The sequence below is a fragment of the Mauremys mutica genome, chromosome 12 (genome assembly GCF_020497125.1).
Source record: "Mauremys mutica isolate MM-2020 ecotype Southern chromosome 12, ASM2049712v1, whole genome shotgun sequence".
Taxonomy (NCBI): domain Eukaryota; kingdom Metazoa; phylum Chordata; order Testudines; family Geoemydidae; genus Mauremys; species Mauremys mutica.
In genome coordinates, this window is record NC_059083.1 from 48,445,602 (window position 1) to 48,517,690 (window position 72,089).

The following is a 72,089-nucleotide window of genomic DNA, read 5'->3' on the forward strand; positions in this document are numbered from 1 at the left end:
GACCTTGAGGTCAATGGCAATTGGGACAAATTACAACATGGTTTTACAAAAGGTAGATCGTGCCAAACCAACCTGATCTCCTTCTTTGAGAAAGTAACAGTTTTTTTAGACAAGGGAAATGCGGTGGATCTAATATATCTTGATTTCAGTAAGGTGTTTGATACGGTACTGCATGAAGAATTACTGGTTAAATTGGAAAAGATGGGGATCGAAATGAAAATCCAGAGGTGGATAAGGAACTGGTTAAAGGGGAGACTGCAGCAGGTCGTATTGAAAGGTGATCTGTCGGGTTGGAGGGAGGTTACCAGTGGAGTTCCTCAAGGTTCGGTTTTGGGTCCGATCTTATTCAATCTATTTATCACTGACCTCGGAACCAAAAGTAGGAGTGGGCTGATAAAGTTTGCGGATGACACGAAGTTGGGAGGTATTGCCAATTCGGAGAAGGATCAGGATATCCTCCAGGGAGATTTGGATGACCTTGTAAACTGGAGTATTAGTAATAGGATGAAATTCAATAGTGAGAAGTGTAAGGTTATGCATTTAGGGATGACTAACAGGAATTTTAGTTATAAGCTGGGGACGCACCAGTTGGAAGTAACGGAAGAGGAGAAGGACCTCAGAGTCCTGGTTGATCACAGGATGACTATGAGTCGGCAATGTGATGTGGCCGTTAAAAAAGCTAATGCGGTCTTGGGATGCATTAGGCGAGGTATTTCTAGTAGAGATAAGGAGGTGCTAGTCCCGTTATACAAGGCGTTGGTGAGACCTCATTTGGAGTACTGTGTGCAGTTTTGGTCTCCCATGTTTAAGAAGGATGAATTCAAACTGGAACGGGTACAAAGAAGGGCCACTAGAATGATCCGAGGAATGGAAAGCCTGTCGTATGAAAGGAGAATTGAGGAGCTCGGTTTGTTTTCCTTAACCAAAAGAAGGTTTAGAGGAGATATGATTGCTCTCTTTAAATATATCAGAGGGATAAATACCAGGGAGGGAGAGGAATTATTTCAGCTCAGTACTAATGTGGACACGAGAACAAATGGATATAAATTGGCAGTCGGGAAGTTTAGGCTTGAAATTAGACGAAGGTTTCTAACCATCAGGGGAGTGAAATTCTGGAACAGCCTACCAAGGGAAACAGTGGGGGCGAAGGACCTCTCTGGCTTTAAGATTAAGCTTGATAAGTTTATGGAGGGAATGGTTTGATAGGAGAACGTGATTTAGCCAATAGGTCAATAACGTGCGACCACTGGTAATTAGTACCGAGGGTCAATGTTGGGATATTGAAAGTCTTTTTCCTGAGTGTCTGGCTGGAGAGTCTTGCCCGCATGCTCGGGGTTCGGCTGATTGCCATATTTGGGGTCGGGAAGGAATTTTCCTCCAGGGTAGATTGGCAGTGGCCCTGGAGGTTTTTCGCCTTCCTCCGCAGCATGGGGCAGGGGTCGCTTGCTGGAGGATTATCTGCTACTTGAAGTCTTTAAATCAGGATTTGGGGACTTCAACAGCTGAGTCAAGGGAGAGAATTATTTAAGGAGTGGGTGGGTCAGCTTTTGTGGCCTGCATCTTGCGGGAGGTCAGACTAGATGATCATAATGGTCCCTTCTGATCTTAAGTTCTATGATTCTATGATTCTAGTGCAGTGGGTGGCATATTGGCAGGTAATGGTTGTAGGACATGGAAGCAAACACTTGACTGTATCCAAGAAGAGGAGGAAATACATCTGTGTGGCACAGCCAGCGAAGGAGATAGATTTATCCTTTGAGAGTTGGCACTGCACAGCAATGTGCCATAGACCCTTTGGGTGAGATATTAAAAAGCACCTAAGGGTACGTCTACACTGCAATAAAAAATCTGCAGCACTGAGTCTCAATTGACTTGGGCTCATAGGGCTTGGGCTGCAGGGTTACAAATAGCAGCATAGATGTTCCTGCATGGTGTGGAGCCCAGACTCTGAGATCCTCCCCGTTTACCAGGTATCAGAGCCCAGGCTCCAGCCCAAGTGGGAGCATCTGCAGTGCAGTTTTATAGCCCCATGAGCCCAAGTCAGCTGACCAGGCCAGCCAGGCCATGCATTAGATTTTATTGCAGTGTAGATGAACCCTAAGTCATCTAGGAGCAAGCGTCTCATTCATGCTCTGGTACTTGTGACAATCCCACCCTTACATGGTGAACAGCAAAGGGCTGAACTCCATGACCTCAAGTGGCCAGAGATCAGGGGCGGCTCTAGGAATTTGGCCGCCCCAAGCAGGGTGGCACGCCGCAGGGGGCGCGCTGCCGGTCGCCGGTCCCGCGGCTCCGGGGGACCTCTTGCAGACGTGCCTGCGGAGGGCGCGCTGGTCCCGCAGCTCCGGTGGACCTCCCGCAGGCATGCCTGCAGGAGGTCCACCCGAGCCGCGGGACCAGCAAACCCTCCGCAGTCATGCCTGCGGGAGGTCCACCGGAGCTGCGGGACCAGTGCACCCTCCGCAGTCATGCCTGCCGGAGGTCCGCTGATCCCGCGGTTCCGGTGGACCTCCCGCAGGCATGACTGCGGAAGGTCCGCCAGAGCCGCCTGCCACCCTGCTGGCAAAATGCCGCCCCAAGTGCGCGCTTGGCGCACTGGGGTCTGGAGCCGGCCCTGCCAAAGATGGCACTTTTGCAGCAAGATGGTCTGGGTTTTACATGTGAGTCTATGGTGCTCTCCAGCCATAGCAGTCATGACCAGTCTGTGGGCAGTCTGGCCCAGGACTTAGGTCTTGTGGTCAGAGCAGGAGAAGGGCCTAGTGGCTGGAGCAGGGGTCAGAGCCAGAGTCAGAAACCAGGAGTCAGTCCTAAATTCAGAGTTAGCATCAAGAGTCTAGTCAGGGATCAAGATCCAAGCCAAGGGCCAGAGCCAGGTCAGGAGTCAAGCCAGGAATCAGAGCTGGAGAACACAGCCAGAATCCGAAGCAGGGAACAAGAGCAGGCGCTGTTGTAGGAACAGGCCAGTCCTGCCAGGTTACACGTACAGCTTCCTGGAATGCCTTCCATGCTTAAATAGTGCCCATTTGGGGCTGTAAATATTTGGGTTTTGGTTGCTAAAATAGTTTCACCAAAAAGTCCCCATTTTCTGAACATCTCTACCTGAGATGTCCCATATCTCCAGCTATCACAATCCCATGTGACCCAATGGGACTGGGAGTGAGGAATGGGGCAGAGGACATTTTCAGATGGGCCTAAGTGAGTCAGCCCCCCAATTCCCACCAAACACATAACATTAATGTAGTGATATTTTTAAAGGAACCTAAAAGAATTAGGCATCTAACTCCCATTAGATTTCAGTGGACATGGGGTTCCTAACTCACTTAAACCCATCTGAAAACTCCCAGCCTATGTTGCTGCATGATATGGTGGTTCCCAGCATATTCCCTTGATGACAAACACCCTCAATGTTTGCAAGGGAACGAGGTGCCACCATCATAGATATATGCATGGTGTTACCCTTCTTGGACCAAGGAATTTGGGTAGACTTGGCAGTCCAGTTTTGGCAGTTGTACGCTCTGGCCAGCTGCCCGGCCACCCTGAGCACCTGAAGCATGATTGAGCCAACAAGCACATATGGGGGCAGCAGGATGCAGGCCATTTTTTCACTGACCCTGTAAAGGTACTTCCTCCAGAGTTTGGAATTCCCAGGAGCCAATCACTTCAGATTCAGAGATTGTCCCGTTACTCAGACTCGGTGCTCAGTAATGAGTGGACATTACAGACTGCAGTATGCCCCAGAGAAAGGGGGCTGGATGATGACTGGCAGTAGCCACTGAAGCAAGGTGGACATAGAGGGAGGGGGTTCCCCTGGGAAGGGAATCCCAGAGTGTATGGGCGCTGCTCTGGGCAGCACCTCAAGAAAAAGGGGCACTGGGGTCTGGGAAGGCTACAGGGGCCTGCAGCAGATGAGACACTGGCCAGCAGGAGGTGATCTGGGGCTGGAAAAGAACTAATTCCTGGACTGACCAGCAGGAGGTGCCGTGGTGGTGAGTCAGAGATCTACTACAACTTTTATTATAATAATGTTATTGAGCTATAACTTGTATCAATTTATCCCTTCAAAATTAAGCTCCGCTAAGTAGCGCACAATGAAAGGAGGTTACTATTAATAGGTCCCACCGGGCATTATTATAAAGTCTTTGCCATGATCATGAAAAGGAGTTTCAACTTCAAACCGGTTGCAGAGAGGATTGTTAAAATTCAGTGGGCCCATTTGGTGTAGCACCACCGGAATTGACAGCATTACATTCAGGATGAATGTGGGCCATTTCATTCAATGCCTAGAGATATGAGGTGCTTCAGGACTTCTCAGTGGTGCTTAAGGTTAATATGAAATTAATGTTAAATTATAGCAACTAAAGGAGACCTTGTAGGATAGACCAAACAGGAGGAACGAAACTTGCTGGGCCATATTCTCAGCTGGTGTAAATTGGTATTGCCTCATGCAAATCAATAGAACTATGTTTTTTTTTCACCAGCTGGGGATCCAGTCTCATTATGTGTAGCAGAATTGATGCATCACTTCATTCTCACAAGAGGAATATCCTCCAACACCCATCCCCCTTGGGTCCCAGAGTAGCAAGTGATGGAAATGTCTTTGGGGCCAAGGCAATTCTTCCTCGGTAGAAACAAAACAGCTATTAACTCCAAAGGTCAACAAGGGGAATCCAGCTAGTTCTTTGTAAACATCAGGGGGATAGATTTGTTCCTGGACTAACTCCACTCTAGGCAGTGGAATTACACCATGGGTAAGTATGGTCTACATGCTATTAGCAGAACCATCAGAACAATTCAGTGCTGCACAGCTCAGGGATGCAGGCTGTTTTTTCAAATCTATGTCACACTGGTTAAAACCTGCCATCTTGGGTGCTAGTGACCAGTTCTGGGTGCTAACTGAGGATCCTCTGATGAACCCCTTGGTCACATTAGTGAATAGTCGCACACATGAATAGTTCCACTGAAGTCAATGAAGCTATTAGTGACAGTAATTGTTTACCAGTACGAGTGAAGGATTCACAATGTTGCCTTTACTTAGCACTCCAACCTCTGAGAATTTAAAGGCCCAATTCTTCCTTCCTCACTCACATGGAGTAATAACTTACTCTGTGACTAGTCCCACTTATTTCAATAGGTCTACTCAATTTTTTTTGACCAGCTCTATTTATGATTTGAAGAGGCACAATTAGGGCTGTCAATTAACCACAGTTAACTCAAGCACTCTACACTTTGTATTCTGCATTGTAATTGAAATCTGTATATTTGAAAATGTTGAAAAACATCCAAAAATATTTATAATAAATTTGAATTGGTTTTCCATTATTGTTTAACAGTGCAATTAAAATGGAGGTTGAGATTTTCCAAGCTCTGTAAGGGATTTGGTCTCCCAGGTCCTATTAGCTCAGCCACAGTATCCTTACTTTATTTTAGTTTTACAGGATCTCAATGGTGCTCAGTGGAATTCCCCCTGCAGGTCAGAGAGAATCCCCAGAACCTTGTGCTGGAGGAGCTCCTTTAATGTCAGCGGAGTGACTCTGGATTTACCTTGATGTAACTGAGATCAGGATCTGTGTTGTGAGGTAGAAACATCCTGTCACTCTTTGGGGCAGAGCAGGGTTATGGCATCCCGCAGTCAACGTCCAGAGGTCGGCCCTTAGGCTTCTACGGTGTGGCCTAAAGTTGAGAGCTGCTATCTTTGTCCTGAGATTCAGACAGTAAGGCCCAACAGCCAGAGTCAGTAGAACTGCCCAAGGGTTCAGGGGCAGCAGGGCAGCCGTAGGCTCTGGGGTTACTCCTATAAGCTTACAGGGGGTCTTTCATGCGGGTCCCCACATCTGTACCTCAGAGTCCGGGGGGCGGGGGGAACGACTCTGACAAGCATAGTTTCCAGTTCTTGACAGACAGTGGCTCACATCTTCTTGAGGAGGGGCCTGTGGTCGTCTCACACTCTCTGTCCCAGAGCATAGTGATGTGGTGGCTCATGAGGGTGGTCCGCTCCGCGTTTATCAATAAGACGTCAGAGAAATCTTGCATGACTCGTTGCAACCATTCTTGCTGGGAGGCGTTGAGCCTCTTTCACTGATACCCAGACCTTGTAGTTGACTGGTCCCATGCATTGGGCCACTTCAAAGGGTCCCTGGCACTTAGCCAAAAGCTTGGACTCAGTGAAGGGTAACAGGAGGAGAATGCTGTCACTGGGCTTGAAGCTGCGTGCCTTAGCCCCTTAGTTGTATTGCCGTTCTTGTGTCTTTTGGGCTTCTAATAGGTTGTCCTACGTGGAGGTCCCAAGGGCCTGTAGCTGCTCGTGAAGCTGGAAAGTGTACTGGGCAGTTCCCTGAACTTGCCTCTCCTGTTTCTCCCAATCCTCCCTTAGGAGGTCGAGGATGCCCCATGGCTGCCTTCCATAGAGGAATTTGAAGGGTGAGAAGCCCGTCGAGGTTTGGGGTACAAACAGTAGGGCTGTCAACAGGGAGTCCCAATGTCCTGGGTCGTCTTCTATGAACTTATGCAACATTGACTTCAGTGTACGATTCAAATGTTCAACCAATCCGTCAGTCTGTGGGTGGTATACTGAAGTCCTGAGGGTTCGGATGCATAGGATGTGACACAGTTCGGCCATCAAACACAAGGTTACATTAGTGCCCTGGTCCATCAGGATCTCCTTCAGTATCCTGACCCAGGCGAACATCTTCATCAGTTCGGCCATGATGTTGGGGATAGTCGCCGTGCATAATGGAACGGCTTCGGGATAGCACATTGCATAGTCAACGACGACTAAAATAAAGTGACTGCCCGTTTTACTCTTCTCTAGAGGCCGCACATGATCGATACTGATGCACTTGAAGGGTTTGCCTACCACGGGGAGGGGAAGGAGTGGGGCCCAAGGCACTCTCTTTGGCCCAGCCTGCTGATATTCCAGACAGGAGGTGCAATAATTCCTTATCTCCTGGTGTATACCTGGCCAGAATAAGTGACGTGTTACACGCTGGATCGTCTTTTCCCTGCCCAGATGACCCACCCAGGGTACTGCATGGGCCAGGTACAGGAGCTTTGGCACAACCTCCGGGGGACTAAAAGCTGTCAGATGACTTCTTGCATCTGAGGGTCATGTACCACCCGATATAAGTGATCCCTCTTGATCCTGAACCAGGGTCCCTGTGGTGTTTGGGGGGGCAGCCCCCCCCATCTTGTTTGGAATCTGTTGCCTGCCCCCAAGCCCTACTCAAGGTCGGGTCTTCCCTTTGTTCCTGGACGAAGTCCTCATCGCATTCCAGCTCTGTCTGGGCATCTTTCACAGGATGTCCTGTCTCTGAACGTGGATCCACAGGTGTATTTGTGGAGTGAGATGGTCCTTCTCTGAGATCAGACTCTGAGGGATGGCCGAGTAGTTCTTTTTGGGCGGGACCGTCCCCCACTGTCCCAGGGTTCCAGAGGTCATATTCCCTCAGGATCTTCCAAAAAGGCTGGCCAATCGCATCCCAATACCACAGCGTAGGTCAGTTTGGGGACAACACCAACCTCAAGGACCTCCTCTCGGTGCCAAATCTCTAGCCTTACTGTGGTGGTCAGATAGGGTTGGATGTCCCCATGGATACATTGGAGATGTATCATTGCTTTGAAGAGTGGGAGGTCAGGGACCAGGCCTTCCCGCACGAGCGTCTGGCTGCAGCCTGAGTTGACTAGAGCCATTGTGGTTATCCCCTCCACTCAGACAGGGGTCAGGAGCTTAGCTGGGCCCTGTTTCTTGGCCTAAGAGCCAGCTACCCAGGCCTGTCCATTGGCACAGTCCATATATGAGGAGTCTCACCGAAAGTGCCCCCTTTGGCCACACTCCCAGCATACATAACAATCTTACCTGGTCCCTGGATCGGGTTTTGGTAGGCTAGGTTCCCCCACTGGGTCTCCTTCTCTTCGGGTCTGCGCCCGGCTGATCAGTCGCCTACGTTCAGGGTTCAGGGGGCTGACTGGTTGTGGAGGAAGGCAGGGTAGGCCCACTGGCATCATCAGGCAATGGATATCCCCGGCCGCTACATCCTTCCCTCTTGGACTTCCTGACCACTGGGGACATGGTTCAGACCCATCAGTGGCCAAGTAGTCCTCCATTAGGTCTATGGCTTTGGCCACTGTGGTCAGTCATTGCTGCTGCGCCCACTCCTTGCCCCCAGCCAGGACAATTTGAGTGAACTGTTCTAGCACCACAGTTTCCACCACTTGGGCCCCCGACTTACGGTCTGGCTCCAGCCACCACCAGGCCCTGTCACGCAAGCGTTGCGCTACCACCTGGGGTCTAGCCACTGCTGGGTACCTTTCCTGACAGAATCACCCGTGGTAAGTGTCTGGGTTAATACCCATTTGGTCCAGGATAGCAGCCTTCACTTTCCTGTAGTCCAAAGCATCGCAGGGGGTCTAAGCCCCAGTATGCTGCCTGAGCTGGCCCCGTCAGGTAGGGGGCCAGCAAGGTGACCCACTGTTCTGGGGACCATCTAATGGCTCTGGCCACCCATTCAAAGGTTACTAAGAATGTCTCAGGATCATCTCCGGCTCCCATTTTTTACAGGCATACGCGAAGTCCAGCCAGGAGGGACCCTGCATCTTGTCCAGAGTGGGACACCCCTGCCAGTCCCATCTGAAAACCGGGGTATGGATTCAGGAAGTTAGTCCATCCTGCCAACCATGCAGCTGCCACTACATTGCTATTTTTTGTGAGCTAGCTTGATCAAAGCCAGAGCTGGTACATTTGTCCAAGTTCAAAATTTCAATGATCCCTGGTTGTTGGAAGGGCCTCTTGACACCATCATCACATTACTGCAATTTAGGGAAACCCAGAGGGTACTCTAAGTGGAAACAAGCTGAACAGGCCTTCAAATTGGCCTAGAGAACAGAGAGCCATAAAAGCATCTGGCAGCATCTTGCAGCGATCTTTCCTTCCTCCCAGCAAGTTACTGGTGCTATGCACGGCACACTATGGTCAAAGCAGATAAACTAGGCCACTAACTTCAGCAGAATTAGCCTAATTAAACACCAGTGTAACTGAAAAATGTATAAAGATCATTGCCTTTGATTGAGTTATTGAGCTGATTCACTTTGGGATGAATGAGCATAGCAGCACACCTTTTGATGTTAATTAAGCTATTCCTGATTCTCACCCAACTAAGCGTGAGAAGAATCAGGTCCACTGATTCCATTGTAGTTACTCCTGATTAATATTGGGATGAGGAGAGGGAAATTAACTCCATTGAACCCAGTACAGTTACCTTGGTTTACAGTGCAGATTTTGCTGAGGCCAGATCCTCAGCTCCACTCTGAGGAACGCATGAAGAACACTTGCATCACTTGTTGTCGCTTGAAGCCCAGGAAAGGGTTCTTAGATCAATAGGAAGCCAGAACAATCAGCTTCTTTCTGTGGAAGGAATTTTCTTTTTGCTAGGAAGCAGATGGTTACCTTTTCCTTCTTTGACCATGTGGTCCTCCTGATGTGTAAAAATTGGTTCTAGAGAATAGTTTGGGAAAGGGGAATTACGGGCGATACTCTTTCTGAGACTCTGCTGTTGCTTGTACTTTGTTTGGGTAGAAGGTAAAGACATATAAACCTGGATTGGATGAAAATTTCTATGATAAATCATGTATAACCTTAACTCTGCCCCCTTGTGTGATATAATATGATCTCTCATGTGATAAGGAATATGTAGCCTTAACTCTGACTTCTTAGGGAAGGCACTATGTGCAACTTTAACTCTGTATTCATGTTGCTACAGAGATAAGTAGAGAAGAGACAGGGATCAGTGGTAATGGATATAAAACTGAATATTGTGGCTGATGGACATGGATCCTGTGGTTCTCTAAGGCTCTCTAGGTCCCAGACTGTATCTCAAAACCTGTGCAGCCAAATTTCACCCCACAGGATCTCCTTGAATATTGTGATGGAGTAAATATTAATGGGAAAGAGTGACCTCTGGTGGTGTGCACAATGCTGCATCTCCAGAATTAATGCATTCCCTCTTTTTGTCTCTCCAACTTAATTTTTAATGTGGTTGCATCACTATCCAGCTTTCAGATCAACAGCTGTGGTGTCACACCAGATTTACTCTCCTTTCACTAGTTGACTTCAGTGGCCTTACTCCAGAATTATACAAGTCTACATGAGCTCAGAAGATGGGACAGAAAGGAAGTGTGGTGCAAGGGTTATGGTGTTAGCCTGGGACTCAGAAGACATGCATTCAACTCCCTGTTCTGCCACAGCTTTCTTGTGTGACAAATAACATAGGCACAGGTTTTGAAAAGTATTCAGGTATTGAAATCAATGGGTTTTAGGTGTGCAGGGGCTTTTGAAAATCCTGCTAGGAACCTAAATACCTTTAAGAATGTTGACCCTTGAGAAAATTTTAAAAGGACACCAGGCCCCGATTTTTAAAAGTATTTTGATGTTTCATACTCAGAATTGCAACACCTAACTGATTTAGGAGTCTAAGTCTCATTTTTCAAAAGAGATTTAGGCACTTAGGAGACAAAATCTCATTTACAGTCACAGGGATTTAGGCTCCTAAGTGCCTTGCTACATTTTGAAAATGAGACTTAGGCTCCTAAATCAGTTAGGCTGACCACAGCATCATCTATACCTTTAACAATCTTAGGGACAGATTTTCAAAGGTATTTATTTAGTTACCTAAGGATGCAGATGGATGTCTACTGGAATTCACAAATGTAGCTAGGTCAATGGGAGTTAGTGCCTAAACTGCTTAAGCATTTCTGAAAGTCCCATTAGGCACCTATCTGCATACTGAGGAACCTAAACACCTTTTGAAATTTGGCCATTGTACCTCATTGCCCCTGTGATGTTGCACCCCATAGTGCTTTATGGGAATATGTTTATGAATGTATATATGACATAACTGAGATATGTTTTAAGCTACATATGTGATGTAACATATCTCTGCAAAGGTTATGATCTACTGAATATGTTCATCCTATTTGTATGCATGTATCATTTTTGTATTCAAAGTTATGAATATTGGCTGTGTACTTGGTTGATTTTAAGTAAAATCAGTAAGGCATTTGGTCAGCTTTTTTAGAAAGGAATTTGCCAGTTAAGTGTCCAATCAAGAAACATTTAATGGACAATGGATCTTGGAAGACTCCAATCCACATAAGAAGTCTACCTGAGAACGTTCAAGGTAGCATGTGAACAATGGCCGCTACCTGTAAGTTCTGAGTCATGCATGGACATGTGAGTTGCCCATGTGTCTCTAAAACTCCATCTTGGAACTGAATTCTGGATAGGAGAGAGGAGGGGAACCACCCATGAGAGAAAGTCTATTTAAGCCCCTGGAAACTCCTCCATTTTGTCTTCAGCTGACTCAAGAGATAGCCTCTCCACTCCCAAATGATACCTGAAAGAAACTGGAACAAAGGACAAGTAACCACCAGGGGTGTGAGTGATTTCTGGACCCAGACTAGAAGGAGGCTAGTCTGTAAAAGAAGCTTACTGGAACATTTCTGAGGGTGAGATTTCATCTGTAATCATTTTCTTACTGTATTAGGCATAGACTTGTTTTGTTTTATTTTGCTTGGTAATTCACTTTGTTCTGTCTATTATTACGTGGAGTCAAGTAAATCCTACTTCTTTGTATTTAAGAAATCATTTTTTACTTGTTAATTAACCAAGAGTATGTATTAATACCTGGGGGTGGGGGGAACAGCTGTGCATATCTCTCTATTGGTGTTATAGAGGGCGAACAATTTATGAGTTTACCCTGCATAAACTTTATACAGTGTAAAAAGGATTTATGTGCAGTTTGGGCAGCTGAGTAGTGGAAACAGGAACACTTAGAATATCAGGGACCTCAGAAGGTTGTATAGTCCAACCACCTACTTAAAGAAGGACTAATCCCTGGACACATCTTTACCCCAGTCCTCTAAAAAGCCCCCTGAAAGATTGAGCTCACAGCCCTGGGCTTAATAGGCCAATGCTCAAACCACTGAGCTATCCCTCCCCCAACACTTTTTAAGATGTTTTCAATTAACCCTGCTTTTTGGGGATATTGTTCAGACCTGGGTCTCTGTTTGCAGCAGGCAAGCATGTCTGGCTCAAATCAGGCAGGGCACTGAAGTCCTTAGCTGCCAGGGGAAAGAGGCTCAGGGATAGTCTCAGCACATAAGGTGGCAGCCCCCAAGGAGGTTTCTGTGATTCAACCTGTCACAGCTCCATCTTTAAAACTTAAATTATAGCATTTTCCTACTGCACAGAGGCAGTATGAGGTTAAATCCATTACAGATTATGAGGCGCTCAGTTACCATGGTAATGGGGCCAGATAAGGTCCTAACATAGATATAAAGCCCTTAAAATAATTGAGCTGGAGACATTTGCAGTCAATCAAATTCCTTTATTCAATGGAACCTTCTTCTCCGCACCATTCTCCAGAATGCTCCCTTCACCTCTTTGTTCCTCAGGCTGTAGATGATGGGGTTTAACATGGGCGTGATGACCGTGTAGGACAGAGAGAGAAACTTGTCTGTGTCTGGTGAGTAGGAGGAATTGGGCTTCAGATACATAATGCAAGCGGAGCCATAGAACGTTGTTACCACAACGAGGTGTGAGGAGCAGGTGGAGAAGGATTTCTTCCTGCCCTCCCCGGATGGCATCCTCAGGATGGTGGAGATGATGCAGACGTAGGACATGAGGATCAGCATGAAGGGAAAGGTGACAAAGGACATAGCCACCATGAAGACAGCCATTTCATTGCGGGAGGTGTCTCCACACGCCAGCTTAAGCAGTGGAGGGATGTCACAGAAGAAATGATTAATCTCGTGAGATCTGCAGAAGGGTAGGGTGAACACCATGCTGGTGAGACCAAAGGACATGAGGAAACCACTGAGCCAGGATCCAGCAGCCAGTCCAGTGGACACCTTCCTGTTCATAACCACTGGGTAATGCAGAGGCTTGCATATTGCAACATAGCGGTCGTAGGCCATGAATGCCAAGAGAAAACACTCTGACCCACCAAGGAAAAAAGAGAAATAGGTTTGCATAGCACAGCCAATGAAAGAGATGGCTTTATCCCCAGAGAACAGATTTCCAAGCATCTTGGGGACATTGACTGATGTGTAGCACATCTCCAGGAAGGACAGGTTCCTGAGGAAGAAGTACATGGGGGTATGAAGGGCTGGGTCAGCCAATGTGAGGACAATGATTAGCAGGTTTCCAGCCAAGGTGACTATGTAGGTGACCAGAAACACCGAAAAAAATAAATGCTGCATACTGGGAATGTCAGAAAAACTGAGGAGAATGAATCCAGTGATTGTCGTGCTGTTTCTTCTCACTGTTTCTTGGCTATTTTTCATCCTGAAGAAGAAAAGGAAACAATAAGTTGTCACAGAATACTTTCCCCCACTCTGCCATCCTCCACTGTCATACAACTTCTCCAGATAATCTGAGTCTTCCTGTGAATTTTAGGAAGCTAAGAATATTGTCTTTTTTTACAGATTGCTGCAACCTGTGTCTCTAATGCACTAATCCTCAGAGCTGTCCTGTGCAACATTTCTTGGAACCTGAATGAATATCTAATAAAGTTTGAATTTCTGGGTACTCTGTGCTGGATCTTAGAGCAGTTCAGTGATGGATGTTTTGTGTGGCTTTTACCCATGGATCCTCCCCCGCCCCCCAGTTTTGTGACTAAAATGTGTTGAGATCCTGCAAATTTTCATACAAGGTTAATTTGAGAGTGATCGGGGATGTATCTGATGAATCCCGTAACCAAATTACTCCAGTTTTAGAACACTATTTCTAACCTAGTCCATCCAATTTTCAAGTGCGTCTACCTATGCATGTGGACTTTGGGCACTTTGAAAACTCATCTTTCAAACAGATAGCTCTGTGTAATGTTAACTATAACAGTCCCATAAGGCCAAAACTATAAAAGTGACCAGTGATTTTGTGTGATTCTTCACTCTCGCACGAGCTCAATGCAAATGGAATTGCTTTGGGTCTGATTCACCACTGAGTTTCTATACCATTATGCCCATGTAGGTCCAATGGGCCAGAATCATCTGATGTAAATTCGTTATGTGGATTTACACTGCCCTTAAATTTCAAAGGAGCTACACTGGTCCTAAAACTGGTGTAGTGGAGTATAAGTAATCAAGACCTATAGGATGTCCGAAAATCAAGCTAAGTTGTCCCAAGTTGGTCATCCAAAAGTGGAGGCACTCAATATCTGTGGTAATTTGGATCAGGGCTCATAAAGCATGGATTGCACAATGCATAATAACTGATATATAGTAAAGGGAAATTACCACTGACCTGAATAGAAAAGGATGTGAATCAAACCCTGGATTGCAAAAAGCTCAAGATATGAGGTGTTTGAAATGATTCCTAATTCATTCTGTCCCAATCTATACCCGAGATCCTACCACCCCCATAGTTGAGGTGTCTGAAATTCAAATCCAACTTAAGATAAAAATTTTGCAACTGCCCTCTATCTTCAAATGACTAAAAAAGCAGCAATTTTGTTATGGAAAAAATGACCTGCTAATATGGACATTCTTATTATTTATATATGTATTTCTTAAGGACCAACAATATGCTTGGTGCTGTGCACAACTAAATTACCATTATATGAATCACTGAAAGAACAACTCAAAAACAGCAACAGTCCAGATGCCTACAGATCTCTGCACGGATTGATCACATTTGCAAACTCCTCACCACACTGACAAGTGCAAAGCTAAGGCAGACTTCTCACCAAATACAGAATTGGGGATCACAAACTAGAAATGGAAACTGGGAGGCACAAAAAAGTTTAAACACAGAGAGTAGTGATGAAAAAATTTTTTTGGGCGTGGGGAGAAATTGGATTGACTCAAAACAAAAAAATCTGTATTTTTCAGTGGAATGAAAAAGTCAAAAACGTTAATTTTAGGTCAAACAAAACATTTAGTTTCACCCAAAATGAAATATTTCATTTAATTTATGAGGCGTCTTCTTTACTGTTTTTAAAACACAAAATGGAAGTAAAATTTGAAATTAAAAGTCATTCTAAATTGAAAAATCAAAACGTTTCAATGTTTCAAGATTTTTTTGGGGGGTACAACATTTTTCTGAATTCACCCTGAATTTGTTTGACCTGAATACACAGTTTTTAGTGGGAAGAAGTTCCATCTGAAAAAAAATCACCCAGCTCTTGAAGTGATTATGCAGCCAATGTGACAGAGGAAAGATTGTGATGGAGAGACACTTTCATCTCCAGTGTACCAAATATGAGAGAGTTTGCAGAATCTCTTGCTCTATCAAGAACTATAAAAGACATCCTATCAAAAGCAAGGTGGAAAAAGTGTTCTCAAACTCTTGGAGAAAGGCAGAGACAATATCATGACACCTACCTAATGAGCCGTTGGTCCGGAGCAGATTATGAGAAAGGGACACTGCGGATCATACTCCAAATCAAAGCTAATATGAAGATTTTTTTCCCCTTGTGGAAAATTTAGATAAAAAACAAAGACACTTTTATTCCAGAATAAGAGCATCCACTCCAGGAGTTAATCAGGAAAATCTATTCCAGAATAACTATCTCCATACACAACTGTGTAAATCTTTATGGGAGTGAGTGAATGAATAATCCCACTGAAGTAAGGGATCGCAGGGCTTGATGCTTAACTGCTCCTAGAAAGAAGTGGCATTAAACAGTTGGAAGAAGAGCATGAACTTAAAATTAGAGAGTTTTGCACTTACTGAAATTCGGGAGAGTTTCTATACAGTCCTCACCAACTAGCTGCACCAAGGACCACTTCCTCATGCACATCTGGAACAGAGGGTGTTGATCTTTTCACACACTCCAAAGCATGCATTGCTTCATGAGGCAGGACGGCAGTTTTTATTATTTATCTGCACTGTCCCCTTTGGGAGCTGATCTCCTGACCATTTTGTAATCTGAATAACTCAATGATGATGATAATCATTTGTAATGCATTAGCACCTAAGAGCTCCAGTCATGGACCAAGCCCCTATTGTGCTAGGCACTATATAAACACATAACAAAAAGACAGTCACTTCCCCAAACACCTTACAACCTAAGTAATGTGTTAGTATAAGATTGTTCTGCTTTGATACAGTATGCAGGGAACTCTTACAACAGAGCGTGTGCATAGTACTATATATTATTAATTTAATTTTTTTAATCATTAACTATTACTGATTGTCACAAAACAAATGAGATCAGAACTCAGTTAGTTTTATGGGAAGTGCTAGCAATGAAATAACAACAGAACCGAAACCCCACTGATGGTCAGTTTGGAGATTTGACTTTTCATGGGCCTTATTTAACATGCCGTAGAACAGTAAATTGACTCTTTCCTCATGATTTACATGAGCATGAATATTGAAGGGCCTCAAGATTAGTGTCCCATTCTTTGCACTTTGCACTTTGCAGACACATTGGAAGAGACACTTGCAGTCCTCAAATGCTTAAAATCTAAACATGCAAGACAAAGGTTGGGCAGGGGGAGGGGAGATGGAGAAACAGAGGCCCAGAGAGGAGAAATGACTTGTCCCAAGGTCAGCAAACAGGTGAGTGGATGAGCCAAGAATAGAACCATATCTTTTACCCATGAGACACACTGCATCTACCTAGCTAGTGATCAGGAAAACATTGATAGGCAACATGGTCTAGGGGTAGGACACTGGAGTCAAGAAATTTGGGGCTTTGGTTCTGTTCAAAGCTCTACCAGTGTATCCCTGCTATGCAACTACATAAGATGGTTTATCTTTACCCCTTCCTATATCTCCACCCAGATCTGCCTTTGAGAGGTATGTAATGTTGGCAGCAAGGCCAATAGTCTCCCCTTGCTTGCATTCAGAGTATAAATGCAGCTGCATTCTAGCCATAGGAGCACTGGGGTCAGGACAAGGCCACCACAAGAAGCTGGGCTCTTTTTTTTTTAATGTCGGTCTTTTATGGAAGATGATGTCATCTGATGATGTAACTGTAAATTGCACAACAAAAGATACACTATCCAAGTGTGGGAAATTGCAGGGTTAGGCCCTTCACGTTCAGGAAATGATGAAGTTGCACACTCCACCGCTGTCCTGGGCAATGTAGCATAGTGAGCCTGTTGGGAAAAAAATCTCCTAATACATTTATTAAAGTTTACTATGACTCAGTTTCCACACAAATATTCCTTTATTGATCCAAAGGTCACTCGGTGTTGATTACATCCCAAATACAAGCATATGCTCACCTATACTCCACCTCCTAGCAATAATCCAGTTATAAGCATTAGCCAAATACCCAAAAGAGGATCAGGCATGGGAGATACTTTGCCATCATCATGTGACTGCACAGGGGTAAGAAAACTCTCTGACAAAGAAACCACTACATACCTTGTCTTTTATATACTATATTAAAGAAGTGATGTCATTGCTGGATCTTGACAGTTAGGAAAAGCCAGTAGAGGCAGTTAGGGCTGAACCCTGACTTCTGACCCATTCAAGACAAGATTAATGTTGGGGCCTCTTTCTTCAAGGTTTTCTTCTTATTTTGCCATATTTCTTCCCAGCAACTGGACTAAGCCTTTTTTTTAAACAACCTATATAGCATTAACCGAATTAACCATATTTTCTTTATTTTGCCGTCCTCAACCCAACCCTTAAATAAGTTACTGCTGTATTTCAAGGGTCACTATTAGTTTAACACAAACAACTCTTTTCTTTTCTCATGATCTCAGGTCTTTTTGGTCACATGCTTTTTGGGCCTATCGCTCAGGCTAACATCCAAACTCAGTTTAAAACCATTGTTGACTCAGGCCTAATGTAGGCCTGTATTCCTGCACAGCCTTAACTCTGCCCACTTGTAGAATGCAGCATTTGCATGTAATCTTGGGGTAGCAACTGCTTTGAATCCAATTGTGGTCTCTGTGAATGCATCTGTTAATGTGAAAGCATTATAACCCACCTCACGGCAGGGTGCAGCTGGCGGTGTCGAGGTGGGCAAACTACGGCCCGCGGGTTACATCCTGCCTGGCCCTTGAGCTCCCAGCCGAGGAGCTGTCCTCCCTCCCCCGCAGCTATGCTGCCGCATGGGCAGTGCTCTGGGCAGCGGGGCTGCATGCTCCTGCAGAGCAGCGCAGCAGCATGTCTGGCTCCAGCTGGTGGCACAGCTGCTAGACATGCTGGTCTGAGCGGCAAGGTAAGGGGGCCAGGGCTAGGGCGGGGAGGTTCCAGGGGGCAGGGAACAGATTGAATAGGTGTGGAAGTCCCAGGGAGGCTGTCAGGGTGTGGTTGGATGGGGCAGAGGTTCGGGGGGGGTCAGGGGACAGGGAAGGGGGGGTTGGAAAGGCGTGAGAGTCCCAGATGGTCTGTCAGGGGGTGAGGGGTCCCAGGAGGGGGCAGTCAAGAGGTGGAAAGGGGGAAGGGGTGGATAGGGGGCGGGGGCCAGGCTGTTTGGGGAGGCACAGACTTCCATACCCAGCCCTCCATACAGTTTTGCAACCCCAATGTGCCCTCGGGCCAAAAAGTTTACCCACTCCTGGAGCGCTGGTTGTACCAGGGGCATGGAGGCAGTTCTTTCGGCTCTCGCCCTTTGTGGGTTGGCTGAAACATGTGCACATTTTGGTAATAAGGAGGATTGCACTGCTAGGGTTGCCAGAAATGCAGATGCAATTACCCTCAACACCATGTCTGTATATTACGACACAGACTGATATGCAATCAGGCCCCTAAGGGCCATTGAGTACAGAGGTATGATGGTGGGATCCTTCAGCCTTGAATCAGAGATTCTCAGTTCAGAAACATTGTGCACTTCCCTGCAGCTTTCCTGGGAAAAAAACATACCTTTTATCCCCAGAGAAAACTGAATGTGGGCAGCTCCTATTGGCTGAAATCCAAAACAGGAACATTAGCACTGGCCTAGGAAGAGTCCGTCTGCTTGCCTCTGTTTCTTTACAGGGTCTACTGACTCAGTCTCATTGTTTTCACACACAGTGCAGAACTGCTGTGTTCAGAGACTCAAAAAACACCATTAGTTCCTCAACCTTCCGCTGGCCTTGCGAGCAGAGGCTGGGACATTAAACTCACACTTAAGGCAGGTCAAAATTTTTCTATTTTTTTTCTGACAGAAATTTGGATTTCTGCTTTTCTCCCAAAATTTCAATTGTCAGAAACAAAGAATACATAAGCAGAAAACTGATGTTTTGTTCATTTTTTGATGAAAAAATTTGATTGCCCCAAATAAAAATATTTGTCAGGTTTTCATTTGTTTTTTAATGTGTAACCCTCTCTTCCCTGGCCACCTGGTGTTCCTGCAGATAATGGAGATCCTGGGGTGATCTCAAAGGTGGTATTGGATAGGTGGGAAGCTTCTCTCCACCCATCTGCAGCATCTCTCTACTCATAGGAAGAATGACCGTTGACGGTGCCTCCTCCTGGATTTGTATTGTATACCTGTTACAGTACCTTGGTAGATTCCAGGTACAACTCCAGCCTAAACCAGCAATAGGCCTCGCAGATAAGTGCAGATGATACTTAGTGCTCTGCAGAAAGCATTAAAACCCAAGTTGGCATGAGGAACAGTTTTACTTACAAGTAATATACCGAGATACAACGACAATGCTGTAGAAGTACTCACCGCAATTACTGAGACTAGTCAATAGGTGGCATCACAAAAGTTCAGCTAATGGTGGCAACATGAAAGTAAACATAAAGCAAAACAGAGGTTTTATGTAAAACCTAAGCTTAAACTTACAGAAAAACATTCACCAGCAAATAATTGCTCATGGCAGAGGGGTGGGGGCGGGATGAAATCGTCACTGGCATCACCCCACACACTTTCCCTCTGGGGGAATGGAGGCCAGAGCCCGCAAGCCCTGCAGCTTAGCTGACCAAAGAAGGGTTAGAGAGACGAAGAAAAGATGAACCATAGCTGAGCTGTGCAATGGGAAGGAACAGAGTGGGAAGCTCAGTAGAAAGAGTATTATCCTGCTGCTCTCCCCAGTGTGACACTAGAGGGCACTGTGCCATAGGAGGGGGTGTGGGTGACAAAACAGGTAGTGTGCTGCTCTCCCAGTGGGTGCTGACCACGATACCCAGCCATGCTGCAAGGACTAGGATGGGGGCTCCATAGGGGGCTCTCCCCCATGACAGTCAGTGCTAAGCCCAGTGCCCCAGTTCGGTGCTAGGGCATGCTGTGCTGCAGGAACCGCGGTGGAGGCTCCATGGGGGGAGGGCTCTCCTCTCTGTTCTACTGTTGATACCAAATTCCTAGGATTTGGCAAGTGGATGATGAATGGAAGGATGCACCATCTTTTGGCTGAAAAATAACAACACCGATGTCCTTTAACTTGTAATTTCTATGGCTTGGATTTTGAAAGGAACCTAAGTGAGCTGGGCACCTAAATCCCACTGAAATGGATCGTTGTTGGACACTTAGAGCCCTTAGGGGTCTCTTGAAAATACCACCGTCCATGTCCCCTGTACTCATGGTTTCAAGTCTGTCCAAATGCCTGATCTGTCAGCTTCCTTCTCCTTTCCCCCCACAGGAGACTAGACAATGATGTGCCACAGACAGGGGACAGGAGGGACCGAGGTGCACCAATGCCCGAGGCCCCCACAATGGCAGGGAAATGATTAAGTGAGCCACAGGATTCTCCTTTCTCTCCAGTCCCAGAACAGCTGCCGTTCTCCATCCAGAGACAGCTGAATTTTGGCAGGTGGGTGAAGCCAGCCCTGTGCACATGGCCCTTTGAGGCACTGCAAGATGAATTAGAGTTGGACATAGTTTACCCTAGGGAGCTCCCTCTGAACTTGGGAAAGTGAGAAACATTTTGTCAGGTTACAGAGTGGAGAAAGGGAAAGAATAAGTGTGTTTGTCTATGTTCAAGATCACAAAGGGGGGCATATGAGAATTCCAAATTTCCAAATGTCCAAAAGTTTCAAAAACCAAAACACAACACCAGCGACACAAGCAAAGGTTGAACTCATTGCCACAGAAAGAAGTTGAGGCCAAGAACTGACTGAGACTAACCTCCAGACTATTTGCAGGGGGTCTCTCTTGTTCAAACAGGAATTAAGTTTGGGAAGTCAGGTGGCACATGCTATGCAGGAGGTCAGAGGAGATGATCCCAATGGTCCCTTCTGGCCTTGGAATCTGTGAAACAATCAGCAGAGGAATCATGACTCTCCTGCCACTGATACTGATGGTGTGGGCACAGACAGGGAGAGGGAACTGCTCTTATAAGACATGGTCTTTCCTGCACCTGGTGGGTATCCAGTGGATATAGCATGTGTATGATCCAGAGTCCATCACACCAGTGCTGGGCAGCTGGTAGCTCCAAATATCCTGCTTTGGCATTCTGGCAGAGGCCACATGCCCCTTCCCCTTGAGAAGCTGAGCACCTGAGGGTAAAACAGTGTCTGGGGATGGAGATGGGAGCCTGTGGCTTTGCTGTCAGCAGTGAGGTAGAGGGAGTGATGTGTGAGAACACAGAGGATGTCACCAACAAGAGAAATGAGGTGCATGGTGGATATAGGAGTGAGGAAATCTCAGGAGGGCTCCCCATCCTGTTAGGGTCACCCAGCCTCTCCCATGGATGAAATGTTAGCCAGGATGTGATTCTATGCTGCCTCCTTCTGGGCAAGTATCAAGTTCATGTCTAGAGATGGTTGCAACACAGAGTTTCCATTCCATGGGAAATAACAAAATTTGTTTTCATTCCAAATTGGGATGAAAATTCAAAAATTCCTGCAGAATGAATATTCAGATAAATTTTGCTCCAGAACCAGGGAATTGCTATTTCAATATAATATAAAAGCCAGAACAAAACACATTGAAATTATAAAATCCAAACAGAACATTTTGCCATTATGGCAATGAAAAGTTTCCATAAAGCAGAGAGCAGAACTAGGTCTCTTGTGTTTGAGGCCCATTCAGCCTCTGCTGGTGACTCATGGTGGGAACTGGTGTCTAAATACTTTGGGGACGTTGGATGAAGGAGGAAAGAGGAGGGCAGGATAGCGTGATAATTTTTCAAGAATCAGGAGGCTGGCTAGCAGGGAATAATGTGGGGGAAGGGAGATGTCTATCGCTTGTGCAAGTGAACTTCTCCCCTTATTTCTGGGAGAAGTTCCCCATAAACACCTGCAAAACAAACTCATTATCCTTCAAAGTGTGCCTTAAAACTCTCCTTTGCCGTGATGTGTACAAGAACTTGACAACAACTAGGCTGCTGGGACATTGAGACCAGTCCCTGTCATGCTGCTTGTATTCCCCTGCTGGTCTATCTGGTTCCATTTGTTGTGTCTTCTTTGGGATTTCAGTTGACAAACAACACAAAAGAACCTCCTAGTGAGATGCTGCGGCATAAAAAGAGCATCCAGTGATACTGACACGGTAACAAATTTAAAGCTCAGGAAAATAAATACGTTTTGAAACAATGCTTGGTGACTCACTGCTGTGTATCATTGGGGTCTTGGATTAACTGTTAAAGAGATGGATGTTTATGAGGGCTGTAAAACTATTAAAAAAATAATTGTGATTAATCACGAGAATAAAAAAAATAATCACAATTAATTGCAGTGTTAGATAATAGAATACCAATTTAATTTTAGTATTAGTAATTTAAATAATGACACAAATTTAATATTAATGTAATGTGAGCACTGTAGACTTTGTATTCTGTGTTGTAATTTAAATCAATATATTTGAAAATGTAGAAAAACATCCAAAACCACTTATAATACATTTAAATAGGTATTCTATTATTGAACAGTGAGATTATGACTGTGATTAATAGCAATTAATTTTTTTAATCAAGTTAACTTGTTTTGAGTTAATGGTGATTAATTGACAGCCCTAAATATTAACCCTTTTGTCCTGAGCAGCTAGCCAAAAAATCAGGGTCTTGCAGGTTGTTCCAGTTAGGACATTTTGATGCTGGAGCCTGCTATCTTTGATGCAATCATGTTTATTTACCACAAGAAATCAAAGTCCTGTTTCCCTGACCAAGGGAGGAATCAAATGACAGGAGACAGTGTCCTAGATCACAGCCCCAAACCACTGTCAGACAGCACCCTGAGAAAATGCAGATGCATAATTTCACCATTTTGTGGATTATTACTATTTATTGCTTGTATTAAAGGAGCAACTAATAGCTCCAACAGTGCTAAGAGCGATCAGGGCTCCACTGTGTCAGATGCTGTGCAGACACACATACAATATCACTGGCCTAAAGCAATGTAAGGCTTAGATTTTCAAAGGTGTGTAAGCAACTTGAATTCCCAATTCCCATTAAAATTTCTGTGATGTGGACATCCACATCCAATAGCTGGGTTTGAAAATCTCAGCCTAGATAAAATCAAAAAAAATTTCTGATTAAAAATTTTGAAGAAAAATTTCCCTTTTTAAATTTTTCAGTGAAACTTTTCAATTTTTTGACAAATTCTAAAAAAACCTTTTTCTTTTGTTTTGAATCCTAATTTTCTTTTCATTTTGTTTTTCAAAAAACCTAAAATGTTTGGTTTTGAACTTTTGTTTTTTTGATTCCTACTCCCCCATTTTTTCTTCTCGTCCTCTCATTCTTTCACCCTCAGTGGGGGAAAAAAATGGAGGGAATCTTAAAAAACAGGGTGGAGGAGAAACATCCAAAACAGATTATTTTTTCTTGGTTTTGAAAACAGAAACAAAACACGAGTAGATGTCTGAAAATAAAAAAAAATCATATTTTTCCATTAAAAAAATCGTTGAAATCAACTAGTATTTTGATCTATATGGTATTGTTCTATGAAAAAAAATTGACTAGCTCTACCCAAATTTTACATGTAATGTCAATGGGACCCTTGAAAATGCCAACCAAGTGATTCTTAGGAGAACAATTTTCTCTATAAGGTTTTCCAGAGCCCCTTTTACCTCCTTGTTCGTCAAACTGTAGATGATTGGGCTTAGCATGGTCATCATCACTGTGTAGAACAGGGAAAGGAACCTGTCCCAGTCCAGGGAATAGCTGGATATGACTTGTAATTACATAATGCTGGCAGAGCAGTAGAAGAGTGCCAATATGATGAGGTGAGAGGAACAGGTGGAGAAAGCTTACAACTGCCCTCCATCAATGGCATCTTCAAGATGGTGCCTAAATATTGAGACGTTGCTTTGCTGAGAATTGCAACACCTGCCTGATTTAGGTCTCTAAATCTCATTTTCAAAAGAAATTTAGGCACTTATGAGACAAAATCTCATTTACAGTCAGAGGGATTTAGGCTCCTTAGTGCCTTACTCCATTTTGAAAATGAGACTTAGGCACCTAAATCAGTTAGGCTGACCACAGCATCATCTAATACCTTTAACAATCTTAGGGACAGATTTTCAAAGGTATTTATTTAGGTACCTAAAGATGCAGATAGATGCCTACTGGGATTTACAAATGTAGCTAGGTCAATGGGAGTTAGGTGCCTAAACTGCTTAAGTATTTCTGAAAGTCTCATTAGGCACCTATCTGCATACTGAGGCATCTAAACACCTTTTCAAATCTGGCAGTTGTGCCTCATTGCTCCATCTTTAAAACTGAAATTATAGCATTTGCCTACTGCACAGAGGCAGTGTGAGGTTAAATCCATTAAAGATTGTGAGGTGCTCAGCTACCATGGTAATGGGGCCAGATAGGGGCCTATCATAGATATATAACCCTTAATGTGTTTCACTGTCGACATAAAATAATTGAGTTGGAGATATTTACAGTCAATCAAATTCCTTTAATCAATGGAACCTCTCTAGGTTCCAGACTTTCTCTCGAAACCTGTGCAGCCAAATTTCACCCCACAGGATCTCCTAGCTCCTAGTGAGCTAGTGTACTCAATGCTTTTTTTGCCTCTGTCTTCACAGACAAGGTCAGCTCCCAGACAGCTGCACTCTGCAGCACGGTATGGGGAGGAGGTGACCAGCTCTCTGTGGAGAAAGAAGTAGTTCGGGGCTATTTAGGAAAGCTGGACGAGCACAAGTCCATGGGGCCAGATGCGCTGCATCCGAGGGTGCTAAAGGAGTTGGCCGATGAGATTGCAGAGCCATTGGCCATTATCTTTGAAAAATCATGGCGATCGGGGGAGGTCCCGGATGACTGGAAAAAAAGCTAATGTAGTGCTCATCTTTAAAAAAGGGAAGAAGGAAGATCCAGGGAACTACAGGCCAGTCAGTCTCACCTCAGTCCCTGGAAAAATCATGGAACAGGTCCTCAAGGAATCAATCCTGAACAACTTAAAGGAGGGGAAAGTGATCAGGAACAGTCAGCATGGATTCACCAAGGGAAAGTCATGCCTGACTAACCTAATTGCCTTCTATGATGAGATAACCGGCTCTGTGGATGAGGGGAAAGCAGTGGATGTGCTATTTCTGGATTTTAGCAAAGCTTTTGATACAGTCTCCCACAGTATTCTTGCCAGCAAGTTAAAGAAGTCTGGGCTGGATGAATGGACTGTAAGGTGGATAGAAAACTGGCTAGATGGTCGGGCTCAACGGGTAGTGATCAATGGTTCCATGTCTAGTTGGCAGCTGGCATCAAGTGGAGTGCCCCAAGGGTCGGTGCTGGGGCCAGTTTTGTTCAATATCTTCATTAACGATCTGGAGGATGGTGTGGACTGCACCCTTAGCAAGTTTGCAGATGACACTAAACTGGGAGGAGTGGTTGATATGCTGGAGGGTAGGGATAGGATACAGAGGGACCTAGACAAATTAGAGGATTGGGCCAAAAGAAATATGATGAGGTTCAACAAGGACAAGTGCAGAGTCCTGCACTTAGGATGGAAGAATCCCATGCACTGCTACAGACTAGGGACCGAATGGCTGGGTAGCAGTTCTGCAGAAAAGGACCTAGGGGTTATGGTGGATGAAAAGCTGAATATGAGTCAACAGTGTGCCCTTGTTGCCAAGAAGGCTAATGGCATTTTGGGTTGTATAAGTAGGGGCATTTCCAGCAGATCAAGGGATGTGATCATTCTCCTCTACTCAGCACTGGTGAGGCCTCATTTAGAGTACTGTGTCCAGTTTTGGGCCCCACACTACAAGAAGGATGTGGATAAATTGGAGAGAGTCCAGCGGAGGGCAACAAAAATGATTAGGGGGTTGGAGCACATGACTTATGAGGAGAGGCTGAGGGAACTGGGATTGTTTAGTCTGCAGAAGAGAAGACTGAGGGGGGATTTGATAGCTGCTTTCAACTACCTGAAAGGGGGTTCCAAAGAGGATAGATCTAGACTGTTCTCAGTGGTAGAAGATGACAGAACAAGGAGTAATGGTCTCAAGTTGCAGAGGGGGAGGTTTAGGTTGGATATTAGGAAAAACTTTTTCACTAGTAGGGTGGTGAGGCACTGGAATGGGTTATCTAGGGAGGTAGTGGAATCTCCTTCCTTAGAGGTTTTTAAGGTCAGGCTTGACAAAGCCCTGGCTGGGATGATTTGGACCTGCTTTGAGCAGGGGGTTGGACTAGATGACCTCCTGAGGTCCCTTCCAACCCTGAGATTCTATGACTCTATGACTCTATGACTCCTTGAATCTTGGGATGGAATAGAGAGACCTCTGATGATGTGCACAATGCTGGATCTCCAGAACTAATGAATTCACTCTTTTTGTCTCTCCAACTTAATTTTTAATGTGGTTACATCACTATCCAGCTTTCAGATCTACAGCTGTGGTGTCACACCAGATTTACCCTGCTTTCACTCATTGATTTCAGTGGCCATAGTCTAGAATTATACAAATCTATATGATGCCAGAAGATGGACCAGAAAAGAAGTGTGGTGCAATGGTTATGGTGTTAGTCTGGAACTCAGGAGACATGCATTCAACAACCTGTTCTGCCGCAGATTTCTTGTGTGACCATGGGGAAATAACATAGGCCCAGGTTTTGAAAGGTATTTGGATATTTAAATCAATGGGTGTTAGAACTTTTGAAAATCCCACTAAGAACCTAAATACCTTTAAATATCTTGACTCTTGAGTAAAAATTTTAAAAGAACACCAGTCTCTGATTTTTTTAAGTATTTAAGCATCGGTGTGCTCACAATTGCAATGCCTAATTGATTTAGGAGCCTGTCTCTTTTTCAAAAGAGATTTAGGCACTTAGGAGATAAAATCTCCATGATACCATGATAATGGGTCCAGATATGGGCCTAACTTAGATATATAGCCCTAAATATGTTTCACTGTTGACGTAAAAGAATTGAGATGGAGACATTTACAGTCAATCATATACCTTTATTCAACAGAATCTTCTTCTTCCCACCATTCTAAAGAATGCTCCTTTCACCTCTTTGTTCCTCAGGCTGTAAATGATAGGGTTTAGCATGGGTGTGATGACCGTGTAGGACAGAGAGAGAAACTTGTCTGTGTCTGGTGAGTAGGAGGAATTGGGCTTCAGATACATAATGCAAGCAGAGCCAAAGAACAGTGTAACTACCATGAGGTGTGAGGAACAGGTAGAGAAGGACTTCCTCCTGCCCGCCCCGGAGGACATCCTCAGGATGGTGGAGATGATGCGGACGTAGGACATGAGAATCAGCACAAAGGGGAAGGTGACAAAGAACAGAGCCACCATGAAGAGAGCCATTTCATTGTGGGAGGTGTCCCCACAAGCCAGCTTGAGCAGTGGAGGGATGTCACAGAAGAAATGATTAATCTCGTGGGATCTGCAGAAAGGTAGGGTGAATACCATGCTGGTGTGACCGAAGGACATGAGGAAACCACTGAGCCAGGATCCAGCAGCCAGTCCAGTGGACACCTTCCTGTTCATAACCACGGGGTAATGCAGAGGCTTGCATATTGCAACATAACGATCGTAGGCCATGGACGCCAGGAGAAAACACTCTGACCCACCAAGGAAAAAGGTGAAATAGGTTTGCACAGCACAGCCAATGAAAGAGATGGTTTTATCCCCAGAGAGCAGATTCCTAAGCATTTTGGGGATGTTGACTGATGTGTAGCACATCTCCAGGAAGGACAGGTTCCTGAGGAAGAAGTACATGGGGGTATGAAGGGCTGGGTCAGCCAATGTGAGGACAATGATTAGAAGGTTTCCAGCCAAGGTGACCAGAAACACTGAAAAAAATAAATGCTGCAGGCTGGTAATGTCAGAAAAGCCCAGGAGAATGAATCCAGCGATTGTTGTGCTGTTTCTTCCCACTGTTTCTTGGCTAGTTTTCATCCTAAAGAAGATAAGGAAACAATAGGTTGTCACAGAATACTTTCCCCCGCTCCACCATCCTCCACTGCCATACAATTTCTCCAGATAATCTGAGTCTTTCTGTGAATTTTAGGAAGATAAACATTTTGTCTTTTTACAATTTGCTGCAACCTGTGTTATAGCAACGGAATAAAAACCAGCAGGATCTTATTAAAAGGGAGAAGGCAAAATGCTGTATTTATTGTGAATATAAAAAGAATCAGAATAAGCAATCAGTTATAGGTATAACATTTCATTCTCTCACACATTCATTCATTCATTCACACAAAGTTCTGCAAGGTAGTTATAGTTACCAGCCTGGAGCTTGCTCGTGTCACGTCACTGGCCAGGTAACCTGAACAGGACGATGGACCCAAGTCTTAGTTGTGCACCTGATGATCCTGGAGGATGGTGGAAGAACCTGACTCAAAGTTCTCAGTCTCTAGGTTCTGTTTTTATAGGACTTTATCCCTATACCAGTCTATGGAATCTGCTTTATCATGCTCATTTTACGTTTGAAATGATAATCAATCAATCTGGCCCTTGAATTTCAAAGGTCCTAAATACAATGGTCCTAAAACTAGTGTAGTAATTAAGACATATAGGGTGACTGAAAAATTGGAGTAGTGGAGTACAAGTAATCAAGACCTACAGGATGTCTGAAAACCACGCTAAGTTGTCCCGAGTTGGTCATCCAAAAGTGGAGGCACTTAATATCTGTGGTAATTTGGGTCAGGGCTCATAAAGCATAGATTGTACACTGCATAGTAACTGATATATAGTAAAGGGAAATTACCACTGACCTGAATAGAAAAGGATGTGAATCAAACCCTGGACTGCAAAAAGCCCAAGATACCAAGTGTTTGAAATGAGTCCTAACTCATACTGTCCAAATCTATACCTGAGATCTTACCACCCCCATATTTGAGGTGTTTGAAATTCAAATAGAACTGCCCTCTATCTTCAAATTACTGAAAAAGCAGCAATTTTGTCAAAAAAATTGGGAAACTTTGGGAAAAAGTCACGTTAATATGGATATTCTTATTATTTATATATGTATTTCTTAAGGAACAACAATATGCTTGGTACTGTGCACAACTAAATTATCAATATATGAATCACTGGAATAATAACTCAAAAACTGCAACAAGCCAGATGCCTATAGATCCCTGCATGGAATGATCACATTTGCAGACTCCTCACCACAGTGACATGTGCAAAGCTAAGGCACACTCCTCACCAAATACAGAATTGGGGATCACAAACTGGGAGGCACAAAAAAGTTTAAACACATAGAGTAGTGATGAAAAATTGGGTGGGGGGAGAGATTGGATTGATCCCAAAACAAAAACAATTTGCAATTTTTTCAGTGAAATTAAAAAATAAAAAATGTTTATTTTAGGTCAAACAAAACATTTCTTTTCACCCAAAATGAAACATTTCACTTCATTGTTTAGAGGTCTTCATTACTGTTTTTAAAAATGGAAGTAAATTTCAAATTAAAAGTCATTCCAAATTGAAAAATCAAAATGTTTCATTGAGAAAATGTCAAAACAAAATGTTTTCAATTTTTCAGTATTCTTTTTTACAGCTACAACAATTTGCTGAATTCAACCTGAATTCATGAACTATTTTGCTTGACCTGAGTACGCAGTTTTTAGTGGGAAGAAGTTTCACCTGAAAAAAATTCACTCAGCTCTGGCAGTCATTATGCAGCCAATGTGACACATGAGAGATTGTGATGGAGAGACTCTTTCATCTCCAATGCACCAAATATGAGAGAGAGCAAGAGATTCTGCAAACTATCACGAACCATAAAAGACATCCTATCAAAAGCAAGGTGGAAAAAGTGTTCTCAAACTCTGGGAGAAAGGCAGAGACAACATGCCACCTACCCAATGAGCCGTGGGTCCAGAGCAGATGATTATGAGAAAGGGACACAGCGGATCATACTCCAAATCAAAGCTAATATGAAGATTTTTTCCCCCTGTGGAAAATTTAGATGAAAACAAAGACACTTTTATTCCACAATAAGAGCATCCACACCAGGAGTTAATCAGGAAAAAACTATTCCAGAATAACCCTCTCCAGACATAACTGTGTAAATCTTTATGGGAGTGGGTGAATGAATAATCCCACTGCAGGCTTCTTGTGGCAGTAAGCACTGCCCTCTGAAGTAAGGGATTGCAGGGCTTGATGTTTAAATGCTCCTAGAAATAAGTGGCATTAAAGAGTTGGAAGAAGAGCATGAACTTAAAATTGGAGAGTTTTGCACTTACTAAAATTTGGGAGCGTTTCCGTATAGTCCTCACCAACTAGCTGCACCAAGGACCACTTCCTCATGCACATCTGGAACAGAGGGTGGTGATCTCTTCACACACTCCAAAGGATGCATTGCTTCGTCAGGCAGGATGGAAGTTTTTATTATTTATCTGCACTGTCCCCTTTGGGAGCTGATCTCCCAACCATTTCGTAGTCTGAATAACTCCATGAGGATGATAGTTATTTGTAATGCAGTAGCACCGAAGAGCTCCAATCATGGACCAAGCCCCTATTGTGCTAGGCACAGTATAAACACACAAAAAGACAGTCATTTCCCCAAAGACCTTACAACTAAGTAATGTGTTAGTATAAGATTGTTCTGCTTTGATTCAGTATGCAAGGGAACTCTCACAACAGAGCATGCGTATAGTATTATATATTATTAATTCAAATTGGTTTTTAATCATTAACTATTTCTGATAGCCACTAAACAAATGAGATTAGAACTCAGTTAGTTTTCTGGGAAGTGCTAGCGATGAGATAAGAAGAGACCCAAAACCCCACTGTGCCTCAGTTTGGAGATTTGAAGATAAGTTGGTCTGACTTTTCATGAGCCTTATTTTACATATTGTAGAACAGTAAATTGACTCCTTTCTCCTGATTTACATGAGCATGAAGATTGAAGGGACCCAAGATTAGCATCTCATTGCACTGTACAGACACACTGGAAGAGACACTTGCAGTTGTCACAGGCTTAAAATCTAATGATGCAAGACAGACAAAGATTGGGCAGGGGAGGGGCAGTGGAGAAACAGAGGCCCAGAGAGGAGAAATTACTTGTTCCAAGGTGAGCTTGCAGGTGAGTGGTTGAGCCAAGAATAAAACCATATGTTCAACCTATGAGACATGCTGCATCTACCTAGCTAGCAATCAGGAAAACCTTGATAGGCAGCATGGTCTAGGGGTATTTTGGTTTGGAATTTTGGTTTGGATCTTGGTCAATCTACAAAAGGCCAGAACTACTTAGATCAGTTGGAAGCCAGAACAATCAGTTTCTTGCAGTATTGGGACCTTTGAATGTAGCTGTAGAATTAATCTTCTCCTTGCTAGGAAGCGGATTGTTACCTTTTCTTTCTTTGACCATGTGCTCCTCCTGATGTATAAAAAAATATTTCTAGAGAATAGTTTGGGAAAGGGGAACTATGGGAGATACTTACTCTTTCTGAGATTCTGCTATTGCTTGTACTTTGTTTGGCTAGAAGATAAACACATAATGTACAGACATATAAACCAGGACTGGATGAAATTTTCTATGATAGATCTTGTTTAACCTTAACTCTGACACCTTGTGTGACAGAGTGTGATCCCTTATGTGATAAGGAATATATAGCCTTAGTTTTGACTTCTTAAGCAAGGCACAATGTGCAACTTTAACTCTGCACTCAGTGATAAGTAGAGAAGAGACAGGGATCAGGGATAATGAATATAAAACTGAATATTTAGTGTGGCTGCTGGACACGGATAGATCCTGTGGTTCTCTAAGGCTCTCTAGGTCCCAGACTGTCTCTCAAAACCTGTGCAGCCAAATTTCACCCCACAGGATCTCCTTGAATCTTGGGATGGAGTAAGTATTGATGGAATAGAGAGACCTCTGATAATGTGCACAATGCTGCATCTCCAGAAATAATGAAGAGACTCTTTTTGTCTCTCCAACTTAATTTTCAGTGTGGTTACATCACTATCCAGCTTTCAAATCTACAGCTGTGGTGTCACACCAGATTTACGCTGCTTTCACTTATTGATTTCAGTGGCCATAGTCTAGAATTATACAAATCTATATGATGCCAGAAGATGGACCAGAAAAGAAGTGTGGTGCAATGGTTATGGTGTTAGTCTGGAACTCAGGAGACATGCATTCAACAACCTGTTCTGCCGCAGATTTCTTGTGTGACCATGGGGAAATAACATAGGCCCAGGTTTTGAAAGGTATTTGGATATTTAAATCAATGGGTGTTAGAACTTTTGAAAATCCCACTAAGAACCTAAATACCTTTAAAAATCTTGACCCTTGAGTAAAAATTTTAAAAGGACACCAGTCCCTGATTTTTTAAATTATTTAGGTGTTCCTGTGCTCACAATTGCAATGCCTGCATGATTTAGGAGCCTAAGTCTCATTTTCAAAAGGGATTTAGGCAGTTCGGAGATAAAATCTCATTTACAGTCAGAGGGATTTAGTCTTCTAAGTACTTTATTCCCTTTTGAAAATGAGACTTAGGCTCCTAAATCATGCAGGCATTGCAATTGTGAGCACAGCAACGCCTAAATACCATCGTCTAATACCTTTAACAATCTTAGGGACAGATTTTCAAAGTTATTTATTTAGGTACCTAAAGATGCAGATAGACGCTTCCTGGGATTTACAAATCTAGCTAGGTCAATGGGGGTTAGGTGCCTAAACTGCTTAAGCATTTCTGAAAGTCTCATTAGGCACCTATCTGGATACTGAAGCACCTAAACACGTTTTCAAATCTGGCCATTGTGATTCATTGCTCTGTCTTTAAAACTGAAATTATAGCATTTTCCTACTGCACAGAGGCAGTGTGAGGTTAAATCCATTAAAAATTGTGAGGTGCTCAGCTACCATGATAATGGGTCCAGATAAGGCCTAACATAGATATTGTGGCAAAGTACCTGCTTCTCCTCAGCTGGCTCAGCCCCTTTTTGCCTTGGAGACACAGGCTTGGGCAAAGTAAAAGCCTTCCCAGTCACGCAGGGTCTGGCTGATCCTCCTCTCAGTCAGCCCCTTGCTGTTTTACTCCCCCTCTGGGGACAGAGTGCAGTCTTCCTTGCTGGAAGAGGGCAGAGCCTTGCTACACCTATTTGCTGGCAGCTTCTCTGCTTCTCTCACTCCTCCCCTGTTTCCCTGCCAGGGAGGGTTTAAAAAGGTCACCAGCAATTGGGGCCAGCTGAACCAAATTAGTTCCCTGGTAACCCCTGTTCCAGCTGAACCTAATTTCTCACAGCTGTCTCTCCTCAATGGATAGGGAGAAGCCTTTTAATCCCCCTGGGACTAATTCCTACCCCCGCCCCCTTTGTAGCCATTTGGCCTGGGTTTGCCACATATCCCCCCCACCCCCCTGCTCAACACTACAGGGTTGGCCTACTTGGGTCGGAAAACAGTGCACCCTCGACAGGCCATCTGCATTGCCATGTTGGGTTCCAGACCTATGTTGTACTTTGAAGTGGAAGGGTTGAAGCGACAGAAACCATGTTGTTACCCTCGCATTTTTGTCCTTGTTTTGGTGCATCCACTGCAAAGGGGCATGGTCCATCACCAGGGTAAACCGCCGCCCAAGTAGATAGTAGCGGATGCTTTCTATGGCTCACTTTACTGTCAGGCATTCCTTCTCCACTACGGCGTATTTCCGTTCCCTAGGTAGGAGCTTCCTACTGAGGAAGAGGATGGGGTGTTCGTCATCTCCAACCATTTGTGAAAGCACCGCCCCTAGCCCTACTTCAGAGGCGTCCGTTTGTAGGATAAACTCCTTCCCCCAGTCCGGAGCTACTAGTACGGGGTCTGTGCAAAGGGCCGTCCTCAGATCGGCAAAAGCGGCTTCCGCTGCAGCAGACCATTTTACTATGTCTGGGCCCCGAGCTTTGGTTAGGTCTGTTAATGGGCATGCCCTGGTGGCGAAGTGGGGAATGAACCGTCTATAGTACCCCACTAATCCCAGGAATGCTCTGACCTGTTTTTTCCGGAGTGGTCGGGGCCACTTCTGTATAGCTTCTAACTTGTTGAGTTGGGGCTTCACCACGCCCCTCCCCACTATATACCCAAGGTACTTGGCCTCAGCTAACCCGATTGAACATTTGGACGGATTTGCAGTCAGTCCTGCCTTCCTCAGGGTGTCCAGGACTGCTTCTACCTTCTCCATGTGCATCTCCCAGTCGGGGCTATAGATAATGACGTCGTCGAGATAGGCTGCCGCATACTTTCCATGGGGTCGTAACAGTTTGTCTATTAGCCGTTGGAAGGTAGCGGGAGCCCCATGCAACCCAAAGGGGAGAACAGTGTACTGATATAGTCCTTCTGGAGTTGCAAAGGCCGTCTTTTCCTTGTCGGCCTTGGCCAGGGGGATCTGCCAATAGCCCTTGGTAAGGTCAAGGGTAGACATAAACCGTGCCTTTCCCAATCGGTCAATCAGCTCATCTATCCTGGGTATAGGGTATGCATCGAATCGGGACACCTCATTCAGCTTGTGGACGTCATTGCAGAACCTCGTACTGCCGTCTGGCTTAGGCACTAAAACCACGGACTGGACCATTGACTAAGCGATTCTTCGATGACTCCTAAGGCCAGCATCTTCCTGACCTCTCTCCTAATCTCTTCTCTTTTGGCCTCCGGGATCCGGTATGGCTTGATGTTCACCTTCACTCCGGGCTCTGTGAAGATGTGATGGTGAACCTCAGTCGTCCTGCCTGGTTTTTCCGAGAACACGTCCTGGTTGCGTTCTGTCAGGCTGATCACTTCTGACCGTTGTTCCGGAGTTAACTCCGAGGATATTCCCACCAGGTCGGGCTGGTTGCTTGTAGGGGATGGTGCCCCCAGCGCAACCACCGGAGCTTCTCTATCCTGCCACGGTTTCAACAGATTTACATGGTAGATCTGCTCCAGCTTCTGGCGACCTGGCTGTCGGACCTTATAGTCGACTTCTCCTATAGCTTCTATTACCTCATATGGCCCCTGCCACCTGGCCAGGAGCTTGCTCTCCGCTGTGGGTATGAGCACCATCACCCGGTCCCCTACCTGGAACTTCCGGGTCCTCGCTTGACGATTGTAGTACGTCCGTTGTGCCCCTTGGGCCTTCTCCATGTGTTCGCGCACAAGGGGAGCGACTCGGGCTATTCTGTCTTTCATCTCCAGCACATGTTCCACAACGTTTCTCCCCAGGTTCGGCTGTTCTTCCCAGTCTTCTTTAGCCAGATCCAGTATGCCCCTGGGGTGGCGACCATATAACAGCTCGAAGGGGGAGAATCCAGTGGAAGCCTGAGGAACCTCCCGTACAGCAAACAGTACATAAGGCAGCAGGGCATCCCAGTCTTTCCCGTCATGACTAATCACTTTCCGTAACATGTTTTTCAATGTCCTATTAAAACGTTTAACAAGGCCGTCGGTCTGGGGATGATAGACCGACGTTCTAAGGGTTCGTATATGGAGCATGGTACATAGGTCCTTCATCAGTTTAGACACAAAGGGGGTCCCTTGGTCCGTCAGGATCTCCTTAGGTATTCCTACTCTGGAAAAAATTTGGACCAACTCTTTGGCTATGGTCTTGGACATGGTATTCCGTAGGGGTACGGCCTCGGGGTACCGGGTGGCATAATCTACCACTACCAGAATGTACTGATGGCCCCGGGCTGACTTCTCCAATGGCCCTACAATGTCCATAGCTATTCGCTCAAATGGAACCTCGATAATTGGCAGAGGTACCAGAGGGGCCCTTAAGTATGGTCGGGGCCCATGTATTTGGCATTCCGGACAGGAGGTACAATATCGCCGGACGGCCGCATAAATGCCAGGCCAAAAAAACCTCTGTAGGATCCGATCAAGGGTCTTATCTACCCCTAGATGGGCACCGAACAGATGACTGTGGGCCAGATCCATTACCGCCCTCTGATGCCTTCGGGGGACCAAGAGTTGTTCTATAACTTGCTCTTGGACCCGGACTACTCTATATAGCAGATCTTTCTTAATCATGTAATATGGCCCTGGGCCCTTAACTCTCCCCTCCACTGGGACCCCATTTACCTCGACTACTTCCTTATGAATATTGTGGTATATGGGATCATTGGCCTGATCCTGCCCAAAATTCCCACGTGCGGTCCCCATTTGACCAAATTCTGGGGGGGTCTACCTCTGTCTCCCCTTCGGGGACAGCCCCTGGGGAACCAGGCCCAACGATAGGGTTGTTGATGGCCGACCCAGTCCCGCTGTCAGCCGAGCCCCTTCTTTCCCCGGCCAGCGTAGACTTCTGGTACAGGGTCAGGATCCTCATCCCCCTACTTTTATCCACCCTCCGTTCCCTCCGAGTCTTCCTGGGATTTCCCGGCAGGGAGAACAAATCCTGGCTAAACTCATGGAAGGCTGGGGAAGGGTCATCTATCTGGACCACACCTTGGATCCCAGGGTCATTATTTTCTTCTACCTCGTCCCCGGGGAGTAGGCCATCAAACCCCGGGAAATCTCATCCGATAAGGACAGGGTAAGGGAGTTTCGGAACTACTCCCACCGTCAACTTAGTGGGGTTTCCGAGAACTTCTATGCTTATGGGGATGGTTGGATAATAGTTGACATCCCCATGCACACAGGATATTCCCGAGCGTTTGGCCCGGGATAGTTGGTCCTGCCTGACCAGCTTCCCTGAGACTAATGTGACTGCACTTCCCGAGTCAATTAATGCCGTGGTCTCTATACCGTTCCTCTTAACGGGTCTAGTGTATCTATGCGGGACCATCGCAACCCCAACCAGACTTATTAGATCACATAGTCCCCCTATATCTCCCAGTTCACATTGCATAGGCTCTCCTATATTTGGGCATTGGGCAGCAATATGCCCCAATTCGCCACAGGCATAGCATCGGTACCCCGCTTGGGGCAGCCCCCTATTTTTCGGGCTGCTGGGATTTATCCCCCGAATCTTTCTCCCCCAGTCCTCAAGCCCCTCCGGGACTGCCGGCTGCTCTCCTGCCTCCTTCCTCCTCTCCATTGTCCGGCCTGGCGTTAGGGCAACCCGGGGCCTCGGCACAGAGACTGGTCTCCGGTTCTGGCGCCTCCCCTCCTCGGTAGGCCGAGAAAGTTCTTGGGCTGCCAAGTGTCTCTCTATGAGAGCAACTAGTTCATCACAAGAGGAGGGATCATTTTGGCAGACCCACCCTCATATGTCTGGCGGCAACCCCCTCATGTTCCTGTCCAATACCAGGATTTCCACTACCTTCTTCGGCCCATGGGTCTCGGGGCGAAGCCACTTCCAGGCGAGATGTATCAAGTCAAATAGCTGGGACCTTGGTGCTTTGTCATCCCGGTATTTCCACTCATGGAAGCACTGGGCCTTTATGGCCGGTGTCACGCCTGTCCTCGCCAGGATTTCCGCCTTCAGCTGGGGGTAATCCATAGCTGCGTCTGTGGTCAAGTCAAAGTAGGCCTTCTGGGACTCCCCACACAGGAATGGGGCCAGGAGGCCTGCCCACTGGTCTTGGGGCCAGGCCTCCCGCAGTGCCGTCCTCTCGAATGTGAGGAGATATGCCTCTATATCGTCATCTGTAGTCATCTTCTGTAAATAGTTGCTAGCCCGTAGCAGCCGGGTCCCCTGGGCCCCGTGCATCAGCGTGGCCAGGGCTTTCAGCTGGTTCACTACTTCATTCAGGGTGGCTCGAACTTGGGCCGCCTGGTTCATCAGCAGCTGGTTGGTCTCCTGTTGGACACGTACTGACTCTTGCTGGGCCGCTGCCTGTACCCTGGTAGCCTCTTGCTGGGCTGCAGTGGCCTGTAACAGCACCTTCACTACATCCTCCATTTTTATTTTATTTTATTGTTTTTTGTGATTTACCTTGCCCTGAGGTGGCTTGCCACAGAGCCACACTCGCTATCACATCCCACCCCTGGCACCACGTGTGGCAAAGTACCTGCTTCTAATCAGCTGGCTCAGTCCCTTTTTGCCTTGGAGACACAAGCTTGGGCAAAGTAAAAGCCTTCCCAGTCACGCAGGGTCTGGCTGATCCTCCTCTCAGTCAGCCCCTTGCTGTTTTACTCCCTCTCTGGGGACAGAGTGCAGTCTTCCTTGCTGGAAGAGGGCAGAGCCTTGCTGCACCTATTTGCTGGCAGCTTCTCTGCTTCTCTCACTCCTCCCCTGTTTCCCTGCCAGGGAGGGTTTAAAAAGGTCACCAGCAATTGGGGCCAGCTGAACCAAATTAGTTCCCTGGTAACCCCTGTTCCAGCTGAACCTAATTTCTCACAGCTGTCTCTCCTCAATGGATAGGGAGAAGCCTTTTAATCCCCCTGGGACTAATTCCTACCCCCGCCCCCTTTGTAGCCATTTGGCCTGGGTTTGCCACATATCCCCCCCACCCCCCTGCTCAACACTACAGGGTTGGCCTACTTGGGTCGGAAAACAGTGCACCCTCGACAGGCCATCTGCATTGCCATGTTGGGTTCCAGACCTATGTTGTACTTTGAAGTGGAAGGGTTGAAGCGACAGAAACCATGTTGTTACCCTCGCATTTTTGTCCTTGTTTTGGTGCATCCACTGCAAAGGGGCATGGTCCATCACCAGGGTAAACCGCCGCCCAAGTAGATAGTAGCGGATGCTTTCTATGGCTCACTTTACTGTCAGGCATTCCTTCTCCACTACGGCGTATTTCCGTTCCCTAGGTAGGAGCTTCCTACTGAGGAAGAGGATGGGGTGTTCGTCATCTCCAACCATTTGTGAAAGCACCGCCCCTAGCCCTACTTCAGAGGCGTCCGTTTGTAGGATAAACTCCTTCCCCCAGTCCGGAGCTACTAGTACGGGGTCTGTGCAAAGGGCCGTCCTCAGATCGGCAAAAGCGGCTTCCGCTGCAGCAGACCATTTTACTATGTCTGGGCCCCGAGCTTTGGTTAGGTCTGTTAATGGGCATGCCCTGGTGGCGAAGTGGGGAATGAACCGTCTATAGTACCCCACTAATCCCAGGAATGCTCTGACCTGTTTTTTCCGGAGTGGTCGGGGCCACTTCTGTATAGCTTCTAACTTGTTGAGTTGGGGCTTCACCACGCCCCTCCCCACTATATACCCAAGGTACTTGGCCTCAGCTAACCCGATTGAACATTTGGACGGATTTGCAGTCAGTCCTGCCTTCCTCAGGGTGTCCAGGACTGCTTCTACCTTCTCCATGTGCGTCTCCCAGTCGGGGCTATAGATAATGACGTCGTCGAGATAGGCTGCCACGTACTTTCCATGGGGTCGTAACAGTTTGTCTATTAGCCGTTGGAAGGTAGCGGGAGCCCCATGCAACCCAAAGGGGAGAACAGTGTACTGATATAGTCCTTCTGGAGTTGCAAAGGCCGTCTTTTCCTTGTCGGCCTTGGCCAGGGGGATCTGCCAATAGCCCTTGGTAAGGTCAAGGGTAGACATAAACCGTGCCTTTCCCAATCGGTCAATCAGCTCATCTATCCTGGGTATAGGGTATGCATCGAATCGGGACACCTCATTCAGCTTGTGGAAGTCATTGCAGAACCTCGTACTGCCGTCTGGCTTAGGCACTAAAACCACGGACTGGACCATTGACTAAGCGATTCTTCGATGACTCCTAAGGCCAGCATCTTCCTGACCTCTCTCCTAATCTCTTCTCTTTTGGCCTCCGGGATCCGGTATGGCTTGATGTTCACCTTCACTCCGGGCTCTGTGAAGATGTGATGGTGAACCTCAGTCGTCCTGCCTGGTTTTTCCGAGAACACGTCCTGGTTGCGTTCTGTCAGGCTGATCACTTCTGACCGTTGTTCCGGAGTTAACTCCGAGGATATTCCCACCAGGTCGGGCTGGTTGCTTGTAGGGGATGGTGCCCCCAGCGCAACCACCGGAGCTTCTCTATCCTGCCACGGTTTCAACAGATTTACATAGTAGATCTGCTCCAGCTTCTGGCGACCTGGCTGTCGGACCTTATAGTCGACTTCTCCTATAGCTTCTATTACCTCATATGGCCCCTGCCACCTGGCCAGGAGCTTGCTCTCCGCTGTGGGTATGAGCACCATCACCCGGTCCCCTACCTGGAACTTCCGGGTCCTCGCTTGACGATTGTAGTACGTCCGTTGTGCCCCTTGGGCCTTCTCCATGTGTTCGCGCACAAGGGGAGCGACTCGGGCTATTCTGTCTTTCATCTCCAGCACATGTTCCACAACGTTTCTCCCCAGGTTCGGCTGTTCTTCCCAGTCTTCTTTAGCCAGGTCCAGTATGCCCCTGGGGTGGCGACCATATAACAGCTCGAAGGGGGAGAATCCAGTGGAAGCCTGAGGAACCTCCCGTACAGCAAACAGTACATAAGGCAGCAGGGCATCCCAGTCTTTCCCGTCATGACTAATCACTTTCCGTAACATGTTTTTCAATGTCCTATTAAAACATTTAACAAGGCCGTCGGTCTGGGGATGATAGACCGACGTTCTAAGGGTTCGTATATGGAGCGTGGTACATAGGTCCTTCATCAGTTTAGACACAAAGGGGGTCCCTTGGTCCGTCAGGATCTCCTTAGGTATTCCTACTCTGGAAAAAATTTGGACCAACTCTTTGGCTATGGTCTTGGACATGGTATTCCGTAGGGGTACGGCCTCGGGGTACCGGGTGGCATAATCTACCACTACCAGAATGTACTGATGGCCCCGGGCTGACTTCTCCAATGGCCCTACAATGTCCATAGCTATTCGCTCAAATGGAACCTCGATAATTGGCAGAGGTACCAGAGGGGCCCTTAAGTATGGTCGGGGCCCATGTATTTGGCATTCCGGACAGGAGGTACAATATCGCCGGACGGCCGCATAAATGCCAGGCCAAAAAAACCTCTGTAGGATCCGATCAAGGGTCTTATCTACCCCTAGATGGGCACCGAACAGATGACTGTGGGCCAGATCCATTACCGCCCTCTGATGCCTTCGGGGGACCAAGAGTTGTTCTATAACTTGCTCTTGGACCCGGACTACTCTATATAGCAGATCTTTCTTAATCATGTAATATGGCCCTGGGCCCTTAACTCTCCCCTCCACTGGGACCCCATTTACCTCGACTACTTCCTTATGAATATTGTGGTATATGGGATCATTGGCCTGATCCTGCCCAAAATTCCCACGTGCGGTCCCCATTTGACCAAATTCTGGGGGGGTCTACCTCTGTCTCCCCTTCGGGGACAGCCCCTGGGGAACCAGGCCCAACGATAGGGTTGTTGATGGCCGACCCAGTCCCGCTGTCAGCCGAGCCCCTTCTTTCCCCGGCCAGCGTAGACTTCTGGTACAGGGTCAGGATCCTCATCCCCCTACTTTTATCCACCCTCCGTTCCCTCCGAGTCTTCCTGGGATTTCCCGGCAGGGAGAACAAATCCTGGCTAAACTCATGGAAGGCTGGGGAAGGGTCATCTATCTGGACCACACCTTGGATCCCAGGGTCATTATTTTCTTCTACCTCGTCCCCGGGGAGTAGGCCATCAAACCCGGGAAATCTCATCCGATAAGGACAGGGTAAGGGAGTTTCGGAACTACTCCCACCGTCAACTTAGTGGGGTTTCCGAGAACTTCTATGCTTATGGGGATGGTTGGATAATAGTTGACATCCCCATGCACACAGGATATTCCCGAGCGTTTGGCCCGGGATAGTTGGTCCTGCCTGACCAGCTTCCCTGAGACTAATGTGACTGCACTTCCCGAGTCAATTAATGCCGTGGTCTCTATACCGTTCCTCTTAACGGGTCTAGTGTATCTATGCGGGACCATCGCAACCCCAACCAGACTTATTAGATCACATAGTCCCCCTATATCTCCCAGTTCACATTGCATAGGCTCTCCTATATTTGGGCATTGGGCAGCAATATGCCCCAATTCGCCACAGGCATAGCATCGGTACCCCGCTTGGGGCAGCCCCCTATTTTTCGGGCTGCTGGGATTTATCCCCCGAAACTTTCTCCCCCAGTCCTCAAGCCCCTCCGGGACTGCCGGCTGCTCTCCTGCCTCCTTCCTCCTCTCCATTGTCCGGCCTGGCGTTAGGGCAACCCGGGGCCTCGGCACAGAGACTGGTCTCCGGTTCTGGCGCCTCCCCTCCTCGGTAGGCCGAGAAAGTTCTTGGGCTGCCAAGTGTCTCTCTATGAGAGCAACTAGTTCATCACAAGAGGAGGGATCATTTTGGCAGACCCACCCTCATATGTCTGGCGGCAACCCCCTCATGTTCCTGTCCAATACCAGGATTTCCACTACCTTCTTCGGCCCATGGGTCTCGGGGCGAAGCCACTTCCAGGCGAGATGTATCAAGTCAAATAGCTGGGACCTTGGTGCTTTGTCATCCCGGTATTTCCACTCATGGAAGCACTGGGCCTTTATGGCCGGTGTCACGCCTGTCCTCGCCAGGATTTCCGCCTTCAGCTGGGGGTAATCCATAGCTGCGTCTGTGGTCAAGTCAAAGTAGGCCTTCTGGGCCTCCCCACACAGGAATGGGGCCAGGAGGCCTGGCCACTGGTCTTGGGGCCAGGCCTCCCGCAGTGCCGTCCTCTCGAATGCGAGGAGATATGCCTCTATATCGTCATCTGTAGTCATCTTCTGTAAATAGTTGCTAGCCCGTAGCAGCCGGGTCCCCTGGGCCCCGTGCGTCAGCGTGGCCAGGGCTTTCAGCTGGTTCACTACTTCATTCAGGGTGGCTCGAACTTGGGCCGCCTGGTTCATCAGCAGCTGGTTGGTCTCCTGTTGGACACGTACTGACTCTTGCTGGGCCGCTGCCTGTACCCTGGTAGCCTCTTGCTGGGATGCAGTGGCCTGTAACAGCACCTTCACTACATCCTCCATTTTTTTTTATTTTATTGTTTTTTGTGATTTACCTTGCCCTGAGGTGGCTTGCCACAGAGCCACACTCGCTATCACATCCCACCCCTGGCACCACGTGTGGCAAAGTACCTGCTTCTAATCAGCTGGCTCAGTCCCTTTTTGCCTTGGAGACACAAGCTTGGGCTTCCCAGTCACGCAGGGTCTGGCTGATACTCCTCTCAGTCAGCCCCTTGCTGTTTTACTCCCTCTCTGGGGACAGAGTGCAGTCTTCCTTGCTGGAAGAGGGCAGAGCCTTGCTGCACCTATTTGCTGGCAGCTTCTCTGCTTCTCTCACTCCTCCCCTGTTTCCCTGCCAGGGAGGGTTTAAAAAGGTCACCAGCAATTGGGGCCAGCTGAACCAAATTAGTTCCCTGGTAACCCCTGTTCCAGATGAACCTAATGTCTCACAGCTGTCTCTCCTCAATGGATAGGGAGAAGCCTTTTAATCCCCCTGGGACTAATTCCTCCCCCTCCCCCTTTGTAGCCATTTGGCCTGGGTTTGCCACAATATGTAACCCTTAATATGTTCCACTGTTGACGTAAAAAGAATTGAGATGGAGACATTTAAAGTCAATCATATTCCTTTATTCAACAGAATCTTTTTCTGCCCACCATTCTCCAGAAGGCGCCCTTCACCTCTTTGTTCCTCAGGCTGTAGATGATGGGGTTTAGCATTGGTGTGATGACCGTGTAGGACAGAGAGAGAACCTTGTCTGTGTATGGTGAGTAGGAGGAATTTGGCTTCATATACATAATGCAAGCAGAGCCAAAGAACAATGTAACCACCATGAGGTGTGAGGAGCAGGTGGAGAAGGACTTCCTCCTGCCCGCCCCCGATGGCATCCTCAGGATGGTGGAGATGATGCAGACATAGGACATGAGAATCAGCATGAAGGGGAAGGAGACAAAGAACAGAGCCACCATGAAGAGAGCCATTTCTTTGTGGGAGGCGTCCCCACAAGCCAGCTTAAGCAGTGGAGGGATGTCACAGAAGAAATGATTAATCTCGTGGGATCTGCAGAAGGGTAGGATGAATACCATGCTCGTGAGACCAAAATACACGAGGAGACCACTGAGCCAGGATCCAGCAGCCAGTCCAGTGGACACCTTCCTGTTCATAACCACTGGGTAATGCAGAGGCTTGCATATTGCAACATAGCGATCGTAGGCCATGGACGCCAGGAGAAAACACTCTGACCCACCAAGGAAAAAGGTGAAATAGGTTTGCATAGCACAGCCAATGAAAGAGATGGTTTTATCCCCAGAGAGCAGATTCCTAAGCATCTTGGGGATGTTGACTGATGTGTAGCACATCTCCAGGAAGGACAGGTTCCTGAGGAAGAAGTACATGGGGGTATGAAGGGCTGGGTCAGCCAATGTGAGGACAATGATTAGAAGGTTTCCAGCCAAGGTGACTATGTAGGTGACCAGAAACACTGAAAAAAATAAATGCTGCAGGCTGGGAATGTCAGAAAAGCCCAGGAGAATGAATCCAGCGATTGTTGTGCTGTTTCTTCCCACTGTTTCTTGGCTAGTTTTCATCCTGAAAAAGAAAAGGAAACAATAGGCTGTCACAGAATACTTTCCCCCACTCCGCCATCCTCCACTGTCATACAATTTCTCAAGATAATCTGAGTCTTCCTGTGAATTTTAGGAAGCTAAGAATTTTGTCTTTTTACAGTTTGCTTCAACCTGTGTTATACCAATGGAATAAAAGCCAGCAGGATCTTATTAAAGGGGACAAGGCAAAATGCCGTATTTATTGTGAATACAAAAAGAATCCGAATAAGCAATCAGTTATAGGTATAACATTTCATTCTATCACACATTCATTCATTCACACAAAGTTCTGCAAGGTAGTTATAGTTACCAGCCTGTAGCTTGCTCATGCCACATCACTGGCCAGGTAACCTGAACATGAGGATGGACTCAAGTCTTATCAGGTGCACACCTGATGCTCTTGCAGGATGGTGGCGGAACCTGACTCAAAGTTTTCAGTCTCTAGGTTCTGTTTTTATAGGAATTTATCCCTATACCAGACTGTGGAATCTTCTTCATCATGCTGCTTTTATGTTGGAAGTGATAATCAATCAAGACTGTTATGTCTGAACTGATGTTTAATCAGCAGATGGCCCATCTATGACAGCTTGGTGTTATCTTGTTCTTCAGTTCTTTGCCCCCACCCCTTCCGTCCTTGGTGTGCTGGAGTGCTTGGGGATGGATTGCAGATTTCGGTTTGCCCTCGGGGTCACCCAGTCATTTCACTCCATGCATTCTTCAGCCAATTGATGTTGGGGTTGTAATTCTCAGGCTGGCACCTTAATCTTTAATTTTTCATTTCTTATTCAATCATATATACAATCACACTCCAGCGTATATCCTGTCAACATCCCCATTTTAATCCTTTAACACAACCATTCTAAAATCAGTGGGACATGGCAGACTTCAATAAGTCTATCTATCCCACTTGTTACATTTAAAAGGAAACAAATAAGATAATCATGCAGGAGTGTGTGTGTGTGCGGGGAGAGGGTTATACTGAAGTTCAGGAAAACAAAGTTGTACCAGCCATAAAGGACAGCTGTTATCTTCTTACTTTTAGAACAAACTCTTAGTCTCTGGATGTACTTCTTCAATTATCACAGATTCAACAGGTTAGCTAAGAAACATATTTCTTTTTAATGGTCAGGCCAAATTCTGGGGTCTGCTCAAGTTCTGCGGTCTGCTGTGGAGTCACTCTTTCTTCTATTTCCCTACCAGAAATTTACCAATTATTAATCTAGTCCAGCACCTGTATATCTACCTCACTAATGCTCAGAGCTGTCCTGTGCAACACTTCTTAGGACCCGAATGAATATCTCATAAAGTTTGAATTTCTGGGTACTCTGTGCTGGATCTTAGAGCAGTTCAGTGATGGATGTTTTATGTGGCTTTTACCCATGGATTCTCCCCTCCCCCCGAGTTTTGTGACTAAAATGTGTTGAGATCCAGCAAATTTTCAAACAAAGTCAATTTGGGGGTGAGCGGGGATGTATCTCATGAATCCTTTAACCAAATGACAACAGTTTTAGAACACTATTTCTAACCTACTCTGTCCAATTTTCAAGTGGGTCTGCCTATGCATGTGGACTTTGGGCACTTTGAAAATTCACCTTTTAAATAGACAGCTCTGTGTAATGTTAACTTTAGAGCAGTGCCATTAGGCCAAAACTATAAAAGTGACCAGTGATTTTGCGTGATTCTTCAATCTGTCACAAACTCGATGCAAATATAATTGCTTTGGATCTGATTCACCACTGAGTTTCTATAGCAATATGCCCGTGTAGGTCCAATGGGCAAGAATAATCTGGTGTAAATCAGTTAATGGAGCTATGTGGATTTACACCAGTTAAGGATCTGGCCATTGAATTTCAAAGGAGCTACAATGGTCCTAAAATTGGTAAAGTGGAGTAAAAGTAATCAACATATAGGATGACTGAAAAATCAAGCTAAATTGTTCCGAGTTGGTCATTCAAAACAGGATGCACATAATATCTGTGGTAATTTGGGTCAGGGCTCATAAAACATGGATTGCACAATGCATAGTACCTGATACATAGTAAAGGGAAATTACCACTGACCTGAATAGAAAAGGATGTGAATAAAACCATGCATTGCAAAAAGCGCAAGATAACTCATACTGTTCCAAACTATGCCTGAGATCCTACCGTCCCCATATTTGAGGTGTCTGAAATTCAAATCCAATTTAAGATCAAAATTTTGCAACTGCCCTTTATATTCAAATGACTGAAAAAGCAGCAATTTTGTTTTGAGAAAAAGACCTGCTAATATGGAAAGTCTTATTATTTATATATGTATTTGTTAACGACCAAAAAGAAATTTGCAATTTTTTCAGTGCGATTAAAAAGTCAAAAACTTTCATTTTAGGTCAAACAAAACATTTCGTTTCACCCAAAATGAAACATTTCACTTCATTCTTTAGGGATCTTCGTTACTGTTTTTAAAACACAAAATGGAAGTAAAATTTGAAATTAAAAGTCATTCCAAATTGAAAAATCAAAATGTTTCATTAAAAAATGTCAAAACAAAATGTTTTCAATTTTTCAGTATTCTTTTTTTCAGCTACAACAATTTGCTGAATTCAACCTGAATTCATGAACTGTTTTGCTTAACCTGAATACACATTTTTTAGTGGGAAGAAGTTCCATCCGAAAAACATTCACCCAGCTCTTGCAGTGATTATGCAGCCAATGTGACAGATGAGAGATTGTGATGGAGAGACACTTTCATCTCCAATGCACCAAAAATGAGAAAGAGTAAAATTTTCTGTAAAATATCAAGAAACATAAAAACATCAAAAGCAAGGTGGAAAAAAGGTGTTCCCAAACTCTGGGAGAAAGGCAGAGACAACAAGCCACTTACCCAATGTGTCGCGGGTCCAGAGCAGATGATTATGAGAAAAGGACACAGCGGATCATACTCCAAATCAAAGCTAATATGAAGATTTTTCGCCCCTGTGGAAAATTTAGATAAAAACAAAGACACTTTTATTCCAGAGTAAGAGCATCCACACCTGGGAGTTAATCAGGAAAAACTATTCCAGAATAACCCTCTCCAGACACAACTGTGTAAATCTTTATGGAAGCAGGTGAATAAATAATCCCACTGCAGGCTTCTTGTGGCAGTAAGCACTGCCCTCTGAAGTAAGGGATTGCAGGGCTTGACGCTTAAATCCTCCTAGAAATGTGTCATTAAATAGTTGGAAGAAGAGCATGAACTTAAAATTGGAGAGTTTTACACTTATCTAAATTCTGGAGCGTTTCTGTACAGTCTCACCAACTAGCTGCACCAAAGACCACTTCCTCATGCACATCTGGAACAGAGGGTGTTGATCCCTTCACACACTCCAAAGGATGCGTTGTTTCATCTGGCAGGATAGCAGTTTTTATTATTTATCTGCACTGTCCCCTTTGGGAGCTGATCTCCCGACCATTTTGTAGTCTGAATAACTCCATGACGATGATAATGATTTGTAATGCAGTAGCACCGAAGAGCTCCAATCATGGACCAAGCCCCCATTGTACTAGGCACTATATAAACAAATAACAAAAAAAAGTCACTTTCCCAACGACCTTACAACCTAAGTAATGTGTTAAAATAAGATTGTTCTGCTTTGATACAGTATGCAGGGAACTCTCACAACAGAGCATGCGTATAGTACTATATATTATTAATTTGAATTGTTTTTTAATCATTAACTACTTAACTGATTGCCACAAAACAAATGAGATCAGAACTCAGTTAGTTTTATGGGAAGTGCTAGCAATAAAATAACAACAGAACCCAAACCCCACTGCTGGTCAGTTTGGAGATTTGACTTTTCCTGAGCCTTATTTAACATGCTGTAGAACAGTAAATTGACTCTTTCCTCATGATTTACATGAGCATGAATATTGAAGGGCCTCAAGATTAGTGTCCCATTCTTCTAGGCACTTTGCAGACACATTGGAAGAGACACTTGCAGTCCTCAAAAGCTTAAAATCTAAATATGCAAGACAAAGGTTGGACGGGGGGAGGGGAGATGGAGAAACAGAGGCCCAGAGAGGAGAAATGACTTGTCCCAAGGTCAGCAAGCAGGTGAGTGGATGAGCCAAGAATATAACCATATGTTTTACCTATGAGACACACTGCATATACCTAGCTAGTGATCAGGAAAACATTGATAGGCAACATGGTCTAGGGGTAGGACACTGGAGTCAAGAAATTTGGGGCTTTGGTTCTGTTCAAAGCTCTACCAGTGTATCCCTGCTATGCAACTACATAAGATGGTTTACCTTTACCCCTTCCTATATCTACACCCAGATCTGCCTGTGAGAGGTATGTAATGTTGGCAGCAAGGCCAATAGTCTCCCCTTGTTCGCATTCAGAGTATAAATGCAGCTGCATTCTAGCCATAGGAGCACTGGGGTCAGGACAAGGCCACCACAAGAAGCTGGGCTCTTTTTTTTTTATAATCTCGGTCTTTTCTGGAAGGTGATGTCATCTGATGATGTAACTGTAAATTCCATAACAAAAGATACACTACCCAAGTGTGGGAAATTGCAGGGTTAGGCCCTTCAGGTTCAGGAAATGATGAAGTTGCACACTCCACTGCTCTCTTGGGCAATGTAGCATAGTGAGCCTGTTGGGAAAAAAATCTCCTAATACATTTATTAAAGTTTACTATGACTCAGTTTCCACACAAATATTCCTTTATAGATCCAAAGGTCACTCGGTGTTGATTACATCCCAAATATAAATACAAGCATGTGCCCATCTATACTCCACCTCCTAGCAAGAATTCAGTTATAAGCATTGGCCAAATACCCAAAAGAGGATCAGGCACGGGAGATACTTTCCCATCATCATGTGACTGCACAGGGGTAAGAAAACTCTCTGACAAAGAAACCTCTACATACCTTGTCTTTTATATATTATAATAAACAAGTGATATCATTGCTGGATCTTGACACTTAGCTAGTTAGGGCTGAACCCTGACTTCTGACCCACTCAAGACAAGATTAATATTGGGGCCTCTTTCTTCAACGTTTTCTTCTTATCTTATTTTGCCATATTTCTTCCCAGCAACTGGACTAAGCATTTTTTTAAACAACCTATAAAACAACTGAATTAACCATATTTTCTTTATTTTGATGACCTCAGCCCAACCCTTAAATAAGATACTACTGTATTTCAAGGATCACTACTAGTTTAACACAAACAACCCTTTTCTTTTCTCATGATCTCAGGTCTTTTTGGTCACATGCTTTTTGGGCCTATCGCTCATGCTAACATCCAAACTCAGTTTTAAACCACAGTTGACTCAGGCCTAATGTAGGCCTGTATTCCTGCACAGCCTTAACTCTGCCCGCTTGTGGGATGCAGCATTTGCATGTAATCTTGGGGTAGCTACTGCTTTGTATCCAATTGTGGTCTCTGTGAATGCATCTGTTAATGTGAAAGCATTATAACCCACCTCACGGCAGGGTGCAGATGGGGGTGCTGTGCTACAGGAGTCCCTAGAGCAGAGGTGGGCAAACTATGGCCCACGGGCCACATCCAGCCCGCAGTACCATCCTGCCTGGCCCTTGAGCTCCCAGACGAGGAGCTGTCTTCCCTCCTCCGCAGCTATGCTACAGGCAGTGCTCTGGGCGGCGGGGCTGCATGCTCCTGCAAAGCAGCGCAGCAGCATGTCTGGCTCCCGCTGGTGGAGCAGCTGCTAGACATGCTGCTCTGAGTGGCATGGTAAGGGGGCCAGAGCCGGGGTGGGGAGGTTCCAGGGGGCAGGGAACAGATTGGATAGGTGTGGAAGTCCCGGGGTGGTTGCATGGGGCAGAGGTTCTGGGGGGGGCGGTCAGGGGACGGGGGGCGGGGTTGGAAAGGCGTGAGAGTCCCAGATGGTCTGTCAGGGGTTGGGGGTGTGAATAGGGGTCGGGGCAGTCAGGGACCAGGGAGCAGGGGGGGTTGAATGGGGCGGGGGGTCCCAGGAGGGGCCAGTCAGGGGACATGGTGCGGCGGGGGGGGTTGGATGGGTCGGGGGTTCTGAGGGGGTCAGTCAAGGGGTGGGAAGGGGGAGTGGGCGGATAGGGGGAGGCGGCCAGGCTGTTTGGGGAGGCACAGGCTTCCCTACCCGGCCCTCCATACAGTTTTGCAGCCCCAATGTGCCTTCGGGCCAAAAAGTTTACCCACTCCTGGAGCGCTGGTTGTACCACGAGCGTGGAGGCAGTTCTTTGGGCTCTTGCCCTTTGTGGGCTGGCTGGAACATGTGCACATTTTGGTAACAAGGAGGATTGCTGCTAGGGTTGCCAGAAATGCAGATGCAATTACCCTCAACACCATGGCTGTAAATTATGACACAGACTGATAAACTGAATAGGCAATCAGGCCCCTAAGGGCCATTGAGTACAGAGGTATGATGGTGGGATCCTTCAGCCTTGAATCAGGGATTCTCACTTCAGAAGCATTGTGCATTTCCCTGCAGCTTTCCTGGGAAAAACCCATACCTTTTATCCCCAGAGAAAACTGCATGTGGGCAGCTCCTATTGGCTGAAATCCAAAACAGGAACATTAGCACTGGCCTAGGAAGAGTCCGTCTGCTTGCCTCTGTTTCTTTACAGGGTCTACTGACTCAGTCTCATTGTTTACACACACAGTGCAGAACTGCTGTGTTCAGAGACTCAGAAACACCATTAGTTCCTCAACCTTCCGCTGGCCTTGCGAGCAGAGGCTGGGACATTAAACTCACACATACGGCAGGTCAAAATTTTTCTATTTTTTTTCTGACAGAAAATTGGGTTTCTGCTTTCGTCTCAAAATTTCAGTTGTCAGAAACAAAGAAAAAATCAGCAGAAAACTGATTTTTTGTTCATTTTTTTGCTGAAAAAATTTGATTGCCCCAAATGAAAATATTTGTCAGGTTTTCATTTGTTTTTTAATGTGTAATCCTCTCTTCCCTGGGCACCTGGTGTTCGTGTGGATAATGGAGATCCTGGGGTGATCCCAAAAGTGGTATTGGATAGGTGGGAAGCTTCTCTCCACCTATCTGCAGCATCTCTCTACTATTAGGAAGAACGACTGTTGGTGATGCCTCCTCCTGGATTTGCACTGTATACCTGTTAGGGTGCCTTGTACAACTCCAGCCTAAACCAGCAATAGGCCTCGCAGTTAAGGGCAAATGATACTTAGTGCTCTACAGAAAGCATTAAACACCCAAGTTGGCATGAGGAACAGCTTTACTTACAAGTAATATAGCGAGATACAATGACAATGCAGTAGAATAGAATTACTCACTGCAATTACAGTGACTAGTCAATAGGGTGGCATCACAACAGTTCAGCTAATGGTGGCAACATGAAAGTAAACTTAACCACTACTTCCAAAACAGAGGTTTATGTAAAACCTAAGCTTAAACTTACAGAAAAACATTCACCAGCAAAGAATTGCCCATGGCAGAGGGGTGGGGAGGGATGAAACCGTCACTGGCATCACCCCACACACTTTTCCTCTGGGGGGATGGAGGCCAGAGCCCACCAGCCCTCCAGCTTAGCTGACCAAAGGAGGGTTAGAGAGATGTAGAAAAGATGAACCACAGCTGAGCTGTGCAATGGGAAGGCACAGAGTGGGAAGCTCAGTAGAGAGTATTATCCTGCTGCTGACCGCAGTGTGACACTAGAGGGCACTGTGCCATAGGAGGTGGTGTGGGTGACAAAACAGGTAGTGTGCTGCTCTCCCAGTGGGTGCTGACCACGATACCCAGCCATGCTGCAAGGACTAGGATGGGGGCTCTATAGGGGGCTCTCCCCCGTGACAGTCAGTGCAGTGCTAGGGCATGCTGTGCTGCAGGAACCGGGGTGGAGGCTCCATCGGGGGGTCTCTCCCCTCTGTGCTACTGTTGATACCAATTTCCTAGGATTTGGCAAGTGGACGATGAATGGCAGGATGCACCATCTTTTGGCTGAAAAATAACAACAACGATGTCCTTTAGCTTTTAATTTCTATGGCTTGGATTTTGAAAGGAGCCTAAGTGAGTTGGGCACCTAAATCCCACTGAAATAGGATGGTTGTTGGACACCTAGAACCCTTAGGGGTCTCTTGAAAATACCACTGTCAATGTCCCTGGTACTTATGGTTTCAAGTCTGGCCAAATGCCTGATCTGTCAGCTTCCTCCTTTCCCCCTCTCTCCATATTTTCATTTGGATTCAGCCATAGAGCCATAGTATTTAAAGCCACAGGGGACCACCAGATTATCTAGTCTGACCTCCCATGTAGCACAGGCCACCAGCACCACCCAGCACCCTCACACTAACCCCAACAACCAAAATGAGACCAAAGTATCACAGCCCACAGGAGACTAGACTATGATGTGCCACAGACAGGGGACAGGAGGGACCGAGGTTCACCAATGCCCGAGGCCCCCACAATGGCAGGGAAATGATTAAGTGAGCCACAGGATTCTCCTTTCTCTCCAGTCCCAGAACAGCTGCCATTCTCCATCCAGAGACAGCTGAATTTTGGCAGGTGGGTGAAGCCAGCCCTGTGCACATGGCCCTTTGAGGCATCGCAAGATGAACTAGAGTTGGACATAGCTTACCCTGGGGAGCTACCTCTGAACTTTGGGAAAGTGAGAAACATTTTGACAAGTTACAGAGTGGAGAAAGGGAAAGAATAAGTGCGTTTGTCCATGTTCAAGGTCACAAAGAGGGGCATACGAGAATTCCAAATTTCCAAATATCCAAAAGTTTCAAAAACAAATCCACAACAGCAGCGACACCAGCAAATTTGGAACTCATTGCCACAGAAAGAAGTTGAGGCCAAGAATTGACTGAGACTAACCTCCAGACTATTTGCAGCGGGTCTCTCTTGTTCAAACAGGAATTAAGTTGGGGAAGTCAGGTGGCACATGCTATGCAGGAGGTCAGACGAGATGATCCCAATGGTCCCTTCTGGCCTTGGAATCTGTGAATCAATTAGCAGAGGAATCATGACTCTTCTGCCACTTATACTGATGGTGTGTGCACAGACGGAGAGGGAACTGCTCTTATAAGACACGGTCTTTCCTGCACCTGATGGGTATCCAGTGGATATAGCATGTGTATGATCCAGAGTCCATCACACCAGTGCTGGGCAGCTGGTAGCTCAAAATATCCTGCTTTGGCATTCTAGCAGAGGCCACATTCCCCTTCCCCTTGAGGAGCTGAGCACCTGAGGGTAAAACAGTGTCTGGGGATGGAGATGGGAGCTTGAGGCTTTGCTGTCAGCAGCGAGGTAGAGGGAGTGATGTGTGAGAACACGGAGGATGTCACCAACAAGAGAAATGAGGTGCATGGTGGATATAGGAGTGGGGAAATCTCAGGAAGGCTCCCCATCCTGTTAGGGTCACCTAGCCTCTCCCATGGATGAAATGTTAGCCCGGATGCCAGGATGTGATTCTATGCTGCCTCCTAAACTCCTCCACAGAGTTTCCATTCCATGGGAAATAACAAAATTTGTTTTCATTCCAAATTGGGATGAAAAGCCAAACATTCCTGCAGAATGAATATTTAGATAAATTTTGCTCCAGAACCAGGGAATTGTTATTTCAATATAATATAAAAGCCAGAACAAAGCACATTGAAATGATAAAATCCAAACAGAACATTTTGCCATTATGGCAATGAAATGTTTCCATACAGCGGGGAGCAGAACTAGGTGTCTTGTGTTTGAGGCCCATTCTCAATCGAGCTGATTGAAAAATATTCAAAAGAAAACATTTTCCATTAAAAAAAATGGCTTTTCACCAAACCAAAATGTTTTGGAGAAGCATATCAGTTTCAACGATAATTTCAGTGGGAAGGTTGGGAAGGTTTTTCAGGGCCAGGATGGAATTTCTGGTAAGAAAGATGCAGAGCTATCCCAGAATATCTAGTAGCCTGGGATGTGGGAGACTTCCTTCAAGTTCTTCCTCTCACTATGGAAGAGCAGGAACTTGAACGTTGACCTCTCACAGGTCAGTGCCCTAAGCATTGTGCTATCTGGAGTGTGTCTCACTCTCTTTTGAAAGGCTTCTTTTTCATTCCAGTGTGGACTGAAAACACATTTTGAAACCTTCGTTTTTCACAAAATAGAATTCTTGTTTTCTGGCCAGTCCTAGTGTTCAATCCAGTGAGCCACATGGTCTCCTAGTGTGCTGTCATCCTCTAGTGGCTGGGTTTCATGGAGGATAACAGCCAGATACTGCTACCCAGCTAACAGTTCTACTCCTTTACCTCAGTGGTAAAAGGCTGTGCCTTGTGTTGAGGCTTCCAGATTCAGCCTCCGCTGGTGACTTCTAGTGGGAATTGGTATCTAAATACTTTGGGACCATTGGATGAAGGAGGAAAGAGGAGGGCAGGGTAGCATGATAATTTTACAGAATCAGGTGGCTAGGTAGCAGGGAATGATGTGCGGGAAGGGAGATGTCTATCTGTTGTTGAAGGGAACTTCTCCCCTTATTTCTGGGAGACGTGCTCCATAAACACCTGCAAAACAAACTCATTATCCTTCAAAGTGTGCTTTAAAACTCTCCTTTGCTGTGATGTGTACAAAAACTTGACAACAACTAGGCTGCTGATGTGTTGAGACCACTCCTTGTTATGTAGACCAGTATTGTTTGCTTGTACTCCCCTGCTGGTCTATCTGTATCCATGTGTTTGTACAACACCTCACCCAGTGGAGTCTTCATCCATGACTTGGGATCCTATACACTATGGCAATACAAATAATAAAATCATATTAATAATTGAAATGATTTAGGGATTTCAGTGGAGAAACAAGTAAATGGGACCTCCTAGTGAGATGCTGTGGCATAAAAAGAGCATCTAGTGATCCTCACAAGGTAACAAATTTAAAGCTCAGGAAAATGTATACTTTTTGAAACAATGCATGGTGACTCACTGCTGCGTTTCACTGAGGTCTGGGAGTAACTGTACAGAAAAGGGATGGATTTTTATTAGGGCTGTCAAACTATTACAAAAATTAATTGTGATTAATCACGAGAATAAAAAAATAATCACAATTAATCACAGTGTTAAATAATAATAGAATAACAATTTAATTTTAGTACTAGTAATTTAAATAATAATACAAATTAAATAATAATTTAATGTGAGCACAGCAGACTTTGTATTCTATGTTGTAATTTAAATCAATATCTTTGAAAATGTAGAAAAACATCCCAAACCACTTATAATAAATTTAAATGGGTATTCTATTATTGTTTAACAGTGAGATTAAGACTGTGATTAATAGTGATTATTTTTTTAATTGAGTTAATTTGTTTTGAGTTAATTGTGATTAATTGGCAGCTCTAAATAATACCTCTTTTGTCCTGAGCAGCTAGCCAAAAAATCAGGGTCTTGCAGATTGTTCCAGTTAGGACATTTTGATGCTGGAGCCTGCTGTCCTTGATGCAATCATGTTTATTTACAAAAAATGTACAATCTCTTGTTTCACTGACCATGGGAGGAATCAAACGACAGGAGACAGTGTCCTAGATCACAGCAACCAAACCACTTTCAGCCAGAACCCTGAGAAAATGCAGACACATAATTTCACTATCCTCCAGATTATTACTATTTATTGCTTGTATTAAAGGAGCAACTAATAGCTCCAACCATGCTAAGAGAGATCAGGGCTCCACTGTGCCTGATGCTGTACAGACACACATACAGTACTGCTGGCCTAAAGCAATCTAAGGCTTATCTTTTCAATTCCCATTAAAATTTCTGTGATGTGGACATCCATATCCAATAGCTGGCTTTGAAAATCTCAGTGTAGATAAAATCAAAATCTTTCTCTGATTAAAAATTTTGAAGAAAATTTCCCTTTTTAATTTTTTCTCAGTGAAACTTTTTTGACATAAAATTCTAAAGAATATTTTTTGTTTTATTTTGATTCCTAATTTTCTTTTCAATTTGTTTTTCAAAAACCTAAAATTTTTGTTTTTGAAATTTTGTTTTTTTGATTCTCACTCCCCTACCCCACTTTTTCTCCTCTTCCTCTCATTCTTTCACCTCCAGTGGGGGGAAAAAAAAGGAGGAAATGTTAAAAAACAGGGTAGAGGGGAAACATCCAAAAACTGATTATTTTTACTAGGTTTTGAAAACAGAAAGAAAACACAAGTAGATGTCTGAAAATAAATCAAAAATCGTATTTTTTTTATTGAAAACAAAATCATTGAAATCAACCGGTTTTTACAAAGTATTTTGATTTATATGATATTGTCTTTTCTATGAAAAAAATTATGACTAGCTCTACCCAAATTTTACATATAACGCCAATGGGTACCTTTGAAAAGGCCAACCAAGTGATTCTTAGAAGAACAATTTTCTCTATAAGGTTCACAACAGAGCCCCTTTTACCTCCTTGCTCCTCAAGCTGTAGATGATTGGACTTAGCATGGTCATTATCACTGCGTAGAACAGGGAAAGGAACCTGTCCCAGTCCAGGGAGTAGCTGATATGAGTTGTAAGTACATAACGCTAGCAGAGCACTAGAATAGCGCCATCATGATGAGGTGGGAGGAACAGATGGAGAAGGCTGACCCCTGTCCTCCACCAATAGAGTCTTCGGGATGGTGCCTATGATACAGGCATAAGACCCCACTGTGAAGAGCAAGGGCAGGACAGTGATGAGCGTGGTGCTAGCTAGGGTTGCAACCGCGTCTGGGGACATGTTGATGCAGGCAAGCTTTAGCACAGGAGAAGTCACAGAAGTAATGGTCAATTTCATGTGTCGCAGAGAATGGTGGGATGTATATCCAAGCCATGTTTCCCAGTGGGATGAGGAGGCCCCGATTTTTAAAAGTATTGAGGTATTGATGTGCTGAGAATTGCAACACCTAACTGATTTAGTACTCTAAGCCTCATTTTCAAAAGAAATTTAGGCACTTAGGAGACAAAATCTCATTTACAGTCACAGGGATTTAGGCTCCTAAGTGCCTTACTCCCTTTTGAAAATACGAGTTGGGTCTAAATCAGTTAGGCTGAGCACAGCATCGTCTAATATCTTGAACAATCTTAGGGACAGATTTTCAAAGGTATTTATTTAGGTACCTAAAATGCAGATAGATGCCTACTGGGATTTACAAATGTAGCTAGGTCAATGGGAGTTAGGTGCCTAAACTGCTTAAGTATTTCTGAAAGTCTCATTAGGCACCTATCTGCATACTGAGGCATCTAAACACCTTTTCAAATCTGGCCGTTGTGCCTCATTGCTCCATCTTTAAAACTGAAATAATAGCATTTCCTACTGCACAGAGGCAGTGTGAGGTTAAATCCATTAAAGATTGTGAGGTGCTCAGCTATCATGGTAATGGGGCCAGATAGGGGCCTATCATAGATATATAACCCTTAATGTGTTCCACTGTTGACATGAAAGAATTGAGCTGGAGACATTTACAGTCAATTAAATTCCTTTAATCAATGGAACCTTCTTCTCCACATCATTCTCCAGAAGGCGCCCTTCAACTCCTTGTTCCTCAGGCAGTAGATGATGGGGTTTAGCATGGACATGAGGATCATGTAGGGCAGAAAGAAGCTTGTCTATGTCTGGTGAGTAGAAGGAATTTGGCTTCAGATACATAATGGCACCAGAGCCATAGAATAGCATCACCACCATGAGGTGCAAGGAGAAGGAGGAGAAGGACTTCCTCCTGCCTTCCTCCGAGTGCATCCTCAGGATGGTGGAGACGACGCAGATGTAGGACATGAGGATCAGCAAGAAGGGGAAGATGACAAAGAACAGAACACTGCCTCACCTATTTTGACTTGAAGCCCAGAAAATGGTTCCAAAGCAGACAATGTGTAGGGATGTTGAGATACAGGAATTTTGGTTTGGATCTTGGTCAATCTACCAAAGGCCAGGACTACTTAGATCAATAGGAAGCCAGAACAACCAGTTTCTTGCAGTATTGGGACCTTTCTATATAGCTGTAGAAGAAATGTTCTCTTTTCTAGGAAACAGATTGTTACCTTTTCTTTCTTTGCTCCTTCTGATGTATAAAAAATTGTTTCTAGAGAATAGTTTGGGAAAGGGGAACTATGGGAGATACTTACTCTTTCTGAGATTCTGCTATTGCTTGTACTTTGTTTGGCTAGAAGATAAACACATAATGTACAGACATATAAACCTGGACTGGATGAAATTTTCTATGATAGATCTTGTTTAACCTTAACTCTGACACCTTGTGTGACAGAGTGTGATCCCTTATGTGATAAGGAATATATAGCCTTAGTTTTGACTTCTTAAGCAAGGCACAATGTGCAACTTTAACTCTGCACTCAGTGATAAGTAGAGAAGAGACAGAGATCAGGGGTAATGGATTTAAAACTGAATATTTAGTGTGGCTGCTGGACACGGATAAATCCTGTGGCTCTCTAAGGCTCTCTAGGTCTCAGACTGTCTCTCAAAACCTGTGCAGCCAAATTTCACCCCACAGGATCTCCTTGAATCTTGGGATGGAGTAAGTATTGATGGAATAAAGAGACTTCTGATAATATGCACAATGCTGCATCTCCGGAAATAATGAATTCACTCTTTTTGTCTCTCCAACTTAATTTTCAATGTGGTTACATCACTATCCAGCTTTCAGATCTACAGCTGTGGTGTCACACCAGATTTACGCTGCTTTCACTTATTGATTTCAGTGGCCATAGTCTAAATTATACAAATCTATATGACGCCAGAAGATGGACCAGAAAAGAAGTGTGGTGCAATGGTTATGGTGTTAGTCTGGGACTCAGGAGACATGTATTCAACAACCTGTTCTGCCACAGATTTCTTGTGTGACCATGGGGAAATAACATAGGCCCAGGTTTTGAAAGGTATTTGGATATTTAAATCAATGGGCGTTAGAACTTTTGAAAATCCCACTAAGAACCTAAATACCTTTAAATATCTTGAACCTTGAGTAAAAATTTTAAAAAGTCACCAGTCCCTGATTTTTTAAATTATTTAGGTGTTGCTGTGCTCACAATTGCAATGCCTGCATGATTTGGGAGCCTAAGTCTCATTTTCAAAAGAGATTTAGGCACTTCGGAGATAAAATCTCATTTACAGACAGAGGGATTTAGTCTTCTAAGTGCTTTATTCCCGTTTGAAAATGAGACTTAGGCTCCTAAATCATGCAGGCATTGCAATTGTGAGCACAGCAACACCTAAATACCATCGTCTAATACCTTTAACAATCTTAGGGACAGATTTTCAAAGGTATTTATTTAGGTACCTAAAGATGCAGATAGACGCTTCCTGGGATTTACAAATGTAGCTAGGTGAATGGGAGTTAAGTGCCTAAACTGTTTAAGCATTTCTGAAAGTCCAATTATGTACCTATCTGGATACTGAAGCACCTAAACACCTTTTCAAATCTGCCCATTGTGATTCATTGCTCTATCTTTAAAACTGATATTATAGCATTTTCCTACTGCACAGAGGCAGTGTGAGGTTAAATCCATTAAAAATTGTGAGGTGCTCAGCTACCATAATAATGGGTCCAGATAAGGGCCTAACATAGATATATAACCCTTAATGTGTTCCACTGTTGACGTAAAAAGAATTGAGATGGAGACATTTAAAGTCAATCATATTTATTTATTCAACAGAATCTTCTTCTCCCCACCATTCTCCAGAAGGCGCCCTTCACCTCTTTGTTCCTCAGGCTGTAGATGATGGGGTTTAGCATGGGTGTGATGACCGTGTAGGACAGAGAGAGAAACTTGTCTGCGTCTGGTGAGTAGGAGGAATTTGGCTTCATATACATAATGCAAGCAGAGCCAAAGAACAATGTAACCACCATGAGGTGTGAGGAGCAGGTGGAGAAAGACTTCCTCCTGCCCGCCCCTGATGGCATCCTCAGGATTGTGGAGATGATGCAGACATAGGACATGAGAATCAGTATGAAGGGGAAGGAGACAAGGAACAGAGCCACCATGAAGACAGCCATTTTGTTGCGGGAGGTGTCCCCACAAGCCAGCTTGAGCAGTGGAGGTATGTCACAGAAGAAATGATTAATCTCATGGGATCCACAGAAGGGTAGGATGAACACCATGCTGGTGAGACCAAAATGCACGAGGAGACCACTGAGCCAGGATCCAGCAGCCAGTCCAGTGGATACCTTCCTGTTCATAACCACGGGGTAATGCAGAGGCTTGCATATTGCAACATAGCGATCGTAGGCCATGGACGCCAGGAGAAAACACTCTGTCCCACCCAGGAAAAAGGTGAAATAGGTTTGCATAGCACAGCCAATGAAAGAGATGGTTTTATCCCCAGAGAGCAGATTCCTAAGCATCTTGGGGACATTGACTGATGTGTAGCACATCTCCAGGAAGGACAGGTTCCTGAGGAAGAAGTACATGGGGGTATGAAGGGCTGGGTCAGTCAATGTGAGGACAATGATTAGAAGGTTTCCAGCCAAGGTGACTATATAGGTGGCGAGAAACACTGAAAAAAATAAATCCTGCAGGCTGGGAATGTCAGAAAAGCCCAGGAGAATGAATCTAGTGATTGTCGTGCTGTTTCTTCCCATTGTTTCTTGGCTAGTTTTCATCCTGAAAAAGAAAAGGAAACAATAGGCTGTCACAGAATACTTTCCCCCACTCCGCCATCCTCCACTGTCATACAATTTCTCAAGATAATCTGAGTCTTCCTGTGAATTTTAGGAAGCTAAGAATTTTGTCTTTTTACAGTTTGCTTCAACCTTTGTTATACCAATGGAATAAAAGCCAGCAGGATCTTATTAAAGGGGAGAAGGCAAAATGCCGTATTTATTGTGAATACAAAAAGAATCCGAATAAGCAATCAGTTATAGGTATAACATTTCATTCTCTCACACATTCATTCATTCATTCATTCCCGCAAAGTTCTGCAAGGTAGTTATAGTTACCAGCCTGTAGCTTGCTCATGCCACATCACTGGCCAGGTAACCTGAACATGAGGATGGACTCAAGTCTTATCAGGTGCGCACCTGATGCTCTTGCAGGATGGTGACGGAACCTGACTCAAAGTTTTCAGTCTCTAGGTTCTGTTTTTATAGGAATTTATCCCTATACCAGACTGTGGAATCTTCTTCATCATGCTGCTTTTATGTTGGAAGTGATAATCAATCAAGACTGTTATGTCTGAACTGATGTTTAATCAGCAGATGGCCCATCTATGACAGCTTGGTGTTATCTTGTTCTTCAGTTCTTTGCCCCCACCCCTTCCGTCCTTGGTGTGCTGGAGTGCTTGGGGATGGATTGCAGATTTCGGTTTGCCCTCGGGGTCACCCAGTCATTTCACTCCATGCATTCTTCAGCCAATTGATGTTGGGGTTGTAATTCTCAGGCTGGCACCTTAACCTTTAATTTTTCATTTCTTATTCAATCATATATACAATCACACTCCAGCGTATATCCTGTCAACATCCCCATTTTAATCCTTTAACACAACCATTCTAAAATCAGTGGGACATGGCAGACTTCAATAAGTCTATCTATCCCACTTGTTACATTTAAAAGGAAACAAATAAGATAATCATGCAGGAGTGTGTGTGTGTGTGTGCGGGGAGAGTGTTATACTGAAGTTCAGGAAAACAAAGTTGTACCAGCCATAAAGGACAGCTGTTATCTTCTTACTTTTAGAACAAACTCTTAGTCTCTGCATGTGCTTCTTCAATTAACACAGACTCAACAGGTTAGCTAAGAAACATATTTCTTTTTAATGGTCAGGCCAAATTCTGGGGTCTGCTCAAGTTCTGCGGTCTGCTGTGGAGTCACTCTTTCTTCTATTTCCCTACCAGAAATTTACCAATTATTAATCTAGTCCAGCACCTGTATATCTACATCACTAATGCTCAGAGCTGTCCTGTGCAACACTTCTTAGGACCCGAATGAATATCTCATAAAGTTTGAATTTCTGGGTACTCTGTGCTGGATCTTAGAGCAGTTCAGTGATGGATGTTTTATGTGGCTTTTACCCATGGATTCTCCCCCCCCCCCCGAGTTTTGTGACTAAAATGTGTTGAGATCCAGCAAATTTTCAAACAAAGTCAATTTGGGGGTGAGCGGGGATATATCTCATGAATCCCTTAACCAAATGACACCAATTTTAGAACACTATTTCTAACCTACTCTGTCCAATTTTCAAGTGGGTCTGCCTATGCATGTGGACTTTGGGCACTTTGAAAATTCACCTTTTAAATAGACAGCTCTGTGTAATGTTAACTTTAGAGCAGTGCCATTAGGCCAAAACTATAAAAGTGACCAGTGATTTTGCATGATTCTTCACTCTGTCACAAACTCGATGCAAATATAATTGCTTTGGGTCTGATTCACCACTGAGTTTCTATAGCATTATGCCCGTGTAGGTCCAATGGGCAAGAATAATCTGGTGTAATTCAGTTAATGGAGCTATGTGGATTTACACCAGATAAGGATCTGGCCATTGAATTTCAAAGGAGCTACAATGGTCCTAAAATTGGTAAAGTGGAGTAAAAGTAATCAACATATAGGATGACTGAAAAATCAAGCTAAGTTGTTCCGAGTTGGTCATTCAAAACAGGATGCACATAATATCTGTGGTAATTTGGGTCAGGGCTCATAAAACATGGATTGCACAATGCATAGTACCTGATATATAGTAAAGGGAAATTACCACTGACCTGAATAGAAAAGGATGTGAATAAAACCATGCATTGCAAAAAGCGCAAGATAACTCATACTGTTCCAAACTATGCCTGAGATCCTACCGTCCCCATATTTGAGGTGTCTGAAATTCAAATCCAATTTAAGATCAAAATTTTGCAACTGCCCTTTATCTTCAAATGACTGAAAAAGCAGCAATTTTGTTTTGAGAAAAAGACCTGCTAATATGGACAGTCTTATTATTTATATATGTATTTGTTAACGACCAACAAGAAATTTGCAATTTTTTCAGTGCGATTAAAAAGTCAAAAACTTTCATTTTAGGTCAAACAAAACATTTCGTTTCACCCAAAATGAAACATTTCACTTCATTCTTTAGGGATCTTTGTTACTGTTTTTAAAACACAAAATGGAAGTAAAATTTGAAATTAAAAGTCATTCCAAATTGAAAAATCAAAATGTTTCATTTAGAAAATGTCAAAACAAAATGTTTTCAATTTTTCAGTATTCTTTTTTTTTCAGGTACAACAATTTTCTGAATTCAACCTGAATTCATGAACTGTTTTGCTTGACCTGTATAAACAGTTTTTAGTGGGAAGAAGTTCCATCCGAAAAAAATTCACCCAGCTGTTGCAGTGATTATGCAGCCAATGTGACAAATGAGAGATTGTGATGGAGAGACACTTTCATCTCCAATGCACTAAATATGAGAAAGAGTAAGATTTTCTGCAAAATATCAAGCAACATAAAAGACATTATATCAAAAGCAAGGTGGAAAAAAGCTGTTCCCAAACTCTGGGAGAAAGGCAGAGACAACATGCCACCTACCCAACGAGCTGTGGGTCCAGAGAAGATGATTATGAGAAAGGGACACAACGGATCATACTCCAAATCAAAGCTAATATGAAGATTTTTTTTCCCCCTGTGGAAAATTTAGATAAAAACAAAGACACTTTTATTCCAGAATAAGAGCATCCACACCTAGGAGTTAATCAGGAAAAACTATTCCAGAATAACCCTCTCCAGACACAACTGTGTAAATCTTTATGGGAGCGGGTGAATAAATGATCCCACTGCAGGCTTCTTGTGGCAGTAAGCACTGCCCTCTGAAGTAAGGGATTGCAGGGCTTGACGCTTAAATGCTCCTAGAAATAAGTGGCATTAAACAGTTGGAAGAAGAGCATTAACTTAAAATTGGAGAGTTTTGCACTTATCTAAATTCCAGAGCGTCTCTGTACAGTCTCACCAACTAGCTGCACTAAGGACCACTTCCTCATGCACATCTGGAACAGAGGGTGTTGATCTCTTCACACACTCCAAAGGATGTATTGCTTCATCAGGCAGGATGGCAGTTTTTATTATTTATCTGCACTGTCCCCTTTGGGAGCTGATCTCCCGACCATTTCGTAGTCTGAATAACTCCATGAGGATGATAGGTTGAAAGACTTTACAACCTAAGTAATGTGTTAGTATAAGATTGTTCTGCTTTAATACAGTATGCAGGGGAACTCTCACAACAGAGCATGCGTATAGTACTATAAATTATTAATTCAAATTTGTTTTTAATCATTAACTATTACTGATTGCCACAAAACAAATGAGCTCAGAACTCAGTTTTCTGGGAAGAGCTAGTGATGAGATAAGAACAGATCCAAAACCCCACTGCTCCTCAGTTTGGAGATTTGAAGATAAGTTGTTTTGACTTTTCCTGAGCCTAATTTAATATATTGTAGAACAGTAAATTGACTGCTTTGCTCCTGATTTACATGAGCATGAAAATTGAAGAGCCCCAAGATTAGTGTCTCATTGTGCTAGGCACTGTACAGACACACTGGAAGAGACACTTGCAGTCGTCAGAGACTTAAAATCTAAACATGCAAGACAGACAAAGGTGGTGGAGGGAGAGGGAAGGTGGAGAAACGGAGGCCCAGAGAGGAGAAATGACTTGTTCCAAGGTGAGCTTGCAGGTGAGTGGTTGAGCCAAGACTTGAACCATATGTTCTACCTATGAGACACACTGCATCTACATAGCTAGCGATCAGGAAACCATTGATAGGCAGCATGGTCTAGGGGTAGGACACTGCAGTCAAGACATTTGGGGCTTGGTTCTTTTCGAAGCTCTATCACTGTATATCTGCTATACAATTACATCAGATGTTTTACCCCCTCATTTATCTACACCCAGATCTCCCTGTGAGAGGTATGTAATGTTGGCAGCAAAGCCAGTAGTCTCCCCTTGCTCGCATTCAGAGTGTAAATGCAGCTGCATTCTAGCCATAGGAGGACTGGAGTCAGGACAAGGCCACCACAAGAAGCTGGGCTCTTTTATTTTTTAATCTCGGTCTTTTATGGAAGGTGATGTCATCTGATGATGTAACTGTAAATTCCACAACAAAAGATACACTACCCAAGTGTGGGAAATTGCAGGGTTAGGCCCTTAACATTCAGGAAATGATGAAGTTGCACACTCCACTGCTCTCCTGGGCAATGTAGTGTAATGCAGCCTGTTGGGGAAAAAAATCTCCTAATACATTTAGTAAAGTTTACCATGACTCAATTTCCACACAAGTATTCCTTTATTGACCGAAAGGTCACTCAGTGTTGATTACATCCCAAATACAAACACAAGCATATGCCCACTTATGCTCTATCTCCTAGCAATAATTCAGTTATAAGCATTGGCCAAAAACCCAAAAGAGGATCAGGCTCGGGAGATACTTTCCCATCATGATGAGACTCCACATGGGTAAGAAAAAGCTCTGACAAAGTAACCTCTACATACCTTGTCTTTTATACACTAGAATAAACAAGTGATATCATTGCTGGATCTTAATACTTAGCTAAAGCCAGAAGAGGCAGTTAGGGCTGAACCCTGCCTTCTGACCCACTCAAGACAAGATTAATGATGGGGCCTCTTTCTTCAAGGTTTTCTTTTCATCTTATTTTGCCATATTTCATCCCAGCAACTGGACTAAGCATTTCTTTATTATTGACTTCACCGAGTACCCAATTAACCATATATTCTTTATTTTGATTACCTCAACCAACCCTTAAATAAGATTCTGCTGTATTTCAAGGGTTGCTACTAGTTTAACACAAACAACCCTTTTCTTTTCTCATGATCTCAGGTCTTTTTGGTCACATGCTCTTTGGGCCTATCGCTTATGCTAACATCCAAGCTCAGTTTAAAACCACAGTTGACTCAGGCCTAATGTATGCCTGTATTCTTACACAGCCTTAACTCTGTCCACTTGAGGGATGCACCATTTGCATGTAATTTTTGGGTAGCAACTGCTTTGTATCCAGTTGTGGTCTCTGTGAATCCATCTGTTAATGTGTTAATAGAAAGCATTATAACCCACCCGATGGCAGGGTGTGGCTGGGGATGCTACAGAATTCCCTAGAGTCTGCGAGTGCTGGGTGTACCACGGGCATGAAGGCACGCAGTGAAGGCAATCTAAGCACTCACTTCTTCTAGCTCTACCCCTTTGTGGGTTGTCTGGAACATGGGCACATTTTGGTAACACGGAGGATTGCACTGCTAGGGGTGCGAGAAATGAAGATACAATTACCCTCGACACCATGGGTGTAAATTACTACACAAACTGATAAAATGAATATGCAATCCAGTCCCTATGGCCACTGAGTACAGTGGTATGATGGTGAGGATCCTTCTGCCTTGAATCAGGGATGCTGACTTCAGGCCACCCCTCTCCCAGAAGCATTGTGCACTTCCCTGCAGATTTCCTGGGCAATGCCCATTTCTTTTATCCCCGGAAAAAACTGCATGAAGGCAGCTCCTATTGGCTTAAATCCAAAACAGGAACATTAGCACTGGCCTAAGAAGAGTCCGTCTGCTTGCCTCTATTTCTTTAGAGGTTCTACTGACTCAGTCTCATTGTTTACACACACCGTGCAGAGCTGCTGTGTTCAAATACTCAGAAATCCCATTAGCTTCTTTCACTCCCTGTCATAAACAGATAGTTAAGGGTTAATGTCTCTTTTACTTGTAAAGGGATAAGAAGCTCAGTAAACCTGGCTGACACCTGACCAGAGGACCAATAAGGGGACAAGATACTTTCAAATCTTGGTGGAGGGAAGTCTTTGTTTTGTGTTCTTTGTTTGGGGGTTGTTCGGTCTTGGGGACTGAGAGGGACCAGATGTCAATCCAGGCTCTCCAAATCTTTCTAAATCAGTCTCATGTTTCAAATTTGTAAGTACCTAGTCAGGAAGGCGTGTTAGTCTTCTGTTTGTTTTCTCAACCTGTAAATGATTCTTTTGTTGGAAGGATTTTTACCTCTGTTTGCCATTACTTTGGACCTGAGACTAGAGGGGGTTTGTCTGGCTATATAAATTTAAGTGTCCTGTAAGCATTTCCCATCCTGGTTTTATAGAGATAATTTTTACCTTTTCTTTTTCTTTAATTAAAAGCTTTCTTTTTAAGAACCTGATTGATTTTTCTTTGTTTTAAGATCCAGGAAATTGGGTCTGGACTCACCAGGGATTGGTGGGGGGAAAAAAGGAGGTGGGATGGTGAATTACTCTTTGTTTTAAGATCCAAGGAGTTTGGATCTGTGTAAAGCCTCTCAGGCAACCTAGGGAGGGGAAAGTCTTGGGGGAAAGGATGGGGGATGGTTAATTTCTCCTTGTGTTAAGATCTAAGGAGTTTGGATCTGTGCTCCCCAGGCAAGGTTTTGGGGGGACAGGGAGTGTGCCAGACACTAACTTATGGCTGATGGCAGTGTACCAGATCTAAGCTAGTAAATTAAGCTTAGAAGTGTCCATGCAGGTCCCCACATTTGTACCCTAAAGTTCAGAGTGGGGGAGGGAACCTTCACACTCCCATTGGCCTTGGAAGCAGAGGCTGGGACATTAAACTCACACATATGGCAGGTCAAAAATAAGAGCATTCTACTTTTTTTTTTCTGACAGAGATTGGGTTTCATCTGCTTTCCAGGGGTGGCTCTAGGATTTGCGCCGCCCCAAGCAGGGGGGCACGCCGCAGGGGGCGCTCTGGCGGTTGCCGGTCCCGCGGCTCCGGTGGACCTCCTGCAGACGTGCCTGCGGAGGGTCCGCTGGTCCCCGGCTCCGGTGGACCTCCCTCAGGCATGCCTGCGGAAGGTCCACTGGAGCGACCTGCCGCCCTCCCGCGGGACACTGCCCCAAGCGCGCGCTTGGCTTTCCTCCCAAAATTCCAATTGTTTGTCAGAAACAGACAATACATCGGCAGAAAATGGATTTTTTGTTAATTTTGTTGTGAAAATTTTTGATTGCCTAAGTGAGTTGGGCACCTAAATCCCACTGAAATAGGATGGTTGTTGGACACCTAGAACCCTTAGGGGTCTCTTGAAAATACCACCGTCAATGTCCCCTGTACTCATGGTTTCAAGTCTGGCCAAATGCCTGATCTGTCAGCTTCCTTCTCCTTTCCCCCTCTCTCCATCTTTTCATTTGGATTCAGTCATAGAGCCATAGTATTTAAAGCCACAAGGGGCCACCAGATTATCTAGTCTGACCTCCCATGTAGCACAGGCCACCAGCACCACCCAGCATCCTCACACTAACCCCAACAACCAAAATGAGACCAAAGTATCACAGCCCACAGGAGACTAGACTATGATGTGCCACAGACAGGGGACAGGAGGGACCAAGGTGCACCAATGCCCGAGGCCCCAGCAATGGCAGGGAAATGATTAAGTGAGCCACAGGATTCTCCTTTCCCTCCAGTCCCAGAACAGATGCTGTTCTCCATCCAGAGGCGGCTCAATTTTAGCAGGTGGGTGAAGCCAGCCCTGTGCACATGGCCCTTTGAGGCACCACAAGATGAATTAGAGTTGGACATAGCTTACCCTGGGGAGCTCCCTCTGAACTTTGGGAAAGTGAGAAACATTTTGACAAGTTACAGAGTGGAGAAAGGAAAAGAATAAATTTATGTGTCTGTGCTCAAGGTCACAAAGAGGGGCACAAGAGAATTCCAAATTTCCAAATATCCGAAAGTTTCAAAAACCAAAACACAACACCAGCGACACCAGCAAAGGTGGAACTCATTTGCTCAGAAAGATGTTGAGGCGAAGAATTGACCGAGACTAACCTCCAGACTATTTGCAGGGGGTCAGCATTCAAGTTCCTGCTCTTCCAGAGTGAGAGGAAGAACTTCAAAGAGGGTCTCCCACATCCCAGGTGATAGCTCTAACCACCAGGCTACTGGCTATTCTGGGTTAGCTCTGCCTCTTTCTTACAAGAAATTCCATCCTGGCCCCGAAAAACCTTCCCAAACTTCCCAATGAAATTGTCATAGAAACTGATATGCTTCTGCAAAACATTTTCGTTTGGTGAAAAGCAATTTTTTTAAATGGAAAATGTTTTTTCTTGAATATTTTTCGATCGGCTCGATTGAGAATGGGCCTCAAACACAGGAGACCTAGTTCTTTCTCCTCCTTTTGCACGCTCTCCAACCAAGTGATTCTTAAGACAACAATTTTCTCTGTAAGGTTCTCCTCAGAGCCCCTTTTACCTCCTTTCTCCTAAAGCTGTAGATGATTGGGTTTAGCATGGTCATTACCACTGTGTAGAACAGGGAAAGGAACCTGTGCTAGTCCAGGGAGTAGCTGGATATGAGCTGTAAGTAAATAACACTAGCTAGAATAGCGCCATCATGATGAGTTGAGAGGAACAGGTGGAGAAGGCTGAGGAAACTACAATCCATTGGTGACCTTCCTGAAAACACCATCCTGGCCACCATGAATATAGCAGTGCTTTACATCAATATTCCACATGAGGATGGACTACAAACTGTCAGGAACAGTATCTCTGATGAGGCCACAGCACGCTGGTGGCTGAGTTTTGTTACTTTGTCCTCACCCACAACCATTTCAGATTTGGGGACAACTTATACCTTCAAGTCAGCAGCATTGCTATAGGTACCCACATGGCCCTACAGTATGACAACATTTTTATGGCTGACTTAGAACAACGCTTCCTCAGCTCTTGCCCCTAGTATGGACCCACAGAAAGGAGGCCCTTGAAGAATTCCACCTGGATTTCAACAATTTCCACCCCACCATCTACCTCAGCCTGGACCAGTCCACACAAGAGATCCACTTCCTGGACACTACAGTGAAAATAAGTGATGGTCACATAAACACTACCCTATACCAGAAACCTACTGTGATTGGTGGCACTTCGGCGGCACCTCTACCACTGCCGCTTCATTCTTCAGTGGCAATTCAGCGGCAGGTCCTTCCCTCTGAGAGGGACAGAGGGACCTGCCACCGAATTGCCACCAAAGAGCCAGACATGCCACCACTCTCGGTTGCCTGCCCTAAGTACCTGCTTCCTGTGCTGGTGCCTGAAGCCGGCCCTGTCTACAATCTAGCCTGGAAAATGATCCCTCACTCTCACAGACCTTGGTAGACAGGCCATTCCTCGCTTAAAGACAACCATCCAACCTGAAGCAAATACTCACCAACAACTACACACCATACCACAGAAACACCGACCCACGAACCAATCCCTGTAGCAAACCTCATTGCCTACTCTGTCTCCATATCTACTAAAGCAACACCATCAGAGGACCCAAACCAATATGTGCAATGTGAGAGGTGGCACCTTGCAATGTTGAGGGGTTGCACCTCAATACATCAGGAGTGATGTGCAACTTGTTTGTACCTGTGTATAAGAATGCATCCCTGGGGTGGTGTCTTTGTGCCTAGGGGGCAGTGGAGTGTCCTGCCACTAACTGAGCTGTGTCCATTATCAGGGAGCACATATGTACTAGCAGAACTGTTGACATCTGATCTCGGGAGGTAGAGACTGTGTTTCGTTATCCAATAAACCTGGCCGGGTGCCTTTGTACCTTATTAGAGTCTGTGGTCATTGGGCTTTCTCTCAGGGTCTGCTGCGTCAGCTATTTGTGCAGTGCCAGGGCAGCAAACAGAGGGAACACACGCATGCAGCCAACTGCTATCAACATTGGATAAAGCAAAGCACCACACCAGTGGCATCTGACAACACAAATAACTGTGCAGTGCAGTCAGGTATGGGATAAACTACCTCCAGGCAAAAATTCCTCTTGACCTCCAAGTGTAGACTAAGGCCTGGTCTACACTGGGGGGGTGGGGTCGAACTAAGGTACGCGACCTCAGCTACGCGAATAGCGTAGCTGAAGTCGAACTATCTTAGTTTGAACTTCTTACCTGTCCAGATGCCATGGGAACTAAGTCCGCGGCTCCCCCGTTGATTCTGCCACCGCCGTTCACGGTGGTGGAGTTCTGGAGTCGACGGGAGCGCATTCGGAGTTCGAACTATCGCGTCTAATTTAGACGCGATAGTTCGAACTCCGAGAAGTCGAACGCAACCCGTCGACCTGGCTGGTAAGTATAGACCTGCTCTAAGAGTAACTTCCAAACAAATTGGGCCATTTAACCATTGAGATTGTTAACAACTATGGTATGATCCTGCGCCATTCAAGTCAATAGGAGTTTTCCCATTGATTTGAGTAGGAGCAGAATCAACATCCCTATCTAGCTGGATGTCTGAGGCCCTCATTTTCAAAAGTGACTAGTGGTTTTTGGTGCTTTGGTTTATGGAGTTTTTTTTTATTGTGTCCAACCTGAGACACATTCAAGGGGCCGGATGTTCAAAAAGGGTGGAGCACCAACCTTCTTCAAATTATGTCTCTTTAAGGTGAAAACATGGGTCATGAAAGATAAGTATTATAACTTATTTTCTGCAAGGTCCAGTTGCAAAGTTGAGACTGAACCTGGATAAACAGTGCTCTTCACTTGTTCTGATTGCTTCAGAAGCTGTTGACATAAGGCACTTCAGGAAAAGTTGGTGGACTGTCTTCCCTAAAACTTTCAGCAACTAATTAGTTCCAAGACTC

The 72,089-nt window shown here is 45.0% G+C and overlaps 4 protein-coding genes across 4 annotated transcripts; all 4 read right to left on the minus strand.

The window, feature by feature from the left end:
* Positions 1-12,381: 12,381 nt before the first annotated feature.
* LOC123346834 (olfactory receptor 10A2-like) lies at positions 12,382-15,789 on the minus strand. Its single transcript, XM_044984286.1, has 2 exons — positions 15,722-15,789; positions 12,382-13,336 (listed from the first exon to the last, which is right to left on the minus strand). Exon 2 carries the CDS (start codon positions 13,333-13,335, stop codon positions 12,382-12,384), a length of 954 nt encoding a protein of 317 aa, XP_044840221.1. The 5' UTR covers position 13,336; positions 15,722-15,789.
* Positions 15,790-27,222: 11,433 nt separating this feature from the next.
* LOC123346835 (olfactory receptor 10A7-like) lies at positions 27,223-28,164 on the minus strand. The gene has a single exon (XM_044984287.1). The coding sequence runs from the start codon at positions 28,162-28,164 to the stop codon at positions 27,223-27,225; it is 942 nt and encodes a 313-aa protein (XP_044840222.1).
* Positions 28,165-43,615: 15,451 nt separating this feature from the next.
* On the minus strand, positions 43,616-44,569 carry LOC123346204 (olfactory receptor 10A7-like). Its single transcript, XM_044983473.1, has one exon. The coding sequence runs from the start codon at positions 44,567-44,569 to the stop codon at positions 43,616-43,618; it is 954 nt and encodes a 317-aa protein (XP_044839408.1).
* Positions 44,570-60,177: 15,608 nt separating this feature from the next.
* On the minus strand, positions 60,178-61,131 carry LOC123346131 (olfactory receptor 10A7-like). Its single transcript, XM_044983356.1, has one exon. It carries the CDS (start codon positions 61,129-61,131, stop codon positions 60,178-60,180), a length of 954 nt encoding a protein of 317 aa, XP_044839291.1.
* Positions 61,132-72,089: the final 10,958 nt, after the last annotated feature.

Excerpts from the sequence above, each read along its gene's own strand:
- LOC123346834 (XM_044984286.1), bottom strand. The coding sequence starts at position 13,335 with ATGAAAAATAGCCAAGAAACAGTGAGAAGAAACAGCACGACAATCACT.
- LOC123346835 (XM_044984287.1), bottom strand. The coding sequence starts at position 28,164 with ATGAAAACTAGCCAAGAAACAGTGGGAAGAAACAGCACAACAATCGCT.
- LOC123346204 (XM_044983473.1), bottom strand. The coding sequence starts at position 44,569 with ATGAAAACTAGCCAAGAAACAGTGGGAAGAAACAGCACAACAATCGCT.
- LOC123346131 (XM_044983356.1), bottom strand. The coding sequence starts at position 61,131 with ATGAAAACTAGCCAAGAAACAATGGGAAGAAACAGCACGACAATCACT.